The sequence below is a fragment of the Phoenix dactylifera genome, unplaced genomic scaffold (genome assembly GCF_009389715.1).
Source record: "Phoenix dactylifera cultivar Barhee BC4 unplaced genomic scaffold, palm_55x_up_171113_PBpolish2nd_filt_p 000516F, whole genome shotgun sequence".
Classification (NCBI taxonomy): domain Eukaryota; kingdom Viridiplantae; phylum Streptophyta; class Magnoliopsida; order Arecales; family Arecaceae; genus Phoenix; species Phoenix dactylifera.
Window position 1 is genome coordinate 273,604 of NW_024067929.1, and position 72,089 is coordinate 345,692.

Here is a 72,089-nt window from a genome sequence, read left to right on the forward strand (position 1 = left end):
CGTCAAACTACAGCAACCTCACTGTGAATAGCCGAGGCATTGCAGGTCAAAGGACCAGTCATACAACTGCAGCATCAAGTAAGTCACTGACGAGTGGATAGACATCCAAGTGACTACTTACTTTGGTCACGCTCAGTACCCTTGTTCTCTAACAAGCACTTACACAATCACTCCAGTGTCCCTACACTGTGGACTCAAGACTCATCCATCTGACTAAGTGATCTGTGCACTAATCTCAGCGGATCGATCACCGTCCCTCGTGATGGATCCATCGATCAGGAGCAATTCAGGAATTAATCACCAATGACACATGCCTCAAATTCTCAACTCTTGAGAATATGCGTCATCATCTTATTAATTCCTTGGACGATTCATGGACGCATAAGAACATGAATGAAAAGAATGCCCATCCTAATAAATTCATTATTAGGTCAAGTACAAATTTATGTCCCAAAACAAAATAATGCGTCAGCCAAATTGGCTTCTAGGGCATATTTCTAACAGAACCCCCGCCTTAAGTGGAGGAATTCCCCTTTTATAGGAAGGATCAGGCTACATGTGATGTGACAGAGCAAATTGGTTGTCGTACAATTGGTCATCAATGCTTGTTCATGTAAGTCAATGCTATCATGGTAGGAGATTAGGCCGGAGCCTGTCGCCGCGGAGTCGCCATCATTTGTAGGCATGCGGATTTGCCGTGAGAGACTCGATGTCCGTAGGCGACGGAAACCATACCCTTTAATTGTTGAGTAAGCCCAGGGGCCTGCAAGGGCCATGCGCTTTGACTGTTGAGTGAACCGGATGTCTGCACGACCCTTACACATTAATTGTCTGCACGGCCGTGCTGTGGGTAGACGTAACCTTAGTGTGCAACTTAGGCGTCCTCAGGTTGGTAAGACTGTGTCCCCAAGCCGGAGGAAGTCTGCTCAGTGAGCCCCTGCTCGGGGGGTCTGCCCGGTCGGCCCCTGCTCGGAGGGATCCGCTCGGCTGGCCCCTGCTCAGAGGGGTCCGCTCGGCTGGCCCCTGCTCGAAGGGGTCTGTTCGGCTGGCCCCTGCTCGGAGGGGTCTGCTCGGTCGGCCCCTGCTTGGAGGGGTCTGTTCACCAATGCGTGGTGACACTTTTTCCCCCCAACAGGGTGTCTGACATATATACTGCTCCAAACCTGGCAACCTGATAGGAAAATTATTTTCTAGTTCATTCTCAAGACCCTAATGAATTAAAAAAAATCCAACCAATTAGAAGGTTGGTGGAGTGCTGGACTAACATTGCTTCTCATGCTCCTATTTCTGTCACAAAATAGATATTGTATGCCACTTTATTGAAGCTGATGCGTGTTGGAACTGATGCAGTTTTTCAGTAAACTCTATTAATAGCCTACTTTGTTATATTTAGACTATGCTGTTAAATAGCAAATCTTGGAATTTTTTTTTGTTTAATGCTATGTCATTTTCAAGGTGTCTATGTAAACCTGTACTCTTGAAGTGTAAAAGGCAGAACATTAAGAATCAATCAAACAGGTTGTTGATTGAAGTTTCTCCTGGCAATTCTCAGTGAAGGACGTTATGGCCTACTTTGTTATGACTTTATGATTATTGGAGTATCAAGATGAAGACTCTCTTCCTGTCACTTGATCTTTGGGATGTTATTGAAAGTGGGGTTTCTGCTCCAGCAGAAGGCACTTCAGAATCAACCCAAAACAAGATTGACAAGCAAAGAGATGCTAAAGCCTTGTTTCCTCTGCAGCAGGCTGTGAGTGAAGCAATCTTTCCGAGATTGATGAGAGCAACAACTTCAAAGCAGGCCTGGGAGATTCTGCAGCCGGAGTTTCAAGGAAATACTAGAGTTAAGACAATCAAGCTTCAAGGTCTGAAAAGAGAACTTGAAAATTTCAAAATGAAGGAATGTGAGAATGCAAAAAGATTATTGCACCAAACTCATTGAGGTTGTAAATCAGATGCGTGCCTACGAAGAAGCCGTATCTGATGTGAGAATTGTTCAGAAGATCTTGATTAGCTTGATAGAAAAATATGATCATGTTGTTGCTGCAATCGAAGAATCTAGGGATCTTTCAACCTTAACTGTCACTGAGTTGATGGGATCATTACAAGCTCATGAACAAAGAATTGATAGAAGAAGTGTTGGGAACCCGCCCATGCCGCTGATATTTCAAAAATTTTTCAGATGGCAGCGGAATCGGCATGCACGGATTCGACGTTCATCGCATGAACGTTGTTTCGAGACCTTTCGTAATTAGGTAAGAATTAAAACTTTTAAAACTATTAGGAAGATCAAATCTTCACCTTGCGCGGGTAGATGATCACCGCAAATCTGAATTCGTGGTTTTGGAAGAGGGTTCGCTTGAAGCCGTTCAAACGTCCGGCCTCTATGGGTATCCACACGAAGCAGGATCCGATCCAAGCTCTCTATCTCACCGGGGTGCTAGCTCCCTTGCAGAGATAGCTTTGATGGCTGTTGTCCTCTCTTTCAATCAACTCTTGATTGCACTAGAGAGGAGGAAGAAGAAGGATCTTTGAAGAAGAACCAAAGCCTGACTGCAGCCCTTTTATTTTCCTTGCGCTGGAGGAAGAAAGCAAGGATGGAGGAGGGCCGCCAATCACCTTCTTTTGATTCCTTGCTTGCGGCTGAAGATGGAGAAGGAGGAGAAGGAGGCCACGGCTGCAAGGAGAGGGAGAACTCTTCTACCTAGGGCGCCGGCCTCATGCCTCCTTATAAAGCCATCTAGGGCTCCTACAATCTAGGAGCCCTAGACATATTGCCTAAGAGGGAAGGGGGGCGCCGGCCCCTCTCTTCATGCCGCACACAAGGAGAGGAGGAGGGGCGTGATCCCTCCTTCTTGTGATGCCCTAATCCTCTTCCAAAGAGGATTGGGTGCCTCTCTTATGGTTAAGTCCTAATCTAATTAGGATTGACCATATTGGGTTCAATCTACGCTAGTCCTAATCCAATTAGGACTTGAATGAACCATGACTCAATTGAACTCTTCAATCCTAATCCAATTAGGAGTCATGTTGATTCATTAGATTATTAATTAATTTAGACTTAAGGAATCTTAATCCAATTAGGATTTGTTTAATTTTAGTCCTAATCCAATTAGGACTCTATTTGAATCCGTAGTCCTAATCCAATTAGGATTTCTAGGAGTCCTACTCCAAGTAGGAATCCAATTTTGATTCAAAATTCCTAATCTCATTAGGATTGTAGGAATCCTATTCTAAGTAGGAATTCCAGTCCTACTCCAACTAGGATTCCCAGCCCTAATCCAATTAGGACTCTAGGAATCCTATCCGAAGTAGGATTTGTGTTTAAGTCTAATTAATTAATTTCCTTTGTTCCTTTTTCAACTTCTTATCAATCAAATTGATTACTTGTGATTCCTAATCACAATTTCAACCATCGGATCGGTCAATACTTCTAGTGTGTGTGACCCCATAGGTTCTATTCTGACTGGTAGTGAGATATATTGTGATCTCTATCACTATATCATTGAAAACTCCTTTCAATGGGTTTGAACGATTCCAACTCAACTCATTAGGGTTTATCGATCATCAAGATAATCCCTATGAGTCCCACCATCCACCAGTGACACCTAGCAGCATGTAGTGGCTACCCAACAGAATGGAATGATGAACCTCTAGGTGCAGTTAACATGTGATACAGTCCTACTATCGTGGATCCCTACAGGACGGAGGTCATGGACAACTCGTCAAACTCCATCGTCTGTCATATGTCAAGATTTATTCGACTTGAGTTCGATAGTGGAAAACTCTTTTTCCACTTTATATTACTGCCCTGGCCAAGGTCTTAGAACTCAGTCTAACAAATCACATAGGATCACTCCTCTTCTATCAAGGTCGATAGATTCCTTATAGGTGCATACCCTACTCCTACAGTGAACCTACTGCAGCCAATCTACACTGCATGGACCCATATGGCTAGAGACCATGTATGTGTGCAGTCAAACTACAATAACCTCACTGTGAGTAGCCGAAGCACCGCAGGTCAAAGGACCAGTCACACTACTGCAACATCAAGCAAGTCACTGACGAGTGGATAGACATCCAAGTGACTTCTTGTCTTGGTCACGCTCAGTACCCTTGTTCTCTAACAAGCACCTGCACTATCACTTCAGTGTCCCTACACTGTGGACTCAAGTCTCGTCCATCCAGAAGGAAAGTGATCTGTGCACTGATCGGATCGATCACCGTCCTCGTGATGATTCATTGATCAGGAGCATTTAGAAATTAATCACCAATGATACATGGCTCAAATTCTCAACTCTTGAGAATATGTATCATCATCTTATTAATTTCTTGGACGATTCATAGACACATAAACAATATGAATAAAAAGATGCCTTTTATTTATTCAATAATAAATAGTCAAGTACAAAATTATGTCCCTAGAATCAATAATGTGTCAGCCAAATTGGCTTCTAGGGCATACATCTAACAATCTCCCACTTGCACTAAAGCCAATTGGTCATATATCTTAGGCCCATCTTCTCAAGGTGGGCTTCAGTCTTTTGCTGACTCAGCTGCTTAGTGAACGGGTCTGCCACGTTATCCGCGGAGTCTACTTTCTGCACCTCTACATCATAGTCGCGTATGAAATGGAAGCGCCGCTCTATGTGCTTGGACTTCTGATGAGACCATGGCTCCATAGCTAGTGCTATGGTGCCAATGTTATCGCAGTAAAGTGTTATGGCATCTGATGACATTACACCTAACTCTGCAATTAACTTTTAATCAGAAGGTTTCTACTGCACCCTTAGATACGGCTTAACATTCAGCTTCTAAGGTAGAATCTATAATGATCGGTTGTTTGGAACTCTTCCAATTTACTGAATCACAATTGCACATATTCTGATGTAGACTTTCTATCATCAATATGTGTGCATCCTTCTACCTTCAACTCTGATCTTCTCCCAAAGACCAAGAACATGTCCTTAGTTCTTCTCAAGTACTTAAGACTGTTCTTCACAGCTATCCAGTGCTTCTTGCCTGGATCCGACTGATATCTGCTTGTGACACTCACAGCAAGAGCTATATCAGGTCGTGTACACAGCATGGCATACATGAGGCTTCCTATTGCCGATGCATAGGGAATCTTGCTCATGCGTTGAATCTCTTCAGATGTGTTGGGGCACATCTTCTTGGAGAGATGAATTCCATGCCTTAGGGGTAAGAGACCCCTCTTAGAGTTTTCCATGCTGAACCTTTTCAGCACCTCCTCTATGCACATCTTCTGTGAAAGGCCAAGCATCCTTTTAGATCTATCTCTATAGATCTTTATTCCCAAAATTTAGGATGCTTCCCCAAGGTATTTCATGGAGAATTCTTTTGACAACCAGACCTTGACCGAGGTTAGCATGGGAATATCATTCCCTATCAGGAGAATGTCATCTACGTACAGTACGAGAAAAACGACAGCACTCCCACTAACCTTTTTTGTAAACACACGGTTCCTCTTCGTTTTTGATGAAATCAAACGTTTTGATTGCGCCATCGAAACGAGTGTTCCAACTTCCGAGATGCTTGCTTTAGTCCATAGATGGACCTTTGCAGCTTGCAGACCTTGTGATCTCCATCACTGGAAGTGAAACCCAAAGGCTGTTCTATATAGATATCTTCATCAAGATATCCATTCAGGAAAGCAGTTTTCACATCCATCTGCCAGATTTCATAATCATGAAATGCTGCAATAGCAAGCAATGTTCGGATGGATTTTAGCATGGCTACAGGTGAAAAGGTCTCCTGATAGTCAATGCCTTCGCGCTGACTATACCCTTTCGCCACAAGCCTTGCCTTATAGGTCTCTACCTTTCCATCCGAACCTATCTTCCTTTTGTAGATCCATTTGCATCCAATAGGTACAATACCTTCTGGTGGGTCTACTAAGGTCCAGACTTGGTTGGAATGCATGGAGTCTAACTCTGACTTCATAGCTTCCAGCCATTTCTCGGAATCGATATCAGATATCGCCTCGTTGTAGGTTTTGGGATCCTGTATGTGATCCCTATCTCCCACTAGGAACATTTTCTCGGTATCCTCTGCTAGTATACCTAAGTATCTATCGGGAGGATGGGAGACCCTACTAGATCTACGAGGTGGTTGAGGGACATCGTGTACTGGCTCTTTATGAATGGGTTCTATAGGATCCATGACTCGTTGCTTTTCAGAGACTTTCTCTTCAAGCTCAATTTTCCTCCCACTGCCTCTATCAAGGATAAACTGATTTTCCAAGAAGATGGCATGACGGCTCACAAACACATTGTGATCCTCTGAGATGTAGAAATTGTATCCTAATGACTCTTTAGGATATCCTATAAAACGAGCACTTATGGTCCTAGCCTCTAACTTGTCCGCCTGTAGTCGCTTGACGTGGGCCGGACATCCCCAAATCTTGAGATGACCCAGACTTGGTTTCTTACCATGCCATATCTCATACGGTGTGGTAGGAACGGATTTAGAGGGAACTCTATTCAATAAATAAATCGCTGTGAGTAAGGCATCTCCCCAAAGGAACATAGGTAAATCAGTGAAGCTCATCATGGACCTGACCATGTCCAACAGGGTCCGATTACTCCTCTCTGACACCCCGTTGAGTTGAGGTGTACCCAGAGGTGTCCATTGTGAGACTATGCCGTTTTCTTTGAGATAGTCCCGGAATTCCCCACTAAGGTATTCTCCTCCTCGATCTGATCGAAGAGCCTTAAGAGGTTTTCCAGTTTGTTTTTCTACTTCATTCTTGAACTCTTTGAACTTTTCAAAAGATTCAGACTTGTGTCTCATAAGATACACATACCCATACCGTGAATAATCATCGGTAAAGGTAATGAAGTAAGAATAACGTCCCCTGGCAAGCACATCGAATGGGCCACATACATCTGTATGTACTAGGGTAAGTATTTCAGTGGTCCTCTCCCCATGTCCTACAAAGGGCAGTCTAGCCATTTTTCCTTGAAGACAGGACTCGCAAACTGGATATGACTCGGAAGTCAATGAGCCGAGAAGCCCATCTTTATCCATTTTGTTCATCCTATCCTCTCCAATATGGCCAAGTCTGAGGTGCCACAAATATCTTTGGTTTATCTCATCTCTGGATCTTTTGGATCCTTTGGCACTCACTTCTTGCTCGGTAACATTCACAGATACATCCATATGTAAATGATAGAGACTGTCGATCATGAAACCACGTGCGACTATTTTATTTCTTAAATAAATAGAACAGCAGTCTTTGTCAAATGTAAAAACATGACCTTCCTGTGCTAGACATGAAACAGAAATCAAATTTCTGCTAGCAACAGGTACATAATAGCAGTCTCTAAGTATTAAACTAAATCCAGACGGTAGTCGCAGATGGTAGGTGCCCACAGCCACAGCAGCAACTTTTGCCCCGTTGCCAACCCTAAGGGTTACCGCACCTTCCGCCAGCCTTCTACTTTCCTTTAGACCCTGCATGGTAGTGCACAGATGAGCACTAGAACCAGAATCTATAACCCAACTAGAAGTAGAAGAAACCGTTAGATTAGTTTCAATTATGAGCAAGTCTATACCTTCTGAAGGTATGTCACCTTTCTTGTTCTTCAGGCTCTCGAGGTATGAAGGACAGTTTCTCTTCCAGTGGCCTTCGACATTGCAGTGGAAACATTTTCCTTTGTCGTTAGCCTTTTTCTTTTGAACTTCCTTCTTTGGCTTCTTGTCTTTCTTCTGCTTCTTTGCAGGCTTCTTTTGCTTCCAAGTAGACTTTCTCTTGGAACCAGAAGTCAACTCAGCAGCAAGGACATTGCCCCTTGAACCTTTCAAGGCTCCCTCAGCAGTTACCAACATGTTGATTAGTTCAGTCTTAGTGCATTCAATCTTATTCATGTGGTAGTTTACTATAAACTGACCAAATGAATCAGAAAGTGACTGTAGGATCAAATCCACTTGTAATTCCTTGTGCATGTCCATACCGAGCTTCTCAAGCTCCTCTAGGTCCTTGATCATGGTCAGACCGTGATCATGGACAGACTGCCCCTCGCGCATCTTCGCTTTGAAGAGCCTCTTGGACACTTCAAAACGAGCTGTGCGACTCTGCTCACCATACAACTCTTGCAGGTGTGCCAGTATGTCCCTAGCAGTCTTTATATTTTCATGCTGGCATTGGAGTTCATTAGACATGGATGCCATCATATAGCATTTTACTCTAATGTCATCATCCAACCACTTTTTATGCATTTCACGCTGAACATCAGTAGGACGTGCTGGTAGTGTGGGGATATCTGAATCGAGTATGTAGCCTATCTTCTCACAGTCCAAAACTATTTTGAGATTTCTAAGCCAGTCTTTGTAATTGGTTCCGGTCAGTCGGTTGGTCTCAAGAATACGGGTCAAAGGGTTTGAAGCCGACATTGTATCTGCAGAGAGTAAAGATTCTAGTTAGACTTTTGTACTTGATCCTAATCTGTTCTAAGGTCTTTTAGAACAAATGTAACTCCCACTATTTTCTCGAATCCCTCACACTCCCCTGGTAGGGAAACGGAAATCCCACACGACTAGGGTTTCTAGTGGGTACTGCGGTCCCACCGATTTACATGCCACCTCACCTAACAGTTATTGGTGACACATAGATGGATGAGTGTACAACTCTTGTACAATGCTTCTCAAGCATATTGCAGTGTAACTTGGTCTCTAAGCCATGAAAACCTCACCTAACAGTTATTGGTCCCATTTCTTAGTTAAGTCAGACCCACCATATAACCGTAGGAATAAAGTCGTCATTGGGTCCTCACCTAACAGTTATTGGTGCCCAACCCCATCTTTATCCTACAACATCTCATGTCTATAGAGAGGTCCAGCCCTCCGATGCAACTTGACCACTGTGTCCAGCCGAGATAAATCAACATCAGAAAGGCCTTAGCAGCTCTACTACAGTGGAAGACCTATTGACTTAATATTGGTTAATCAGGTCTTAGTGTTTGCAACTTGAGCCCTTCATAAGAGGTAATCGAACAATTGGCCAGGTAAGCAGGTGGGAGGCTCCCCTTACTCAGAGAGTAAGGTCCTAATTAAGTAACCACCTTTCATGCTTTCCTAGACACCAATTAGATCAATTAATCTAATATGACTTGCTCATGTCGGTTCACTCTCGACTTGATTGAGGAGGTTTTGATTTAGGTCTCAATTGGGTTTGCTACATCACATGTAAACCTATCTACCCGACTCGCATTCACATCTCATGCAAACGGTACATCACAGGCAGTTATAATCGCAGCATCAAATAAAGTTAAACTTTAAATAGGTGATGATCATGGATTCTAATTAGGTCGTATTACAAGCACATGCACATCAATCGATCAAGTGGTCTTCAACTCTTGAATTGGTTCTAAGCCTCCTTGATTCGATCCTTGATCAACTCTTGATCCCATCGCCATCAACCGCTTAGATCACCTTTCATCTCATGCCTTTGCTTCAACTCGATCGTTGATGTACATCACATCACAGAAATACAACCAGATGTAAAATAAAAATAAAAATAAATTACATCTCCTTTTAGGAGGCACGCAGGCCTCTCAAAACATCAAATAAGATGCATGCAAGCATCTGAAAAATTACATGACATCGCAGATCACATCGCAGGTCATTACATTTGATACCAAAAGGGTTTGAATCCTATGATCATCACCGTATGGAACAATTATAATTTTCAGATCTGAAAACTAACTGATTATGTCATGACATAGGTCGCTGATCATGCTAATCATGATTCTAAACTTTGTAATCCCATTAACAATGCAATTAGAATCATCTTTTTATCACATAAAAATCAGCATGCAAAAATCAGCACCCCTGAAAAATCTGCATGCAGAATTTTTCAGCATGCATGATCATTCAATTTTCAAATCTAATAAGCCTTTAGATATTTAATTCTTACCTTAATCTACGAAGCCTAGGCTCTGATACCACTGTTGGAAACCCGCCCATGCCGCTGATATTTCAAAAATTTTTCAGATGGCAGCGGAATCGGCATGCACGGGTTCGACGTTCATCGCATGAACGTTGTTTCGAGACCTTTCGTAATTAGGTAAGAAATTAAAACTTTTAAAACTATTAGGAAGATCAAATCTTCACCTTGCGCGGGTAGATGATCACCGCAAATCTGAATTCGTGGTTTTGGAAGAGGGTTCGCTTGAAGCCGTTCAAACGTCCGGCCTCTACGGGTATCCACACGAAGCAGGATCCGATCCAAGCTCTCTATCTCACCGGGGTGCTAGCTCCCTTGCAGAGATAGCTTTGATGGCCGATGTCCTCTCTTTCAATCAACTCTTGATTGCACTAGAGAGGAGGAAGAAGAAGGATCTTTGAAGAAGAACCAAAGCCTGACTGCAGCCCTTTTATTTTCCTTGCGCTGGAGGAAGAAAGCAAGGATGGAGGAGGGCCGCCAATCACCTTCTTTTGATTCCTTGCTTGCGGCTGAAGATGGAGAAGGAGGAGAAGGAGGCCACGGCTGCAAGGAGAGGGAGAACTCTTCTACCTAGGGCGCCGGCCTCATGCCTCCTTATAAAGCCATCTAGGGCTCCTACAATCTAGGAGCCCTAGACATATTGCCTAAGAGGGAAGGGGGGCGCCGGCCCCTCTCTTCATGCCGCACACAAGGAGAGGAGGAGGGGCGTGATCCCTCCTTCTTGTGATGCCCTAATCCTCTTCCAAAGAGGATTGGGTGCCTCTCTTATGGTTAAGTCCTATCTAATTAGGATTGACCATATTGGATTCAATCTACGCTAGTCCTAATCCAATTAGGACTTGAATGAACCATGACTCAATTGAACTCTTCAATCCTAATCCAATTAGGAGTCATGTTGATTCATTAGATTATTAATTAATTTAGACTTAAGGAATCTTAATCCAATTAGGATTTGTTTAATTTTAGTCCTAATCCAATTAGGACTCTATTTGAATCCGTAGTCCTAATCCAATTAGGATTTCTAGGAGTCCTACTCCAAGTAGGAATCCAATTTTGATTCAAAATTCCTAATCTCATTAGGATTGTAGGAATCCTATTCTAAGTAGGAATTCCAGTCCTACTCCAACTAGGATTCCCAGCCCTAATCCAATTAGGACTCTAGGAATCCTACCCGAAGTAGGATTTGTGTTTAAGTCTAATTAATTAATTTCCTTTGTTCCTTTTTCAACTTCTTATCAATCAAATTGATTACTTGTGATTCCTAATCACAATTTCAACCATCGGATCGGTCAATACTTCTAGTGTGTGTGACCCCATAGGTTCTATTCTGACTGGTAGTGAGATATATTGTGATCTCTATCACTATATCATTGAAAACTCCTTTCAATGGGTTTGAACGATTCCAACTCAACTCATTAGGGTTTATCGATCATCAAGATAATCCCTATGAGTCCCACCATCCACCAGTGACACCTAGCAGCATGTAGTGGCTACCCAGCAGAATGGAATGATGAACCTCTAGGTGCAGTTAACATGTGATACAGTCCTACTATCGTGGATCCCTACAGGACGGAGGTCATGGACAACTCGTCAAACCCCATCGTCTGTCATATGTCAAGATTTATTCGACTTGAGTTCGATAGTGGAAAACTCTTTTTCTACTTTATATTACTGCCCTGGCCAAGGTCTTAGAACTCAGTCTAACAAATCACATAGGATCACTCCTCTTCTATCAAGGTCGATAGATTCCTTATAGGTGCATACCCTACTCCTACAGTGAACCTACTGCAGCCAATCTACACTGCATGGACCCATATGGCTAGAGACCATGTATGTGTGCAGTCAAACTACAATAACCTCACTGTGAGTAGCCGAAGCACCGCAGGTCAAAGGACCAGTCACACTACTGCAACATCAAGCAAGTCACTGACGAGTGGATAGACATCCAAGTGACTTCTTGTCTTGGTCACGCTCAGTACCCTTGTTCTCTAACAAGCACCTGCACTATCACTTCAGTGTCCCTACACTGTGGACTCAAGTCTCGTCCATCCAGAAGGAAAGTGATCTGTGCACTGATCGGATCGATCACCTTCCTCGTGATGATTCATTGATCAGGAGCATTTAGAAATTAATCACCAATGATACATGGCTCAAATTCTCAACTCTTGAGAATATGTATCATCATCTTATTAATTTCTTGGACGATTCATAGACACATAAACAATATGAATAAAAAGATGCCTTTTATTTATTCAATAATAAATAGTCAAGTACAAAATTATGTCCCTAGAATCAACAATGTGTCAGCCAAATTGGCTTCTAGGGCATACATCTAACAAGAAGTGTCTCTAGAAAATGCATTCCAGCTGAAAGTTAATCTAAAAAATCAGAAACAAAAAGATTTCAAGAAGAAGTCCGAAGGCACACCAAAAGGAGGAGAATGTTCTCAGAAAAAGGAAACTTCAAAAGGAGAATTTTCACCTTGTGGTGTCTGCAAGAAGACCAATCATTTGGAAAAGGACTGTTTTCATCGTGGAAAGCCTCAGTGTACATACTGCAAGAAGTTTGGCCATGTAGAGGACTGTCGGTTCAAAAACAAGAACCAACAGGCCAATTATACAGAAGACAAGGAGGAGCACTTGTTCGTTGCATATCAAGCCGCTGTTGAACAGAAGAGTAAAGAATGGTTTCTAGACAGTCGGTGTAGCACCCATATGACTCCAGATGAAGGTATGTTCTTAGAAATTGATAAGTCTATCAATGTTAAGGTCAAATTGGGGAATGGTGAATTGGTGGAAGCAAAAGAAAAAGGCACAATCACTATGGAAACCAAGAAAGGAACCAGATTCATCAAGGATGTTCTATTTGTTCCAAGTCTCGATCAAAGTCTTCTAAGTGTTGGTCAAATGATGCAGAATGGGTACTGTCTATACTTTAAAGGGGAGTCATGCACTATTTATGATCTGAAGAACAATAATCAAGAAGTGGCTGAAGTGAAAATGGGAAATTGCAGAAATTTTCCCATTCATTGGCACTGCCCAAAAGCTATGATGGCTAAATTTGATGATACAACTCTTTGGCATCAAAGGTTTGGACATTCCAACTTTAATGCACTGAGATTGTTGAAGCAAAAGGACATGATAAGACTTACCTCTCTTAGACTAGAATATGTTAGTATGTGAAGGGTGTATGCTAGGAAAACAACATAGACAGTCTTTTCCTACAGGAAAAGCTTGGAGGGCGAAAAAAACTTTGGAGCTTGTTCATATTGATGCATGTGGCCTAATGAGAACACCTTCTCAAAGCCAAAACAGGTATTTCATCTTGTTTATAGATGATTACTCAAGGATGACATGGGTTTATTTTTTCAAAGAAAAATTTGAAGTTTTTGGGATTTTCAAGAAGTACAAGCTGCCGGTTGAAAATCAACATGGTTGCAAGATCAAGACTTTGAGAAGTGATAGAGGTACTGAGTTTAACTCAAGAAAGTTTAATAAATTTTGTGAAGAAGAGGGGATGGAACATCAATTGACAGTAGCTTACACTCCACGGCAAATTGGAGTTTCTGAGCGAAAAAATAGGACAATAATGGAGATGGCCAGATCAATGTTGTTGGAGAAAAGCCTTCCAAAAATGTTTTGGGTAGAGGCTGTTAATACAACAGTCTATTTGCTCAAGAGATGTCCAACAAAAGTTATTCCTAATCAAACTCCTATTGAGGCTTGGAGTGGCCAAAAGCCTACTGCAAGTCATCTCAAGGTTTTTGGCTGCATTTGCTATATTCACGTTCCTTCATAGAAAAGACACAAGCTTGAAGGAAAATCTGAGAAAGGAGTGTTTCTTGGATATAGCACTCAATCCAAGGGGTATAGACTCTATAACTTAGAGTCAAAACAGCTCGTTACAAGTAGAGATGTCGAGTTTGATGAACAAGCTACTTGGAATTGGGATGAAGAAAAAAAGTCCAATCAAACTGTCCTTATACCAGAAAGAAGAGGATCTCAGCTTCCTATTTCTGAGATTCAAAATGAAGGAAATGAAGGGCATGAAAATCTGTTAATGACTCCAACTTCATCACATAGATCAGAAGGCAGTTTGGATGAAACTTCTTCACCAGAATTTCCACCTAGAAGGCTAAGGTCTTTAAGTGAGATTTATGAATCTTGCAATTACTCCTCTGTAGAACTTAAGAATTTTGCAGCAGCTATAAAAGAAAAAATCTAGGCAGATGCAATGGAGGAGGAGATCAAAATGATAGAAAAAATGATACATGGGAGCTGGTCTCATGTCCTGACAGCAAAGAAGTTATTGGAGTTAAATGGATTTTCATAAAACTTAACTCTGATGGTTCCTTAAAAAAATGCAAAGCAAGGCTTGTTGCTAAAGGCTATTCACAACAGCCAGGGATTGATTACAACAAGACTTTTGCACCAGTTGCTCGGTTAGACATAATCCGAACACTTGTTGCACTTGCAGCTCAGAAAAGTTGAAAAATTTTTCAACTTGATGTCAAGTCAGTATTTCACAATGGTGTTCTAGAAGAAGAAGTCTATGTTGATCAACCAGAGGGCTTTATAAGAGAAGAAGGGAAAGTTCTTCGATTGAAAAAGGCTCTATATGGTCTCAAACAAGTACCTCGAGCCTCGTATCAAAAAATAGATGGCTATTTCAATGATCAAGGCTTCAGTAGGAGCATGAGTGAACCTACACTCTATGTAAAATTCAAGGGTAAAGCTCTGCTTATAGTTTCATTGTATGTTGATGATATGATCTTCACTAGAAATAATCCAGAAATGATTGAAGAGTTCAAGCAAGATATGATGAAAACCTTCGAAATGAGTGACTTGGGGTTAATGCATTACTTTCTTGGAATGAAGATTTGTCAAGAAGGAGGCATCTTCATATCATAGAGAAAGTATACAGAAGACTTGTTGAAAAATTCAAAATGCTAGGATGCAAAACAGTGGCAACACCTTTAGTTGCAAATCAAAAGCTGAAAAAGGAAGATGGGGTTAAGAAAGCAGATGCTGTAGCTTACGGGAGTTTGGTTGGCAGTTTGCTATACTTAACTGCCACTCGACCTAACATTATGTATGCTTCTAGTTTGTTGTCCATGTTTATGCAAAGTCCAAGCCAAGTTCATTTTGGTGCTGCTAAAAGAGCTCTTAGATATGTGCAGGGTACTATGGATTTTGGCATATGGTTTAAGTTATGCTCCCACTCAAAATTAACTAGCTTTACTGACAGTGATTGGGCTGGTTCAGTTGATGACATGAGAAGCACTTCACTGGATTGTTTTAACTTGGGATCATGAATGTTTTCTTGGGGATCAAAGAAGCAGGCTACTGTTGCTCAGTCAACTGCAGAAGCTGAGTACGTTGCAGCTGCTGGAGCTGTAAATCAAGCTATTTGGCTGAACAGAATTCTTGAAGACATGGGAGAAAAACAGCAAGGTCCAGTGGAGATTTATTGTGATAATAAATCTGCCATTGCTATGGCTAAGAATCCAGTTCATCATAGTCGAACTAAACACATTGCAATCAAGTACCATTTCTTAAGAGAAGTTGAAGCAAAAGGAGAAATTAAACTCAAATTCTGCAGCTCTGAAGAACAAGTTGCTGACATTTTCGTAAAAGCTCTTCCTAGAGACAAGTTTCAGTTCTTAAGAAAGATGCTTGGAGTTTCAGAAAAATGCATCAAGGAGGAGTATTGAAGCTGATGCGTATTGGAACTGATGCAGTTTTTCAGTAAACTCTATTAATAGCCTACTTTGTTATATTTAGACTATGCTGTTAAATAGCTAATCTTAGAAGTTGTTTTTGTTTAATGCTATGTCATTTTCAAGGTGTCTATATAAACTTGTACTCTTGGAAGTGTAAAGGGTAGAACATTAAGAATCAATCAAACAGGTTGTTGATTGAAGTTTCTCCTGGCAGTTCTCTGTTTTTCCATTGTTTTCTAACACACTTCTAATCCAAATTCAGATAAGGCAAGAATATATGAAAGTTGAGAAGATCAATCACTAATTTGTTGGTCAATGACGAAGGGAGCAAGGCATTTAGGCTAAACAAAAGAGGTGTAGAACCAACATTTCAAAACACCAGGCTGAGTAGAGGTTCCAATGCATCAGGAGAGAACTTTCTCATTAGAGGAAACAAACAGCAAATAGACAAATTCCTTTTTCTGGAATCTATTCATGATGGAACACCTATATGGAAATCAGTTTTAACATTCACTATACATTCTTTTCTCTCTTTTTTTGAAGAAAATAGTTGGTGTGAGATCGTGCGGGCGTGTTTTTAGTCCAACATCGATTATTCGATCGCTATGAAGATCTTGGATACTTATACACAACTAAAAAATCCAAAAAATACCTTTTGGGTAACTATTTTGGGTGAGGTTCTAGATTGTTACAATGGGTTTATATGTACATTCCATTGAAGAGAAGAAAACATAATCACGAATCAGGGTTTGAGAACAAAGGAAGAGTTGTAAACAACCCTTAAATCAAACAATGAAAAACTACATGATGGCAACCTAAAGAAGTTACTGGTGGATCTACTCAACAAGCAAAACCTAAGCAAGTTCCTTCCTGGATACACAGAAAAGGGACACAACCCAAATAATTGAGCCTCATAATTGCAGACAGCCCTCAACAAACATCCAAAATGGAACAGCTACAGAAAAAAAAAAAACAAAGCCGCTGGCAAGATTGAAAAAACTTTTTCCTTGAGTAAAGGATAAAAAAAAGAAACTTATAACCATTTACCTGATGATAATCAGTGACCAAAGGGGCAGCTGATGGAGGATCACATCAATAAAAAATTAAGAGCTACTTTTTAAATTATATTCAATTATTATTTAAGTAAGAAAATTATCTTTTAGAAGGAAGGATAAATTATATTTCTACTATCTTTATATAATCAACATTATCTATCGACGAGTCTATTGGGCCAAACAATTTGATGTTGAAAATACTGGGGGGCTAAGCGAAAAAAAGGAGAGAGAGATTATGACAGAGAGAAAGCAAGTAGAAGAAGGCCAAGTAGAAATCCATGATGTGACTCGAATGCATAAGAAGCAATAGAGACTTTTATTGATTGGGATCATACAACCTTGGACGTACTAGTAATCGTCCCATGACAGGACCCTAGTCATGAGAGTGAACTGATTGTGAACTCACCGTTTAAACCAAGCAGCTGATGGCAAACCTATCACCATTAGAAGAATCCAACGGTGATAATACCATCTTTAAAAGGGTTTCTTAAAAGACTATAGAGGAGTTTGACCCGGACTGTGGTACTGACCAATTCAATAGCTTGTAGAAAATCTGCAACTGTTTGACAGTATGTCGAATGGCATGATCATCTGTGGAGGAAGATTGGCTAGCTCAGGATCATCACAAACAATACCAAAAATAATATAGGAGATAATTGCAGAAAGAAAAATATACAAAGAGATAAATTTTTATTAATATAAATTTTGACAAGACTAATGGTGATAAGAACAGCATACTCTTTCTAAGAAATTGCAGGAACACTATCAGACCAGCACTCGGTAATACTCAACAATTGGTGCCCAATACAAAGCGTCAGGATCCATTACAAGAGGATGCCACAGAGCCAAAAACCTCTCACACTTTCTTTTATTTTTCTTTTCTGCAAACTCATTTTGCAACTGTGTTTACTACTTCATGCCTGTTTTAAACCGGCCTCTCCTATGTTGGACACCAACTCCAGGCTATTTCGTCCCATTCTAGACTGTACCAATAAAAACCCTTCTGTCCTTGATGCCACACCAAAACTCAGCTTAAGTCAACTGTATCTAGTTAAGTCAGTTAGTCAGTTATTTAGTTAACTCTTCTGTTATTCAGTTAAGCAGCTACAGTTTTATTTATAAATATGAGTTGAGTTTATCAATGGAAATATACAAGAGAGCTGCTTGCTCATTCTTTCATTCATTTCATTTTTCCTTGTTCCGAATCTTCTTCTTTTCTTTTTCATTGTCTGAAACTCTTCACAAGCAAGGCTACTTGGTCAATCAACTAAATCAAGTCATAAAGATTTCAAAAATAAATTCAATTAATTTATTTAAATAATTCTTTCAAAAGTAAAAGTTTAATTTTGTCCCAAGCAATAGCAATAACAAGATAGTTAAGAATTCGGGCAGAAAAGAAGACCACTGTGCAAGCACTCAAAAAATTAAATAAATTCTATCCTCTGTGGTAACTACTTCCTATTCTAACAGATTTAGACAGGAATATTGGATTTTGTATTTCGACCAAATTTATTCTTCATCAAACTCCATGCCACTTGTGTTTCTATAAATCTAATTTACTGTTTTTAAAAAAGAAGTTAATAAGCTTCACTATGGTGGGTAGCATCCACGGTAATCATCTTCATCAAAACTTATGGCACGTAAGTTTCTGTAATTCTTATTTACTGTTTTAATTTAAAGACAACTTCATTGAGATCCCGAAGCTCATAGTAATAATTTTCACAAAACAGATGGCACTTAGGTTCCTACAATATTAACTTTGTTCTTGTTCAATGAAATTATTCTGTTATTCCATTTCTAGTTACCTTGTTATTTACTTAGAAATCAACATCCTTGACGTATACATGGTCCCTAAATAGAACCCTCAGCTATTAACCAATCAAGGAGTTGTCAAATGAATCCAAGGCTGCCGGAGGGAATTGTGGATGCAGATTATTGCCCCAATCATTAACGAGAAATAAAAAACGTACGTGCCTATGAACCATCCAACTCACCGTCGCTATTCAAAACTCAGAGGGTACAAACAAAACAAAGTCCTCTTATCTCTTTTCCTAGTACCCTTCCCTCCGTTCATATCCCATACTACTTACTGTTCCGCTCGGATTCGTCTAGGGATTAGAGAGGAGAGTGGTGATGAACACAAAACGGATCCGGCGGCAGAAGCAGCCAGCCATAGCAACTAGCTCTCACAACCCGGAGAGCGCGGAGGGGACTTCTCAAGCCGGGTTGGAGGAAAAGCCTGTTTGGGGCTTGCTGAGGCCTACCGTGGTCCTCCCTGCTTTCTTCTTGATGCTTGCGCTGCCGCTCCTCGTCTTTGTCTCCGGTCGAAGCCCGTTCAAAGAGCAACTTTGTAACTGTGGAACTAGAGGAGTCCTACGAAGGGAAGCTGGCTTGGCAGCAAGGGCAAAACAAGGTATGTACTTGTCTTTCTATCCTTTTCGGAATAAAAGGTTTCAGTGCATCAGACTCAACATTGCAATATCTTGAGAGGACCAGGTACAACCTTACCCTACTACGTGAAGAAGCTGTTTCGGATTCTTATTTTCTTGAGGTGGTGGCTTTGACGGGTTTCATTAACAAGGCTTCTTGATCTTGTTAGTCTTTGGTTTTTCTTTGCACGTTTCATTTTCTCGTGGAATATATTTTTGATATTATTTTAAATCTAATTTTCATTTTCTGTTGTATTCCATCTTTAAACGTAAAATGTTTCAGTTGTGATTTTTGATAAGAATGTTAGGATTTCCTAAGTTTGTTTGGGTTGCGATCTCCGTCAAGAAAGTTGGGTTTTTCTTTTGGGTTTTTAAGCCTCATTTTGGGATGCTTACAAATACAGAACCGACACAGTTTCTTTCATTCATGACGCCAGCGAACAAACGCGCGGACCCCAGAACTGGGCCTCGGTGACAAGAGATCATGGTCCTAGCAAGTACCGGGGGACAAGAAACATCTGTCTTTCTATTAAAAATTTGGCTTGGTTTTGTTTCTTTTGGTAACCAATTTGCCATGGTTCTTTTGAGGGGAAAAAAATTGAGTACCTTGGTCGCTACTAGGAAACAACCGATCGGGATGACCTGATTAATAAATGAGTCAAAATTTTTGATCCAGACTTGATTTCTAAATGATGATTTCCAGGCCTGAGATCAACCTGTTTAAACCTTTTTTTTTTTATGAAAAGGGAAGTTTACCCACCCACTTTTATTGATAGAGAAATGGAAGAGAGAATATTTACAACGGATTGGTTCACAAGCGGATCTGGTTGAGCTGCTATTGAGCTTGCATGGCCATTACCGGACCCAAAGGAGCAAGGAGTGTTTGACCCAAATGAAAGACCAAGGCTCAAGAATCGATAACCTCTATTTCAATGCAAACGTTTCTCCTGGAACCCTCCGGTCTACGTCCGCCGAGGTACGAGACCTGTTTTGTATGACAAAAGAAAAAAAGAGAACAGCGAGTTGTGAAAAAAAGAATCCTCCGAGCTATTCCTTTTGCAGAAAAGCTCTGCTCAACATAAGTCATCGGTTGAGGTTGTGGAGCCAAGCTAGGAAAAGATCAGCCTCGAGGTTCGAATACTTCTGGTTTGTTCAGCCTATCCTCTATGTCTGCCTGATGAGATCAGGCCGAAAAGTCTTAGAGGACCCTTAGACATGCGGAAACCATAACACAGGTTATAGCTGGACAAATCCTTATATGTTATATCACACCAGTTATTAATTGCCATAATGCTGGTCCTCCCACTTTCGATCTCAAGATATTCCTCGCCATCCAGGCGAAGAAAGTAATGTTTTATCTATATCTGTGCTACTTTAAAGAGAACAATAACTCTTGAGTAGTGCTGCATCTCATGATAAGTCCAAGCACTCTGTTCTTTGAGGCACCACTGACTATTTGGTGCAATGAGGGTGCAACAATTATTTGTCGATCCGGAAGGAGCGATGACCGATTAAATCAAATCTTGTCTATTCAAAGCTTTATAGAAAGGGGTGGGCATCCCTGCAGGTTTTTCCCTATATGACAGATTCTCCTAGGGAGCAGTGCCTCCGAAACCAAGTGAAGATGCTTTGACTGGCCTTGCGGGAGGCTAGCAAGAAAGCTGTTGAGGCGGAAATAAAGTTGGATCCCTCAAAAGTAGGCTTGTCAATAAGAACGATCGAACCCAAGCAATGATACTCTAGATAGCTGTTGCAGAGGAGGAGCTGAATGTCACCTAGTTCTAGGTCGCTCAGACAGATAAGAAAGCTCTCCATGTGATAAAGCCATTTAAGGCATCAACAACCATATGCAGCTTGCTCTAACTATGGTGGAGGCCTTTGTAGAAGTCTTCGATGAATGCCAGAGACAAGTATTGAGGCTCTTTTTCTGGGCAGATTTCAACGGCCTCGACCCATTCACCGAAAGCAACAACAAACCCTAGATACGAAGAAATGACGAGGAGGAAGAGAAGGCATGGTGCAGTGATGGGGACAATGGGAAGCCATAGAGCCCCAAGCAATAGACTTCTGTACGCCTCGCTCTTTCACTTTTTCGCACCCCTACAGAGGTGTGGGATGAGGGGAAGGGTGGTCACCTGAGTCTGGTGACTTTTCTAGAGTCGACGACTAGGTCTCGACTGACCTGAGCACTTTTCTGTTGTTTTTTTATGATTGCACGCACGAGATGGAGTCCATCAGTCAAGGCAGGCAAAGAATCAAGCCGGGTGAGGGCTGCAATAGCCAATAATTTCAATAGTCTTTTCTTTCGAAAAGAGACCTGTTGCTGTTTGATTTGATTTTCATCCTGTTGTAATCAAATGTTATTTTAAATGAAACGTAAAAATTTTCTTTTGTGTGCGCCCCTTTTGTTTTTTTGCCTATTACCAGAAGTGTAGCTCGAGGTCATCTTTAGGATGCCAAGATAGATTAGGTTAGGCTAGAGACGCAAGTTTCCAAGATCACATAAACGAGACCAGAAGGCCCAGATAAGCTATAAATAGATAAATTTGTGAATATTCAAAATTGGATTAGTGCTGAGAGATGAGGTCACCATATCATATTGTCCTTGAAAAGGTGAGATAAATAGGAGATCATGATGGAGAGAGACTGATTCCACAATAAATTATGAGCAGAAGGTATAAAAATTTTATGAAATGATTAAGCCAACGAAGAGTCCATTAGTATACTCGATAGATAATTACAAATTACTTTATTAGAGAAGAGTATTGCTTCAAAGAGAGAAAAGAGCTTCTTCCTAAGGTCAAGTATAAGGGCCAGCAGGTCTGCTTAGATTTTGGGGGCCAACGGTCTTGAAAATACACAAGAATGAGTATAAGGGCTAGTGGGCTTGCTTAACCTCAAGGTCAAGTATTAAGAATACAAGAGTCAAGAATTCACGAGGGCAAGTATAACAGCCAGTGGGCCTACTTGCACCTTGGGGGCCAATGGGTCTTAAGAATACAAGAGTCAAGAGGGTAAGTATAAGGGCTAGGAGGCCTGCTTGCACTTTGTGGTCGAATAGGCCTTGAAAATACACAATGATGAGTATAGGGGCTAATGGACCTTTTCTAACCTCGAGAGCCAACAGGCCTTAGGAATACATCAGAACGAGCATAGGGGTCAGCAAGCCTCCTTGAACCTTGAGGGCTAATGGGCCTTGAGAATACACAAGGACGAGTATAGGAGCTAGTAGATCTATTTGAAACTCGGGGGACTATAGACCTTAAAAATATACGGCTATGAGTATAGAAACTAGTAAACCTACTCGAACCTCAGGGGCTAATGGGCCTTGAAAATACATGAGAGCAAGTACAAGGGTTAGCGGGGCTTCTCGAAACTTAGGGGCCAACATGCCTTAAGAATACACGAGGAAAGGTATAAGGGCTAGTGGCTTGCTTGTACCTCAGGGCCACCAAGCCTTGAGAATACACAAGGACGAGTATAGGGGCCATCGGACTTGCTTGAGCTTTGGGAGCCAACGGGCCTTGAGAATACACAAGGGCACGTCTAGGGCCAGTATGCCTGCTGTTGGGAACCCGATCATGCCACTGAAATTTAAAAAAAATTCAGATGCAGTGGAAGAGGCATGCGCGGGATCGACCGTTCATCGCATGAACGTTGTTCAAAAACCGTTCGTAGATAGATAAGGATTAAAAACTTTTTAAAACATTAGAAGATCAGATCTTCACCTTGTGCGGGTAGATGATCACCGCAAACTGAAGTTCGTGGTTTAGGATGAAGGTTCGCTTGAAGCCGTTCAAGTGCCCGGCCTCTACAGATATCCACACGAAGCAGAAAACCGATCCAAGCTTTCTATCTCCCCGGGGTGCTAGCTCCCTTGCAGAGATAACTTTGATGGCTGATATCCTCCCTTTCAATCAATCCTTGATTGTGCTTGGGAGGAGGAAGAAGAAGGATGAAGAGAAGAAGAGGAACGAAGCCCTGCAGCCTTCTTTTTCTTCATTGCGTTGGAACCAAACGGTGGAGGAAGAAGGAGGCCACCAAGATCCTTTTCTTCCCTTTGTTGTTGGTGGCTGAAAAGAGAGGAGAAGAGGGTGGCCACGTGATGGAGAGGAGGAGGGCTTCACTTATCATTAGGGCACCTCCTTTCAAAGCCTTATAAAGGCATCTAGGGCTCCTATTTGGTTTAGTCCAAATCATGAATCAATTGGGTTCAATCTATGCTAGTCCTAATCCAATTAGAACTTGAATGAACCATGACTCAATTGAACTCTTCAATCCTAATCCAATTAGGAGTCATGTTGATTCATTAGATTAATAATTAATTAGGACTTAAGAAATCCTAATCCAATTAGGACTTGTTTAATTCTAGTCCTAATCCAATTAGGACTCTAATTTGAATTCGAAGTCCTAATCCGATTAGGACTCTAGGAATCCTACTCCAAGTAGGAATCCAAATTTAATTCAAAACTCCTAATCTAATTAGGATTGTAGGAATCCTACTCCAAGTAGGAATCCTAGTCCTACTCCAAATAGGATTCCCAGTCCAAGTAGGAATCCCAGTCCAAGTAGGAATCTCAGTCCAAGTAGGATTCCTAGTCTTAATCCAATTAGGACTCTAGGAATCCTACTCCAAGTAGGACTCTTGTTTTAAGTCCAATTAATTAATTCTCTTTGTTTCTTCTTCAGCTTATTATCAATCGAATTGATTACTTGTGATTCCTAATCACGATTCAACCATCGGATCGGTCAATGCCTCTAGTGTGTGTGACCCCATAGGTTCTACTCTGACTGGTAGTGAGATATATTGTGATCTCTATCACAATATCATTGAAAACTCCTTTCAATGAGTCGGAACGATTCCAACTCTACTCATTAGGGCTTATCGATCATCGAGATAATCCCTATGAGTCCCACCATCCACCAGTGACACCTAGCAGCATGTAGTGGCTACCCAGCAGAATAGAATGATGAACCTCTAGGTGCAGTTATCGTGTGATACAATCCTACTATCGTGGATCCCTACAGGACGGAGGTCATGGATAACTCGCCAAACTCCTTCGTCTGTCATATGTCAAGATTTATTCGACTCGAGTTCGTTAGTGGAAAACTCTTTCTCCACTTTATATTACTGCCCTGGCCAAGGTCTTAGAACTCAGTCTAACAAATCACATAGGATCACTCCTCTTCTATCAAGGTCGATAGATTCCATGTAAGTGCATACCCTACTCCTACAGTGAACTTAGTGCAGCCAATCTACACTACAAGGACCCATATGACTAGAGACCATGTATACGTATAGTCAAACTACAATAACCTCACTGTGAGTAGCTGAAGCACCGCAGGTCAAAGGACCAGTCATACTACTGCAACATCAAGCAAGTCACTGACGAGTGGATAGACATCCAAGTGACTTCTTGTCTTGGTCACGCTCAGTACCCTTGTTCTCTAACAAGCACCTGCACTATCACTTCAGTGTCCCTACACTATGGACTCAAGTCTCGTCCATCCAGAAGGAAAGTGATCTGTGCACTGATCGGATCGATCACCGTCCTCGTGATGATCCATTGATCAGGAGCATTTAGAAATTAATCACTAATGATACATGACTCAAATTCTCAACTCTTGAGAATATGCATCATCATCTTATTAATTTCTTGGACGATTCATAGACACATAAATAATATGAATGATAAGATGCCTTTTATTTATTCAATAATAAATAGTCAAGTACAAAATTATGTCCCTAGAATTAACAATGTGTCAGCCAGATTGGCTTCTAGGGCATACATCTAACAATCTTCCACTTGCACTAAAGCCAATCAGCCATAAACCTAAGCCCCATCTTCTCAAGATGCGTTTTAGTTTTCTGCCGACTTAGCTGCTTAGTGAATGGGTCCGCCACATTTTCTGTGGAGTCTACTCTCTGATCCTCTACTTATTTTCTTTCGAGGTAGTCGTTTATTAGGTTAAACTGCCGCTCTATGTGCTTCGATTTCTGGTGAGACCTTTGGCTCCTTAGCTAGTGCTATGGTGCCTTTGTTATCGCAGTAGAGTGTTATGACATCTGATGACATTACACCTAACTATGCAATGAACCTTTTAAACCAAAAGATTTCCACTGCACCCTTAGAGACGGCTTAACATTCAGCTTCTAAGGTAGAATCTATAATGATCGGTTGTTTGGAACTATTCCAATTTACTGAACCACCATTGCACATATTCTGATGTAGACTTTCTATCATCAATATGTGTGCATCCTTCTACCTTCAACTCTGATCTTCTTCCAAAGACCAAGAACATGTCCTTAGTTCTTCTCAAGTACTTAAGACTGTTCTTCACAGCTATCCAGTGCTTCTTGCCTGGATCTGATTGACATATGCTCGTGACATTCACAGCATGTACTATATCAAGTCATGTACATAGCATGGCATACATGAGGCTCCCTATTGCTGATGCATAGGGGATCTTGCTCATGCGTTGAATCTCTTCAGATGTGTTGGGGCATATTTTCTTGGAGAGATTAATTCCATGCCTTAGGGGTAAGAGACCCCTTTTTTTTTTAGAGTTTTCCATGCTGAACCTTTTCAGCACTTCCTCTATGTACATCTTCTGTGATAGGCCAAGCATCCTTTTAGATCTATCTCTATAGACCTTTATTCCCAAAATATAGGATGCTTTCCCAAGGTCTTTCATGGAGAATTATTTTGACAACCAGACCTTGACCGAGGTTAGCATGGGAATATCATTCCCTATCAGGAGGATGTCGTCCACGTACAGTACGAGAAATACAACAGCGCTCCCACTAACCCTTTTGTAAACACATGGTTCCTCTTCGTTTTTGATGAAATCAAACGTTTTGATTGCGTCATTGAAACGAGTGTTCCAACTCCGAGAATCTTGCTTTAGTCCATAGATGGACCTTTGCAGCTTGCAGACCTTGTGATCTCCATCACTGGAAGTGAAACCCAAAGGCTGTTCCATATAGATGTCTTCATCAAGATATCCATTCAGGAAAGCTATTTTCACATCCATCTGCCAGATTTCATAATCATGAAATGCTGCAATGGCAAGCAATGTTCGGATGGATTTCAGCATGGCTACAGGTGAAAAGGTCTCCTGATAGTCAATGCCCTCGCGCTGACTATACCCTTTCACCACAAGCTTTGCCTTATAGGTCTCTACCTCTCCATCCGAACCTATCTTCCTTTTGTAGATCCATTTGCATCCAATAGGTACAATACCTTCTGGTGGATCTACTAAGGTCCAGACTTCGTTGGAATGCATGGAGTCTAATTCTGACTTCATGGCTTCCAGCCATTTCTCGGAATCAATATCAGATATCGCCTCGTCGTAGGTTTTGGGATCTTGTGTATGATCCCTATCTCCCACTAGGAACATTTCCTCGGTATCCTCTTCTAGTATACCTAAGTATCTATCGGAAGGATGGGAGACCCTACTAGATCTGCGAGGTGGTTGAGGGACATCGTGTACTGGCTCTGTATGAATGGGTTCGATAGGATCCATGACTCGTTGCTTCTCAGAGACTTTCTCTTCAAGCTCAATTTTCCTCCTACTGCCTCTATCAAGGATAAACTGTTTTTCCAAGAAGATGGCGTGACGGCTCACAAACACATTGTGATCCTCTGAGATGAAAAATTGTATCCTAATGACTCTTTAGGATATCCTATAAAACGAGCACTTATGGACCTAGCCTCTAGTTTGTCCACTTGTAGTCTCTTGACGTGGGCCGGACATCCCCAAATCTTGAGATGACCAAGACTTGGTTTCTTACCATGCTATATCTCATACGGTGTGGTAGGAACGGATTTAGAGGGAGCTCTATTCAACAAGTAAATAGCTGAAAATAGGGCATCTATCTAAAGAAACAAGGGTAAATCAGTGAAGCTCATCATGGACTGGACCATATCAATAGAGTCCGATTCCTCCTCTCTGACACTCCATTGAGCTGAGGTGTACCAGGAGGAGTCCATTATGAAACTATACCATTCTCCTTGAGATAATCATGGAACTCTCCATTAAGGTATTCACTTCCTCGATCTGATCAAAGAACCTTAATGAGTTTTTGTACTTATTTTTCTACTTCATATCTAAGCTTTTTGAACCTTTCAAAAGTTTCATATTTGTGTCTCATACACATATCCATACCGTGAGTAATCATCGGTAAATGAAGTAAAAATTATAACCCCTAGCCTGCACATCGAATGGGCCACACACATCAGTGTGTACTAGGATAAGTATTTCAGTGGACCTCCCTATGTCCTACAAAGGATAACTTGGCCATCTTTCCTTGAAGGCAGAATTCACAAATCAAATATGACTCGGAAGTCAATGAGCCCAAAAGCTCATGTTTCTCCAATTTATTTATTCTGTCTTCTCCTATATGGCCAAGCCTGAAGTGCCACAAATACTTTAGATTCATCTCATTTTTGGATCTATTAGATCCTATGGTATTCATTGTTTGCTCAGATATATTCACAGATACATCCATATGTATGTGATAGAGACTGTCAATCATAAAACCATGTTGAATCAATTTATTTTCAAATAAAAATTTTTCTGTGCTGAATAAAATACAAAAATTAAATTTCTGCTAGCAATAGGTAACAGTCCCTAAGTATCCTGAGCATATCTGACAAACCTTCTGAAGGTCTGTCACCCTTCATGTTCTTTATGCTTTCCATGTATGTAGGATAGTTTCTCTTCCAATGTCCGTCTATGATGCAATGGAAACACTTTTCCTTGCAATTGGCCTTTTTCTGGGAACTTCCTTACTTGGTGTTTTCTTAGTACTCTGCTTCTTCGCAGGCTTCTTCCTTTTCCAAATAGACTCTCTCTTGAAAGTAGAAACCAACTTGACAGCGAAAACGATGCCCCTTGAACTTCTTTAAGGTCCCTAAGGTAGTTACCAATTTATTTAACAATTCTATTTTAGTGCATACAACCTTGTTCATATGGTAGTTTACTATAAACTATTCATATGAAGCTGGAAGGGATTGCGGGATCAAATTCGTTTGCAATTCCTTGTGCATGGTCATGCCAAGCTTCTCAAGCTTCTCTAAGTCCTTTATCATGGTCAAACCATGATCATGGACACTCTGCCCATCGTGCATCTTGGCTTTGAAGAGCCTCTTGGACACTTCAAACCGAGCTGCGTGACTCTGATCACCATACAACTCTTGCAGGTGATTTAATATGTCCCTGGCAGTCTTCATGTTCTCATGCTGGCATTGTAATGCATTGAACATGGATGCCATTGTGTAGCACCTAACATTATTGTCATTGTTCGTCCACTTAACAAGCGTCTTATGCTGATCAGTGATCGGACGGATTGGTAACATGGGGATTCCATGGTCTAGCATATACCCGAATTTCTCACAATTCAAAACTATTTTTGAAATTTGCTGAGCCAATCTTTATAATTGGGTTTGGTCAAACGGTTGTTCTATAAGATATGAGTTAAGAGTCTAGAAGCTGACTTTATAATCCTTAGAGAGTAAAGATTCTAGTTAGACTTTTGTACTTGATCCTAATCTGTTCTAAGGTCTTTTAGAACAAATGTAACTCCCACTATTTTCTCGAATTCCTCACACTCCCCTGGTAGGAAAACGGAAATCCCACACGACTAGGGTTTCTAGTGGGTACTGCGGTCCCATCGATTTACATGCCACCTCACCTAACAGTTATTGGTGATACATAGATTGATGAATGTACAACTCTTGTACAATGCTTCTCAAGCATGTTGCAGTGTAACTTGGTCTCTAAGCCATGAAAACCTCACCTAACAGTTATTGGTCCCATTTCTTAGTTAAGTTAGACCCACCGTATAACCGTAGGAATAAAGTCGTCATTGGGTCCTCACCTAACAGTTATTGGTGCCCAACCCCACCTTTACCCTACAACATCTTATGTCTATAGAGAGGTCCAGCCCCCCGATGCAACTTGACCACTGTATCCAGCCGAGACAAATCAACATCAGAAAGACCTTAGCAGCTCTACTACGGTGGAAGACCTATAGACTTAATATTGGTTAATCAGGTCTTAGTGTTTGCAACTTGAGCTCTTCATAAGAGGTAATCGAACAATTGGCCAGGTAAGCAGGTGGGAGGCTCCCCTTACTCAGAGAGTAAGGTCCTAATTAAGTAACCACCTTTCATGCTTTTCTAGACACCAATTAGATCAATTAATCTAATATGACTTGCTCATGTCGGTTCACTCTCGACTTGATTGAGGAGGTTTTGATTTAGGTCTCAATTGGGTTTGCTACATCACATGTAAACCTATCTACCCGACTCACATTCACATCACATGCAAACGGCACATTGCAGGCAGTTATAATCGCAGCAATAATTAAAGCTAAACTTTAAATAGGTGATGATCATGGATTCTAGTTAGGTCGTATTACAAGCACATGCACGTCAATCGATCAATTGGTCTTCAACTCTTGAATTTGTTCCAAGCCTCCTTGATTTGATCCTTGACCAACTCTTGATCCAATCGCCATCAACCGCTTAGACCCCTGTTCATCTCATGCCTTGTCTTCAACTTGATCGTTGACGTACATCACATCACAGAAATACAACTAGATGTAAAATAAAAATAATAATAAATTACATCTTCTTTTAGGAGGCACGCAGGCCTCTCAAAACATCAAATAAGATGCATGCAAGCATCTGAAAAATTACATGACATTGCAGATCACATCGCAGGTCTTTACATTTAATACCAAAAGGGTTTGAATCCTATGATTATCACCACATGCAGCAATTATAATTTTCAGATCTGAAAACTAACTGATTATCTCATGACATAGGTTGCTGATCATGCTAATCATGATTCTAAACTTTGTAATCTCATAAACAATGCAATTAGAATCATCATCTTATCATATAAAAATCAGCATGCAAAAATCAGCGCCCTAGAAAAAATCTGCATGCAGAAAATTTTCAGCATGCATAATCTTTCAATTTTCAGATCTAATAAGCCTACTAATAATTAATCCTTACCTTAATCTACGAAGCCTAGGCTCTGATACCACTGTTGGAAACCCGATCATGCCGCTGAAATTTAAAAAAAATTCAGATGCAGCGAGGCATGCGCGGGATCGACCGTTCATCGCATGAACGTTGTTCAAAAACCGTTCGTAGATAGATAAGGATTAAAAACTTTTTAAAACATTAGAATATCAGATCTTCACCTTGTGCGGGTAGATGATCACCGCAAACTGAAGTTCGTGGTTTAGGATGAAGGTTCGCTTGAAGCCGTTCAAGTGCCCGGCCTCTACAGGTATCCACACGAAGCAGAAAACCGATCCAAGCTTTCTATCTCCCCGGGGTGCTAGCTCCCTTGCAGAGATAATTTTGATGGATGATATCCTCCCTTTCAATCAATCCTTGATTGTGCTTGGGAGGAGGAAGAAGAAGGATGAAGAGAAGAAGAGGAACGAAGCCCTGCAGCCTTCTTTTTCTTCCTTGCGTTGGAACCAAACGGTGGAGGAAGAAGGAGGCCACCAAGATCCTTTTCTTCCCTTTGTTGTTGGTGGCTGAAAAGAGAGGAGAAGAGGGTGGCCACGTGATGGAGAGGAGGAGGGCTTCACTTATCATTAGGGCACCTCCTTTCAAAGCCTTATAAAGGCATCTAGGGCTCCTATTTGGTTTAGTCCAAATCATGAATCAATTGGGTTCAATCTATGCTAGTCCTAATCCAATTAGAACTTGAATGAACCATGACTCAATTGAACTCTTCAATCCTAATCCAATTAGGAGTCATGTTGATTCATTAGATTAATAATTAATTAGGACTTAAGAAATCCTAATTCAATTAGGACTTGTTTAATTCTAGTCCTAATCCAATTAGGACTCTAATTTGAATTCGAAGTCCTAATCCGATTAGGACTCTAGGAATCCTACTCCAAGTAGGAATCCAAATTTAATTCAAAACTCCTAATCTAATTAGGATTGTAGGAATCCTACTCCAAGTAGGAATCCTAGTCCTACTCCAAATAGGATTCCCAGTCCAAGTAGGAATCCTAGTCCAAGTAGGAATCTCAGTCCAAGTAGGATTCCTAGTCTTAATCCAATTAGGACTCTAGAAATCCTACTCCAAGTAGGACTCTTGTTTTAAGTCCAATTAATTAATTCTCTTTGTTTCTTCTTCAGCTTATTATCAATCGAATTGATTACTTGTGATTCCTAATCACGATTCAACCATCGGATCGGTCAATGCCTCTAGTGTGTGTGACCCCATAGGTTCTACTCTGACTGGTAGTGAGATATATTGTGATCTCTATCATAATATCATTGAAAACTCCTTTCAATAGGTCGGAACGATTCCAACTCTACTCATTAGGGCTTATCGATCATCAAGATAATCCCTATGAGTCCCACCATCCACCAGTGACACCTAGCAGCATGTAGTGGCTACCCAGCAGAATAGAATGATGAACCTCTAGGTGCAGTTATCGTATGATACAGTCCTACTATCGTGGATCCCTACAGGACGGAGGTCATGAATAACTCGCCAAACCCCTTCGTCTGTCATATGTCAAGATTTATTCGACTCGAGTTCGTTAGTGGAAAACTCTTTCTCCACTTTATATTACTGCCCTGGCCAAGGTCTTAGAACTCAGTCTAACAAATCACATAGGTTCACTCCTCTTCTATCAAGGTCGATAGATTCCATGTAAGTGCATACCCTACTCCTACAGTGAACTTAGTACAGCCAATCTACACTACAAGGACCCATATGACTAGAGACCATGTATACGTATAGTCAAAACTACAATAACCTCACTGTGAGTAGCTGAAGCACCGCAGGTCAAAGGACCAGTCATACTACTGCAACATCAAGCAAGTCACTGACGAGTGGATAGACATCCAAGTGACTTCTTGTCTTGGTCACGCTCAGTACCCTTGTTCTCTAACAAGCACCTGCACTATCACTTCAGTGTCCCTACACTATGAACTCAAGTCTCGTCCATCCAGAAGGAAAGTGATCTGTGCACTGATCGGATCGATCACCGTCCTCGTGATGATCCATTGATCAGGAGCATTTAGAAATTAATCACTAATGATACATGACTCAAATTCTTAACTCTTGAGAATATGCATCATCATCTTATTAATTTCTTGGACGATTCATAGACACATAAATAATATGAGTGATAAGATGCCTTTTATTTATTCAATAATAAATAGTCAAGTACAAAATTATGTCCCTAGAATTAACAATGTGTCAGCCAGATTGGCTTCTAGGGCATACATCTAACACCTGCTTGAACCTTGGGGGTCAACGGATCTTGAGAATAAATGAGGATGAGTATAGGTGCAAGGGGCCTGCTCGAACCTTGGAGGCCAACGGGTCTTGAGAATATACGAGGGCAAGTATAAGGGCCAATGGGTCTGCTTGCACCTCAAGCACCAACAGATCTTAAGAATACATGAGGATGAGTATAGGGGCTAGCAAGCTGGCTCAAACCATAGGGGCCAATTGAGTTGGCATACACTTTAAGTGATCTGGCCATGTATGCCTCCTAGTCTACGCTAGAATTTTGAGATATGAAATTTTCAAGGTTGTCAGTTCCCTTAGACTAGTACAACCTGTAACATCTTTTTTTCTGTGGAGAGGAATTTTAAAACATTGTTCCATGGAAGGTTAGTGGTAAAAAATATAAAGTTTTAAGCATTTAAATTTTATTGATGCCACATCCTGCTATTGTTGAAACTCAAACTTCTTAAGCTTGGTCATTAGCTATGGATGCGTTCTTCCTACGCCTCGATCTCGGTCATTAGCTTGTTGAGGCCGAGGGGCCTAAGCCCCCTGCTGCAAATCCTTAGAAGATGGCGGTTATTACCCCAGTGAGAGGCTTGTTAATGCCTCTCAAGGGTTCACTTGTCCCAACTAGGGTTTTTATGTTCATTAATGTACCGACCAAGGTATTCTCTTGAACGAGTGCTTCAATTTTGTCTTCCAGCTAGAGGCACGCCTTTATGTTGTGCCTTTGATTTTTATGGAATTAGCCTTACTTGCCCATATCTCTTTTCTTCGTGGAGGTTCACAGTTTCTTAGGCCAATATAGGTAGCCTCGATCTTGAATATATATTAGTATCTGGATCCTTGATGCATTGAGAGAGGTACACCTTTTGGGCCTTTACAGTTGGCTCCAAGGTCACGCTAGCTCCACTCTTCAAGATTGTGCTTTCTTCTCAGTTCCTCCTTCTCACTATCTTTGAGCTTACCGCTTATCTTTTGTACCACCTCTTTCCAAGTAGCAATGGCTTCTTCAGCATTAATATACAATTGTCTGCCCAAGTCAGGAGCTTTGCCAGATCTTTCAAAGGTTTTAGTAGAAGTGTGAGGTTCTAAGCCCATTCATTACTATGACTGCTGCTATGGCATGCTCTAGCTCTCGCACCTCCAGCAACTCGGTGTTGGATCGAATAATTTATCTTTGGAGAAACTCATCTTCCCTCTACTTGATGGAGTGTAAGCTAGTCAAAACTTTTCTTCATCATCTGATGCTAACAAAGTGACCAACGAATTAGCATCCCAGCTGAACGAAAGAGCAGATGAACCTGGTCAATGGCTCGAGTACTAGAGCTATGCCACCATCCTAAGCGTGGAAGGGAAGGCATGACACATCACAACCTCTAAATCCCCTTACAACAGCATAAGAGCCTTGCAGCTCTCGAGATGATCTGTCAAATCGGCGGAACCATCATAGAGTTCAAATTGAGGTACCTTGAACTTCCTAGGAAAGGGTTCTTCCATGATCTCTTTGGTGAAGGAAGGCTTTCTCATCACCTCAAGGTTGTCTCCAACTTCGACCTTCTGGTCCTGCAAGGCTCTGATTTGATTTCACATCTCCTTGATTCTGTAGTCCAGATCTACCTCCTTCTTAGAGACCTCTTTTGCTGACCTAGAGAGAGATCGCTAGAATCCAATCTAGTCTCAGAAAGATAGTGAGGATGGCTTTGTCTCCGAGTCTTCTCATGATCTTCAAGGTGGAGATGGCTGTTGTGCTGGACAGGCTCATCATGGTGGTCTAGTGGTCCTGCAACAAGGGAAAGAACATGCAACTGCATCTCCTTCACCATTATAGTGAGAACATGCACCTGCTGAGTCAGCAAGCCAAGTCGTCCTGCATCGGTGGCCTCTGGAAGAAACACTCCGGGAGCCGTTAGACTTTTGTTGGACAACCCCTAAGCCATTGTTTCTCTTATGCCTCATGGCTTTTCTACCCTTGTTTCCCACAGACAACACCAATCTGTCGTTGCCAATCTCAGGATATCGACGTAGATTGCCTCTGTGAACCTGGCAACTGATAAATGATGAATGCTCACTATATTGGCTCTAGCCGGGCCCTCCAATGCTTAAATCAGTAAAGATTTTGGGGATGGAAAATGAAGAAGAAAGAAAAAATAGATAACCGAGTGACAGTCTCCCCTGGCCAAGTTGATTTTTCATTAACTTTTTCGAAAAATCATTCAGATCTATTTACAGCTAGAGTCTGAATCTTCCAAGATCGCATCTTAACAAATTTAAAATTGTCTGCAATAAACTATTGATATGGTGTAACACTCCTGTAGATACACCGCAACAACTTAGAACATAGTAGGACCGGAATGACTTTCAGATGATGGAAGCCGAGCTTCTCTTATGGGAAATCTCTGCCCAGTACGGGTCAATGGTCAAATTTTAGGAGCCAAACTAGGAGATGATCAGCCGTGGGGGTTGAATATCCTGTGTTTGACCAAGGAGATTGGGGTGAATAGTCCTGAAGAACCCTTAGATGCGTAGGAACTGCAGCACAAGCGGTGCGCTGGATGAATCCTCATGCACCATATTACATCCGTTATTAATTGCCACAATTGACCTTAGGAATGCTTCTAGGAAGTTGATCTGTCCTTATTGTCAAGAGATCCTGCACCAAGTGAGGCAATTGATATTCCTTGAGAAATGAAGTGCCAAACTATTTGCAAATAGCAATAAATTAGGAAAGATGATTGATGTGTTCGTCCTCCTTGCCGCATAGCATGTGAAAAGGTGATGCAGGAAATTTTCTTTTCTTCAAGTTTTCTAATGTGAGGACTTTCTAATTGAATACCAACTAGTTGAAGATCTTGATCTTCTCTAGGAGTGTCAACTTCCAGTTGAGTTTAGCAAAATGAATAACTCCCCTATGGCTAAAGAATAGACAATTATTCTTCACTGTGAAAATTTTTTGTTCACTCCATTTCCATTGCATTATGTCATGGCTCTCTGAGGTGCTAACAGAGATTAATTAGGATTCTATTGAGGCTCTGATACTCTTCTGATCTTTGGTACTCAAGAGGGCCATGAAAATGACTTCTAAAATTTTCTCTATCCAAGAATTCTTTGACAGAAATGCGTGGGCTTAAAACAGTCTAGTTAATGAGGCATTTAAAAGTTATATTAATGATGATTCCCAGTATTCAAAAATTTGGGAACCAGCGACCTCCTGCAATATGGTTGTGTTTACCCTCTCGCCTCCTGCATATGTCTTCACACGTTCCAACTTTTCTGTGGCAAATCCTTGATAATTCCCTACAACGAGCTCCTTGTAACTTAATTGATATTCCTTCTTTAAGAATTTTATTGGAGGATCCCTATGGCCCCCCTCCATTTCTCTCATGAAAGAGGAAAATTCCTTTAACCTATTCAGGTACTCATACGGGTCATTACAATTTTTTTCAATATTTTTATACTATATCCATCTTATGGATCTCTCTCTCCAAGTTTGCTTTGCTTATGCCCTTATAATTGTGCAATTGTCAGGTTTGCAGAATGAGTCCTTCGCATATTCCTCCAAAAAAGAAAATTGTTCCTTTGCATACTCCAATGTCACAAAGGATAATCTTCTCAAAGCAAATGTCACAAAGGATAATTTTCTCAAAGCAAATGTCACGAAGGATAATCATCTCAAGGCAAATGTCCCAAAGGATAATTTTTTCAAAGAAAATGTCCCAAAGGACAATATTCTCAAAGGAAACGTCACAAAGGACAAACTTCTTGGGGGTCTGCTGGCTGCTGGGTTTGATGACGGATCTTGCCTGAGCAGGTATCGATCTGTTCTATATCGCAAAGAATCACCCCATATTCCTTCTCGTTATCTTGCAGAAAGGCTAAGAAACCATGAAGCTCTCCAAAAAAAATGTGGTCCAAACACTGAATTATACGACAAAGCCATTAAATGGTTGAAGCCTGATGCGCACGGAAAAAGAAAGAAACAGTTGAAGCCTGGCCATAGCACCGAGACCACAGAGTGCAACTACGTGGTATATATATCATATAGCGGCTTGGGGAACAGAATTGTGTCTCTAACTTCAGCATTTCTATACGCTCTCCTTACAAACAGGGTCTTACTTATTGACAGAGGTACTCACATGGCTGACCTTTTTTGCGAACCATTTCCTGATAGCTCATGGCTTCTGCCTTTGGATTTCCCTCTTCTTAACCAGTTTGGCAGACTGCACAAAACATCTCCTCAGCGTTTTGGAAATATGTTGAAGAGCAAGGCTATCAGTGACGAAGTAAATGGTGCTTCAAACAAGTCCCTACCACCTTATGTGTATATCCACCTAAGCCATGATTATGATGACTACGAGAAGCTTTTCTTCTGCGAAGATGATCAACGGGTCCTTCAAAAGATCCCTTGGCTGCTGCTAAGATCGAATCAATACTTCGTGCCATCCCTATTTCTAATCCCAGCATATGAGGAAGAACTTGGTCGGTTATTCCCCGAGAGAGATACCGTTTTCCATCATTTGGGACGTTATCTTTTGCACCCTACAAACCCAGTGTGGGGTTTAATTACCAGGTCTTACCAGTCCTATCTAGCCAAGGCTGATGAACGAGTGGGCATGCAGATCCGAGTCTTCGGTGCAAAAAACAGTCCATTTGAGCATTTAGATCGGATCCTCAAATGTGCTCTAGAGGAAAAGCTGCTGCCTGATATCAGTCTCAATGGACCTGTGGTTTCAACTACTGGTGCCAAGTCAGCTGTGCTCATAACTTCTTTGGATTCTACGTACTTTGAGAAGGTGAGGAGCATGTATTGGGAGCATCCAACTGCCTTCGGTGAGATCATTAGCGTCTATCAGCCAAGCCATGAAGGAGTGGAGCAGACAGGGAAGGAGATGCATCAGATGAAAGCATGGGCGGAAATCTATCTCTTGAGCTTGACTGATGTGTTGATCACATCATCCTGGTCTACATTTGGGCATGTAGCTCAAGGTCTTGGTGGTTTAAGGCCATGGATCGCATTGATACCAGGTAATCCTTCTTGTCGACGAGCCATATCAATGGAACCTTGTTTCCATTTCGCCCCCTCTTATAATTGCAAGACAAAGACGAGCGCTGATCTAGGGGCTGTAGTCCCACACGTGAGGCATTGTGAAGACATGGTTGGAGGCCTTAAGCTGGTTGATCCGGTCCACCACTAGCAATATTGGAATATTGAAAGACCTGTCAGAATGTGATATGTTGGAAAATTATTGAAAGTAATTTTATTTGAGCTAGGAAAGAAGGGGTTTTACTTTATCTTGTAAACTTTCTTGTGCTATTTTCTTTATTTCTTGAAATTAAGAAAATAAAAAAATAAAAATTTAGTGATCCAGTGTAGTTTCACGGGGCAGATTTCTCTTACCATTCATGAATCTTTAATATTGCAGAAAAATGATTAATTTCTTGGCGTGTGGCAGTTAGAGATATCCTGTTAAAGGGTCTGTAAGTCCTTTTGCTCCTCCCTTTCTCACACTCTTCATGAAGTTTTTCTAGTTTATGCTATACCTAGTGATATTCTCTAGCAACAAAATGACTTATACAAATTACATTGAGCGAACATCGTGAAAAACATTCGAGTAAACCAATGCATAAAATCCCCTGTTTTTAGCTCACACTATAACCAGGTCTGTTTTTGAGAGGTTTTCAATATTAATATTGGCTAATAAAATAAAGCAACATTATAACCATAAGAGTTAAAATTTGCATTGCAACTAGACATTTCTCATAGGATTCAACTAATCAGGTGTGAGTAATGAAAAAGGAATCATCAAAGCATGATACTTCAGCATAATTAGAGACACGGTCGGTTGAAATAGAAATCTTGCAGAATCTACGACTTGTGAACACCACTGATTCAGACAAAAATGATCATAATACTGGTAGCTTGATGTTCTGCCATTATATGATTATGTAGATTAGGTCAACAGTAGAATACCAGAGTTAATTGACCAAACCAAATAAAATCCCAAGTTCATAATAGTCATTTTGCTCACAGCATATGTTCCAACATATCAATGTAACTAACCGGGCAAGCACAGAAGCCAGAAAGTAGAACCATTCCACCCAAACTTTTGAGCCCTGCAAAATAGAAAGAAAGTAAAGCCATCAATACCTTTGTTTTAATTAAAATGGTATGTTCCGGAACTACTCTTACTAGCAAGGGTAAAATATGCCTCCAAACTAGAACTATTGGTGATAAACATGGGCCACAATAGTCGGAATATCTTAACAATGAGTGGTTATTTACATGATTTATTGCTGACAATCAATATGTTCATCTTTAACAATACCTAATTTGCCACTATAAACTAAAGAATGAAAAACTAACCGCTAGAAACATAGCCTACACCTAGGGACAAAGAGGATGAAGTTAGAGCTGTTAAAGTATGAGAAAAATGAGGAATTGAAGTGTAGTGAGTTCAAACAAGTGTCCAACTTTACATTGACCCAAAAATCTGCCTTGTTTGTGGATCCTGTACAATACAACAGTTATGAGAAAAATGTAAGTAAAGACCCGTATAACTCAATTTCCATGCCAACTCTTAAAATATACCCATGAAAATCAAGAGAATCAACTATGATTTCATCAACTTGATTCTTTGTCATAAGAAACCTCCTGTGTATTAACATAAATTAATTAAATATTAGTAACAACAAGCAACAAAAAGGAATATATCTCAAACACACCTGATGATCTTTGCACAATAAAATAATTTATATGACAACGATTATTCTTCTACATAGGATGCATAGCCATCATAAATACTATTTTGTTACCTTTTATAAGTTATTTCTTGAAAACAAAAACAAAAAATAAATAAAATACCAAAAGATATTATAATCTAATCTATGAAAGCGAGGAGGGTAGGGTAGAATAAGGCACTCACTTCATTGTTTCTCCATGGAGGAATTTGGGGGAAATATGCTATGCTACCGAGCACTGCCGTGAACTGCCATGGAAGTCAAATCTCTAAAGTCCTCAAATAGCCTCAAAAGGCCGCCATTTTTACACCACCAAGCTCCTTAAAATGCCTCCATAAATTTAGCTTACATCTTCTTTTGTTGTTGTTGGTTTTATTTTGGGTCGTCGAACCCAGTGCATCCCTTCGAAATGGGTCAACGTCCAAAAGTGGCTGGTTGGACTAGTGGAGGGGATCACTATCAAAACAAGATGTGAGATACAGGGCTGAAGTTGGCAGGCCCGATCCTAATATGGGAGGAACCGGACAGAGGATTGCAATGGCGATCCTCTCCGACTCCTCCGGGAGCAATTGGGGCAAGGCGCCGTGGGCATCCCGGGGCGCCCCCCCTTGGTGAAACCGCGGTCAATCATGGTCGTGGATCACGCTCGACCGCCGCGATTCACGCGGCGGAGAGCCGTTACCAAAGGGCTATAAAGCCCTTTCTTTTTCTCCTCCTCCCAGACCACCCGAGCCCTCCTCTTCCCTCCTACCCTCCTCCTCCTCTCCTTGGTGACCAGCGTGCTCTCCCGGCTGAGCGCCATCCGAAGCCCCTTCGCAAGCCTCTCCCCTATTTTGAAATCTTCTTCCTCTCCGGAAAGCACCGCCGCCGCTACCCGACCACCGGATCGAGCAGCCGCGGTCGAGACCTCCCTCCAGCCGCCTCCGTCGAGCTCCGGTAAGCTCCTTTGGCCCTGTATCTCATGTTTTTTTTTTCTGTTTGGGCCCCAAACTGAGGTCATCCTCGGACCCTCCCTTCACAGCCGAGCCACCGCGGCACTCTGCCGCCGGCCACGACCAACCCATTGACGGCCACGACCAACCCACGACCAATTCGAAGTGCTTTTCTTGCGTATTCTTGATGAACCAGCGTTTATATATAGATGTAGGAGGATTTGTTTGGTAAGTAATAAGCCCTTTTGACATCTCTTCATCTGCAAAGAATTCTCGACGTGAAAACACAGAGACAAAGGGCTGATCTTTGAATAGGAAAAAGAATGGATCCGCAGGGTCCCAAATGAATTGGCTTATTCGAAAAAAGCCTTGTTCTTTGGAAGATCTATCTCGTGTCTGGTATTGCATGGTTCCACTCTGCAAGAACTCCAAATCATTCTCTTGAAGCTCATCCTCTTTATGATAAATGATCCCCTGCAAGCCACCGGCCGGCCACCCTATCGGCCCCCCTTCCTCCCCCGTTCTTCCCATCTCCCCTGTCCATGGGGAGATCGGGAAGGAAGAAGGCCCATTGTGGGCCGTGAGCGGTATGATGGGCCCATTGGGCCCTGATCACCGTGGGCCCACTTGGGCCTGGTTCAGCTTAGTTGGGCCCTATTTGGGTCGTACCCTTGTGGGCCCAACTTGGGCCCAGTCCAAATCCGAAACCCAAAAATCCGAAACCCGAAATCCGAATCCGAAATCCGAAACTCAATTCAGACCCGCAATCTGAAACCCAGTTCAGACCCAAACCCGAACCCGAACCCGAACCCGAACCCGGAACCCGAAATCTGAAATCCGAAACCCGAACCCATTTGGCCAATAAATGGAATTTTGCAGTTCAGCGCTTGGCAGTATATTATTTCACAAAGGGGTATTCTGTAATTTGTATTTGATCCCTATAGGGAAGATTTATTATATAAAGGCCCTCAACTATAATTGTTTAGTCCCTTTACGCAAGTTTATTACAGAACAATAGTATGCAATTAGATATTAGTCCCTGCAGTGGATTTTATTGCATAAATGAACCAATAAGAGGCCAACCTTGGGGGTCCTATTGGGCCGGGTCTATGCGGGCCATTGGGCCGTGTTCCATGTGGGCCCTATCGGATCATGCCCATTATGTGCCAATTCTGGGCCCTGTTGGACCGTGTTCAATAATATTATTTTTAGTTTTGCTTAGCTCTGAAATTAACAAAGGAATTAATTAAATTTAAACAGGTGAACCTGATCCGCCTATCTGAAGTAGGAATTAAGCGATAAGAGGTAAGTAACTTAATGCTTCAAAGTGCATTTTCGAAATTATTTGGTAAAATAATTATTAGTGAATTAAGTTTTGAAATATGTTTTGTATTTAGTAAAATGGGTCTGGCATGTTAAATTTCATTTGAAAATTTTGTTATATGCTCTGAAATATGTAAACTATGACTGGATAGTTTATGAAATTTGTTTTATATATATATTCATTCTCAGCATGGCTATGATCTGTTATGTTATGTTCTGGCCCCGCCAATGGGGATCATATGTTGGACCTATCAACTTGTAATCTGTGAGGAACCGATTTCGACACCGCACCACCGGTGATTAGAATAGTGGTTTCTGGACACCGGCTGCCATCGGTGGGTAAATATAGTGGATTTAGCACTTTTGTGCAACACCGACTGCCATCGGTGGATAAATATAGTGGATTTGGCACATTGTACAACCCATGCCACTGGGTTACATGGCCGTAGCCTATTATGTTGAGATTCTGGTATCAGAGTTTTTTTTGAAAAAATGATAATAAGTTTTGAAAACAGTAAAACGATATTATTTATAATTTATCCCAATCATTATTCTGTATTTTGATCTGATATACTCTGACCCCACTTTGAGGTATTTTGTTTCTTACTGGGCTAGTATAGCTCATTATTTTATTTTCTCTGTTTTTCAGATCCAGAGGCTTAATCGCACGGGATTGGGAAGTGCGTTAGACTTTTCGATGATTTCTTCAGTTATTGGCATTTAAGTTAGATTAGTTTGGACATTTGAATTATGTTGGCATATGCTATTTTGAAATTTTGTAAGACTGTTTTTAAACAACTTAAATATTTATGTCATCTTTAAGCATCTGTATTTGCTTTGATAGAATCAACTGCCTTGCATGCCTGTGCGGCCCGCCGTGCGGGCGTGCGGCGTCTGCCGCGCCTCGGGCTCGGGGCGTGATAGATTTGGTGGTATCAGAGCTCAGGTTTAAGATCACTAGGGATCATAAGAGAAACAGTCATATTTGAGCCTAAGTTTTAGGATTCCTAGGATTCGTCGGAAAGGTTGAGAGACGGGTAGGAACTAAACAAGGGATAATGTTCATTTGTTTTGTTAACTATGTTGTATTACTCTGTTTGGATAAATTTATAAAATTTATATATTTTCACTGAATCAGAATGCCGCCTCGCCGTGTCCGTAGCTTGAATCGGATGGTTGGGGATTCTCGAGGAAGAATCCCTGCTAACCAAGCAGACGAGGCTTCGCAAAGCTCAGGGGCCCAGGGTCAATCAACAATGACTCTGGAAGTTGTCGCCGGAAATCAAACCCAGGTGCTTGAACTGATTGAGGAGGTCGTTGGGTTAGTATGCCAATAGAGGCAACAACCTCAGCAACCAATCCAGCAAGTCGTTGATCCTCCTGAGTAAAGAAGAAGTATAGCAGAATTCAAGAGAATGGCACCTTCGGCTTTTAAAGGCACCACTAGTCCTTAAGAGGCCGAAGCTTGGATAGATGAAATGGAGAAGGCCTTCAGGGCAATGGAGTGCACCGATAAAGAGAAAGTCAGATTTGCCACCTATATGCTTTAGGACCGAGCTCAACATTGGTGGATGTTTGTGGAGCGCACATTGGCACCCGAGCAGGAGGCACTTACCTGGCAGAGATTCCGCACAACATTCTACTCCAAGTATTTTTCCCCCAGTCGCCTGAGGGAGCTAGAGAGGGAGTTTCTTAATCTGAATCTAGGAACTATGACCGTGGATGAGTATGAGGCAGAGTTTGACAAGTTAGCTCGGTTTGCTTCCACCCTCGTCATAGATGCAGAGTCCCGGATGAGGAGATTTGAAGAAGGATTGAAGCCTCACTTACGTCGGGGTTTGGCCGCAGTGCACTCAACAAACTATGATGACCTGGTAGACAGGGCCAAGAATATGGAATTTGTCTGGAAGGAAACACAAGATTCAAAAGATAGAATATAAAAGAAGAGGAGCAGAGATGATGATACTCATAGTGGACAGAATTCTAGTGGACAACAAAATCTCGTAATAGGTCTGGGCAATCAGAAAAGCAGGGATCTTATAGAGAGACTATTCAACAAGACCAGTCTAAATGTGAAGCATGTGGAGGTGCCCATAAGACAGAACTCTGTAGACGATTATCTAGCGCATGTTTCAGATATGGCCAACAGGGTCATAAGATAGCAGAGTGTCCTCGTAATCGGCAAGTATCACAATCAATTCAGAGGCCCCAAGCTACAAGGACCCAACAAGTACAAGCTTCTCCTGCCCTAGTTCAGTCAGCTCAGCCTTCTTCTCCTCAGCAGCAGCAAGGGGAGAGGCCGCGCACATAGGGTCGTATTTATGCACTGACTCAGCAGGATGCTCAGGCATCCAACACTGTGGTATCAGGTACACTATTGGTTGCTTCTGTTTATGCTTACATACTGTTTGATTCTGGTGCTACACATTCCTTGTGTCATCGATATTTGTGCGAAAATGTGACCTGCCTTGTGTGCCATTAGAGTATGATTTGCATGTTAGCGCCCCCGCCGGGAATGGGATGATCGGTAATCAGGTCTGCAAGACTTGTCCAGCTCAGACGGTAGGTAGAGACTTGCCTGCTGATTTGATAGTTATAGATATGCATGACTTTGGCATAATTCTCGGTATGGACTGGTTAGCATCACACTTTGCTACCATTAACTGTCATGAAAAGCGGGTAAAATTTCAGATCCCTGGAGACACTAAATTTAGCTTTGTAGGTAATGGTGTTTATACTTCTCTTTGAGTTGTCTCTGTTATGTAATTTAAGCGGCTACTCAAAAAGGGGAGTATGGCGTATATCGCCACAGTAGTTGACACTAGACAGATCAAAGATTGAAAGATATTCCAGTAGTAAATAAATATCTGTATCCATTGTTTTCGATAGGAAAACTCAGTCTGCGCTATGTGGGCCCTTTCAAGATTCTAAAAAGAGTAGGAGCTGTCGCATACAAATTGGCACTCCCACCTATACTGTTTGGAGTTCACAATGTTTCTCATGTTTCCATGTTAAGAAAGTATATTCCAGATATGAGCCATGTGGTAGAAGTAAATCCCCTGCAAATTAGAGAAGATTTGAAATATTCTGAGCAGCATGTACGTGTGGTTGATAGAAAGGAACAAGTATTGAGGAGGCGATTCCTTATGTTAGGATATAGTGGAGCAATCACTCAGAACGTGAGGCTACATGGGAACTGGACGACGAGATGAAGGAAAATATCCAAACCTTTCTGCAAACTGAGATATGTTAAAATTCGAGGATGAAATTTTTTAAGGGGGAGAGAATGTGAGATACGGGGCTGAAGTCGGCAGCCCCAGCCGACTTCAGCCCCTATCCTAATATGGGAGGAACCGGACAGAGGATCGCGATGGCGATCCTCTCCGGCTCCTCCGGGAGCAATTGGGGCAAGGCGCCGCGGGCATCCCGCAGCACCCCCCTCCAGTGAAACCGCGGCCAATCATGGTCGCGGATCACGCTCGACCGCCGCGATTCACGCGGCGGAGAGCCGTTACCAAAGGGCTATAAAGCCCTTTCTTTTCCTCCTCCTCCCAGACCACCCGAGCCCTCCTCCTCTTCCCTCCTTCCCTCCTCCTCCTCTCCTTGGTGACCGGCATGCTCTCCCGGCCGAGCGCCATCCGAAGCCCCTTCGCAAGCCTCTCCCCTGTTTTGAAATCTTCTTCCTCTCCGAAAAGCACCGCCGCCGCCGCCCGACCATCGGATCGAGCAGCCGCGGCCGAGACCTCCCTCCAACCGCCTCTGTCGAGCACCGGTAAGCTCCTTTGGCTTTGTATCTCATGATTTTTTTTTCTGTTTAGGCCCCAAACTGAGGTCATCCTCGAACCCTCCCTTCACAGTCGAGCTGCCACGACACTCTGCCACCGGCCACGACCGCCCTACCGACGGCCGCATCCCCCGCGAGCCGCCGGCCGGCCACCCTGCCGGCCCCCCTTCCTCCCCCGTTCTTCCCATCCTCCCTATCCATGGGGAGATCGGGAAGGAAGAAGGCCCATTGTGGGCCGTGAGCGGTATGATGGGCCCATTGGGCCTTGCTCACCGTGGGCCCCACTTGGGCCTGGTTCAGCTTAGTTGGGCCCTATTTGGGTCGTACCCTTGTGGGCCCAACTTGGGCCCAGTCCAAATTCGAAACCCAAAAATCCGAAACCCGAAATCCGAATCCGAAATCCGAAACCCGAAACTCAGTTCAGACCCACAATCTGAAACCCAGTTCAGACTCGAAACCCAGTTCAGACCCGAAACCCGAAATCCGAACCCGAACCCGAACCCGAAACCCGAACCCAAAATGCGGAACCCGAAATCCGAACCCATTTGGCCAATAAATGAAATTCTACAGTTCAACGCTTGGCAGTATATTATTTCACAAAAGGGTATTCTGTAATTTGTATTTGATCCCTATAGGGAAGAGTTATTATATAAAGGCCCTCAACTATATTTGTTTAGTCCCTTTATGCAAGTTTATTACGAAACAATAATATGAATTAGATATTGGTCCCTGCAATGAATTTTATTGCATAAATGAACCAATAAGAGGCCAACCTTGGGGGCCCTATTGGGCCGGGTCTATGCGGGCCATTGGGACGTGTTCGATGTGGGCCCTATCAGGTCATGCCCATTATGTGCTAATTCTGGGCCCTGTTGGGCCATGTTCAATAATATTATTTTTAGTTTTGCTTAGCTCTGAAATTAACAAAGAAATTAATTAAATTTAAACAAGTGAACCTGATCCGCCTATCTGAAGTAGGAATTAAGCGAGAAGAGGTAAGTAACTTAATGCTTCAAAGTGCATTTTTGAAATTATTTGGTAAAATAATTATTAGTGAATTAAGTTTTGAAATATGTTTTATAAATATAGTGGATTTGGGACTTTTGTGCACCACCGACTGCCATCGGTGGATAAATATAGTGGATTTGGCACCTTGTGCAACCCATGCCACTGGGTTACGTGGCCGTAGCCTATTATGTTGAGATTCTGGTATCAGAGTTTTTTTTGAAAAAATGATAATAAGTTTTGAAAACAGTAAAATGATGTTATTTATGATTTATCCCAGTCATTATTCTGTATTTTGATCTGATATGCTCTGACCCCACTTTGGGATATGTTGTTTCTTACTGGGCTAGTATAGCTTATTATTTTATTTTCTCTGTTTTTCAGATCCAGAGGCTTGATCACACGGGATTGGGAAGTGCGTTAGATTTTTCGATGATTTCTTCAGTTATTGGCATTTAAGTTAGATTAGTTTAGATATTTGAATTATGTTGGTATATGCTATTTTGAAATTTTGTAAGACTGTTTTTGAACAACTTAAATATATATGTCATCTTTAAGCATCTGTATTTGCTTTGATAGAATCAGCTGCCTTGCACGCCTGTGCGGCCCACCGTGCGGGCGTGCGGCGTCTGCCGCGCCTCGGGCTCTGGTCGTGACACAAGAGCAAGCTATAGAATTCAAATCCGAATGCTAATGATATAACACTGCTTGGTTCGATGACTCGGAAAGGATTCTTGCAGCAATGGATGGGGCATTTGAAGTTGATGTGCCATTGGCACTTATTACTTAGATGGAGAATGGAAGAAAACAAATTATTGCGAGACAACTAAATATACAATAATATTATAAAACTACTATTTTATGTTATACATAAATTTATTGCCTAGCTATGCAGCCCATGAGGGAGGTGAATTGAGCTTTTTAAAAGCTTTAATCTAAAATACAACAGAATAAAGATTAATGAGTGGGATATTCAATTAATGATGAACCGTAAGAAAATATGGACGAGTTCAAAGCACACTGATCAAAAACGACAAATATAGTAGATTTATAGTGGTTCGGTGCCAACTCTGCACCAATATCCCCACTCCAAGATACTCTTCTTTAGAATTTTCATTATAATCCCTCCAAGATTACGGTCCGGTTGTTTTGACCAATTAACCCAGTTCATTTTCACTGCAAATCAACCAAAACCACCACCGAGCCTATCTCCAGGCTCAATACAATCCAATTTAATGTTTGGATGGATCTTTTTCCTAAGTGTTAATCTTTAAAACTTGTCACAATAGAGTAAGAGAGAAATACAAAGCAACGGAATTACAACTCCTCAAAGTTAAGTACACAAAATAAATGGATCCCTAAATCAGTGGGTTAGCCTTGATTGAACTTGAATGCTCTTCACCAACTCTCTCAATAATGAAAGATGTAAACTTTCAACTCTTAATGGATGCATTTAAATGTTCCTTTTTTCTTTATAACCTCCTTTTCTTCTTTTACTAAAGGCTTTTCTTTTCTTTGACCCTCAATCACTTCTCTTATCTTTCTTTTGGCATTCCCATGCATTAATATTACCAAGGAATGGTTGGAAGATGTAATATCCGGGCCCAATACAGACTGGGCCCAATACTTGTAGGGCCCAATTGAAGAGTATTGGGCCAGGGGGGTTAGCAGGCCATGCTGGCCCATGAAGAGCAGCCAGGGAGGACTGCCATCTCCCGCCTGAGGGCTGAAAGGACAGGACCACCAGCTGGCCAATGGAGAGACCCCCACAGACATGCAAAACGGGAGACCGCCACCTCCTCCCCCTCGGTAGCTGGGCTTTGAGCTGGCCTGAAGAGAGGGGGCAGCTAGTGGCTCCCGGAGCAGTGAGGAATGAGAGGACGCCACCTCTCTTTGGGGTCAAATCCTAAGCCAAATATTTATAACCCCTAAGATTTGCTAACCCACGGTTTTGATATACCCTCTTAAACCTCTAACCCTCTAGATATACTGCACCAGAGAGCTGAGCCTTGGAGCTGGAGGTAGAAGGGACCTTGCAGCCCTAGAAGAGGAAGGAGGGAGCTTGCTGAGGTGGTACCGCCCAACTTCGACAAGCCACAGCAAGATAAGGGCCACTATAAGTAGGTCTTAGGCAAGAAAAAGGGTGGAGAAACCCCTCTGTGGGGTGTTCTCCTCTCTGTTTTATCAATGAAATAGAGGGAAGGAGACTGACACAGAGAGGAAGATTGGCACAGAAGAAGAAGACCAGCACTGGGGGGAGACAGGAGGAGAGCCACGGGCCGGACCCACAGGCCGTGGGCCGGCCTGAGGACGGCCCAAGCCTAGGCTTGATGTCCACCCGGGCCGAGCCCAAACCGGACTCGGCCTGCAGGTGACAGGGCACCATAGCCCTCTACCGGCCACGGTTGCCCTAAGGCTGAGGGGCAACCGAGGGCCGTCGGGTCTGGCCGAGCCGGCGACAGACGCGGCCACAGGGCCGCCAGCCTCCGCCGAGCCCCACCTCTTTGCTGTCGAAGAGGTGGTGGCACTGTTTTTTAAAAAAAAAGGAGAAGAGAGGGGAAACGGAAGCAAGAGAAGAAAAAAAATAATAAAATAACATACTTACCTCGGACCACGGCCTTACCTCGCCGTGGTCAGAGCGGGTGAGGACCACCCGGAGGGGATCGGGCCTCGATTCCACCTTCCGGCTCTCCTCCTCTCTTCTTCGGCATCACTTCGGAGAAGAGGAAGGGTCGGCCTTCCGCCACCGCTACCCCGAGGAAAAGCTCCACCTCGGCCGGTGGATCGGAGGAGCCTCGTCTCCCCGGTTGCCTGCGAGAGAAGGAGAGGAACCGGAAGGCGGCGAGGAAAGAGGAAGGGCACCGGAAGAGGAGGAGGCCGGGGAGGGGTTTTGGCCGGGGAAGGTTTTGGCTACCTGTTATCCTTGTATGAGGCTGCGTGTTATTGTGGGCGGTAGTCGGCAATAGCACGGCTGTGTCACGGATCCGGGTCCAGGGTGTGACATCTTTTTGGTATCAGAGCCTTAGGTTAAACAAGAAAATAACCATAAAATATCTAGGGGCAATAGGTAGTTAAGAGTATTGCAGCTCATACAGATTATCATAATATACTAGTTTATTGTAATCTTATTTTAAATTTTGACTGCTAGGCGACCATTAAGAAGACATGGACGGCGATAGGAGACCACACTCCCCAGAGCCTAGCGAGCAGTCAGTCCCCCAAGATTCTCCACAGTCCGTGGCAGGTCAGGCAGACCTTGCCGGGGTATATCAGCTGATGGCGCAGCTGCTACAACAACAGCAGCAAATGCAAATGGCTGCTATACAACCAGCAGACTCCTACTACGAGAGATTCCGCCGACTGAACCCACCAACCTTTGAGGGTGGATCCGATCCCATGGCAGTAGAAGCATGGATCCGAGAGATGGAGAAGATGTTTCGAGCTCTCCATTTCCCCGATGAGGTGATGGTCCGACTGGCGATCTCTATGCTGAAAGGGAACGCCGAGTACTGGTGCACGGCCATGGAGACGGCTTATGTCGTCGATGGAATCACCTGAAGGGACTTCAAGAGATTGTTCCACACTCAGTATTTTCTAGACTCGGTCAACCAGATGAAGCAGAACGAATTTTTGACACTAACCCAGTCCGACCAAATGTCCGTTCTGGAGTATGCAAACAGATTCAACGAGTTGGGATGATTTTGCCCCCGGTTCATGGAGGAGGAGAGAAGTAAGGTAAACCGGTTTGAGCAGGAATTGAGGTACGGGATTCGGTCCCGAATATCCTCCCACCTATTCTCTAGCTACCAAGATGTTTTGGACCGAGCCTTGAAGGTTGAGGCTGACCTGATACAGTTCGGGAGAGAGAGGGATGATCTGAAGAGGACTCGGTCATCGGGAGGGCAGAGTAGTGGCCCCGGAGGCAGCAAAGGGCCTGTGCCTAAGAAGAGGCAAAGCAGAAGTTGCCCCACCTATGGCAAAAATTACGGCGGGACCTGCTTGAAGAAGACCGGGGCTTGTTTTGCTTGTGGGCAGGCAGGACATATCGCACGCGACTGCCCAAGCCGGAAGAGGGATGAGCCCAGACGTTCTGCACCGAAGGACTAGAGACCGAGGAGTAACCCTCGGGTCTTTGCACTGACTCGTCAGGATGCTGGTGCTAGCGATCAAGTGGTGACAGGTACTCTTCCAGTTGACTCGGCTCCCACCTTCATTCTATTTGATTCTGGTTCTACGCATTCTTTCGTATCAGTTAGCTTTTCCAGACAACTACATTGCACATCTGAGAAATTAGTAGAACCATGGCATGTTGCTACACCCCTTTAGAAAACTATAATTGTTGAGACTAAATATAAAGACTGCATAGTTTAGATAGGGGAAAAAGAATTAGAGACAAATCTTCTGCAGCTTGACATGCAAGACTTCGACATCATTTTAGGCATGGACTGGATGTCTCAGTACCACGCCCATATTGATTGTTACCATAAAAGAGTGGTATTTCGGATACCTGGCGAGCAAGAATTCTTCTTTCAGGGTGACACAACCCTTCGAGGTAATCCTACACTGCATTACATTTCCGCTATGAAAGCTGGAAAGGCTCTGAGAAAAGGGTGTACGGCCAATCTGGCTTGTGTAACAGATATCCAAGAAGAGATCAAACTGGAAGACATTCCAGTAGTCAGGGAATATCCGAATATTTTTCCGGATGAATTACCGGGATTACCCCCAGACCGAGAGATCGAATTCACTATCGATCTCGCACCAGGAGAGAGGCCAGTCTCCAAGGCTCCTTATCGGATGGCTCCTGCTAAGCTAAGGGAATTAAAGATACAATTACAGGAACTCCTGGACAAATGGTTCATCCAGCCCAGTGCGTCGCCATGGGGAGCTCCTGTCTTGTTTGTGAAAAAGAAAGACGGGAGTATGCGGCTATGCATCGATTACCGGGAATTGAACAAGATAACAATAAAGAACAAATATCCTCTGCCCCAGATTGATGACCTATTTGATCAACTGCAAGGTGCCCAAGTTTTCTCCAAGATAGATTTGCGGTCCGGTTACCATCAGTTGAAGATCAAAGCTGATGATGTGCCAAAGACTGCATTTCGAACCAGGTACGGGCATTACGAATTTCTGGTTATGCCTTTCGGACTGACCAATGCTCTGGCTGCGTTTATGGACTTAATGAATAGAGTCTTCAGGCAACATTTGACCAGTTCGTGATAGGCTTTATCGATGACATTCTAATCTACTCAAGGGAGCAGAAAAGAGCATGAAGACCATTTGAGAGTGGTACTACAGACCCTTCGAGAGAAAAGACTATACGCCAAGCTGAACAAATGTGAGTTCTGGTTGGACAGTGTGGCATTTCTCGGTTATGTGATCTCCAAGGATGGAGTGTCAGTGGACCCCAAGAAGATAGAAGCGGTGATGGACTGGCCTCGTCCCACCAACGTCAAAGAAATTAGAAGCTTCTTGGGATTAGCTGGGTATTACCGACGATTTGTAGAAGGATTCTCCAAGATAGCCACTCCCTTGACCTGTTTGACTAAGAAGCGGGCCCAGTTTATCTGGGACAACAAGTGTGAGAAAAGCTTTCAGGAGCTTAAACAAAGGTTAGTATCTGCCCCAATTTTGACATTGCCGTCCTTAACTGGAAATTTACCATCTATAGTGACGCTTCCAAGAACGGGCTAGGCTGTGTATTGATGCAAGATGGCAAGGTAGTAGCGTATACCTCAAGACAGCTGAAACCCTATGAACAGAACTATCCGACCCATGACCTAGAGCTAGCTGCAGTGGTTTTTGCCTTGAAACTTTGGAGACATTATTTATATGGCGAACACTGCGAAGTGTACACTGACCACAAGAGCCTAAAATATATATTCACCTAGAAGGAATTGAATATGAGGCAAAGAAGGTGGTTAGAGCTCTTGAAGGATTATGATTTGAGTATTACATTACCACCCAGAAAAGGCCAACGTGGTGGCAGATGCTCTGAGTAGAAAGTCGGCAGGGGGCTCCGCCGCACTACTCACCACTCGACCATAGATTCAGAAGGATCTTGACAAGTTGCAGGTTGAGGTGGTCACAGAAACTGCAAGAAGCCTACTGGCCACTTTGAGAGTGCAATCAACGCTGATCGACAGGATAAAAGCCGCTCAGCAGTCTAATGTGCACATCTGCAACTCAAGGATGAAGTGGAGAAAGGGTTGCGACCCGAACTCCAGATCCACCCAGATGGCCACCTTGAGGATTCGGCCATCGGTTATATGTTCCAGTTGACGCTGACCTGAAGAAGGAAATTCTGGAAGAGGCCCATCAGTCTCGTTTCTCTATCCACCCTGGCAGTACCAAGATGTACAGGGACCTTCGGAAACATTACTGGTGGAAGGGAATGAAGAGAGAAGTAGCTGAGTTTGTGGCCCGATGCTTGACATGTCAGCTGGTAAAAGCAAGAGTACCAGAGGTTGGCAGGATTACTGGAACCAATAGAAATTCTAGAATGGAAATGGGAGCATATTACTATGGATTTTGTCATAGGGCTCCCCAAAACAGTAAGAATGATGCAGTATGGGTGATTGTTGATCGCCTCACAAAAATCGGCTCACTTTCTACCTTCAGGATAGGTAACCCCCATTGGACAAAACTGGCTCAATTATATATTAATGAGATTGTGCGCCTGCACGGATTGCAGTGAGCATAATTTCTGATCGTGACCCCCGATTCGTATCCAGATTCTGGGGAAGCTTTTAGAGGCTATGGGTACCGATTGAGACTCAGTACAGCATATCACCCCTAGACTGACGGCAGTTAGAGCGGACAATCCAAACTCTGGAGACATGTTAAGAAACATGTACTGTGGATCTAGGTGGAAACTGGGATAATCATATACCTCTGGGTAGAGTTTGCCATACAACAATAGTTACCATTCCAGCATTGCAGATGGCCCCATATGAAGCTCTCTATGGAAGGAAATGCGATCTCCTCTACATTGGAACAATGTTGGGGGAGAGGAAGTTACTGGGGCCCGAACTGGTCCGCACACTAGAGACAAAGTACTTCTGATTAAGCAAAGACTTCAGGCTGCCCAGGACAAACAGAAAGATGGGCTGACAGAGGAAGAAGGGCCTTGAAATTTTTGGAGGGAAACTTTGTCTTCCTAAAAATTTCTCCATTGAAGGGTGTTACCGATTGGGAGACACGGCAAGTTAAGCCCTCGCTACATCGGTCATTCGAGGTTCTTGCCAGATAAGCAAGGTTGCCTACAGTTGGCCCTTGCCCCAGAGCTATCAGGCGTACACAATGCTTTTCATGTCTCTCTGCTATGGAGGTACATCCCGGACCCAGCCATGTGGTGCCACATGAACCTCTGCAATTAAATGAAGATTTAACTTATGAGGAGGCTCCCCTGAGCATTGTTAATAGAAAAGAGCAGATCCTCCGAAGACGCACCATTCCCTACGTTAAAGTTCAGTGGACCACACTGAAAGGGAAGTACCTGAACTATCTGAAAACTAGAAGAAGAGATGCGTCAGCATTACCCTCAGCTCTTCGAGAACCGAGGTATGTTTAATTTCGAGGACGAAATTTATTTAAGGAGGGAACGATGTAATATCCGGCCCAATACAGACCGGCCCAATACTTGTAGGCCCAGCTGAAGAGTATTGGGCTAGGGGGTTAGCGGGCCATGCTGGCCCATGAAGAGTAGCCAAGGAGGACTACCATCTCCCGCCTGAGGGCTGAAAGGACAGGACCACCAGCTGGCCAACGGAGAGACCCCCACAGACATGCAAAACGGAAGCCCGCCACCTCCTCCCCCTTGGTAGCTGGGCTCTGAGCTGGCCTGAAGAGGGGGCAGCTGGTGGCTCCCGGAGAAGTGAGGAAGGAGAGGACGCCACCTCTCCTTGGGGTCAAATCCTAAGCCAAATATTTATAACCCCTAATATTTGCTAACCTCCGATTTGATATACCCTCTTAAACCTCTAACCCTCTGGATATACTGCACCAGAGAGCTGAGCCTTGGAGCTGGAGGCAGAAGGATCTTGCAGCCCTAGAGAGGAAGAAGGAGCTTGCTGAGGTGTACCGCTCAACTTCGACCAACCACAGCAAGGTAAGGTCCACTGTAAGTAGGTCTTAGCAAAAAAAAGGATGGAGAAATCCCTATGTGTGGTTCTCCTCTCTGTTATCAATGAAACAGAGGGGAGAAGACTGGCACAGAGAGGAAGACCGGCACAGAAGAAGAAGACTAGCACTGGGGGGAAGACAGGAGAAGAGCCGCGGGCTGACCCACAGGCCGCGGGCCGGACTCACAGGCCGCCGGTCGGCCTGAGGACGGCCCAAGCCCAGGCCTAATGTCCACCCGGGCCGAGCCCAAACCGGACTCAGCCTGCGGGTGACAGGCACCACAGCCCTCCCTAGGCCGCGGCTGCCCTAAGGCTGAGGGGCAACCGAGGGCCACCGAGTCTGGCCGAGCCAGGACAGACACGGCCGCAGGCCACCAGCCTCAGCCGAGCCCCACCTCTTCGCCGGCGAAGAGGTGTGGCACTGTTTTTAAAAAAAAAGAGAAGAGAGGGAAACGGAAGCAAGAGAAGAAAAATAATAATAATAATAATAAAATAATATACTTACCTCGGACCATGGCCTTACCTCGTCATGGTCGGAGCGGGTGAGGACCTCCCGGAGGGGATCCGACCTCGATTCCACCTCCTGACTCTCCTCCTCTCTACTCCGGCATCACTTCGGAGAAGAGGAAGGGGTCGGCCTTCCACCGCCGCTTACCTCGAGGGAAAGCTCCACCTTGGTCGGTGGATCGGAGGAGCCTCGTCTCCCCGATCGCCTGCGAGAGGAAAGAGAGGAACCGGAAGACGGCGAGGAAAGAGGAAGGGCACCGAAAGAGGAGGAGGCCGGGAGGGGTTTCGGCCGGAGCCGGGAGGGTTTCGGTGGAGAAAAGGGAGAAGAAGAGACCGGAGGAGAGAGAAAGCCACGAACGAAAAGAGGCCGAAGCCTCTGGAACCCCCGAGAAGACCCTTAAACGGGTCTGCCTAACGGGTCGGATCCGAGTTCGGGTCAGAAACCCGTTAGGCCCAAATAGCTTGAATTGGTCTGGGTAAATCCAACAAAGGGTTGAACCAAGCCAATTGAATGAAATGGGTTAAATAAGCCCAAATAGTGTTGGGTCCGAACCTGACTGAGCCTGAACAAACCCAATTAAGCAAATTGGGCTTAAACCTGAACCCAATTAAGCTCAATTGAGCTAGGGTCCGAACCCTGTTCATGTCATGTTGATCTCAGCAGCCCAATTAATTATTAAATCAGGCCCAAACCCTCTTATTAAAAGCCAAATTAAACCATGTGGACCCAAATCGACTTTAATTGAACCCTAAAGGCTTCAAATTGGATGAATTGAATTAGGCTAAGATCCCTGGTTGGGATCCAAATAAGTTCATGATAAGATGAACTAAATTCTATAATAAATAGAGATAATGTGATTCTTATAATGTGGTTTTAGGAATCAAAGATCCGTCATCTGGACCTAAGGAATTGGATAACAATTATTGTAAGTAAACCTGTTTTTAATCCTATTATGGATCATGTCATTTTTATTAATATTTTCTAAGTGTTATTTAAGTACATACTTCATGGATATATGTTATGATAAGTAAGTAACTTGCCTGATTTTATAAATTATGGCCATATATGCACCATGATTATGCTGATATTTTAAATCATGCATGCAAGTTAGTATAGCAAAATCCTATTTAGCCAAGAGGCACTATAAATGGGCTCAAAGATGCTACTGATCGAATGCAACTGAGCTGGCCTTGCTAGTGGCCGAAAATGACTGAGCCGGCCCCGCCAGTGGCTGACTAATAACTGAGTTGGCCCCGCCAGTGGCCGAGACTGACTTCGCAGTAGCATCCGAGAGTATGGACCACGACATGCCGGGGTACGGTTTCTTATGTATATTTTTATGAAAATTAATGTTGACTTGAAATAATGCTTGCTTACTCAGCATATATATTTTGCCATGATAAATTGCTAGATAACATGCATGTCAGCTTCTCAACATCCTGTTAAACTTGTTTAGCATTTTAGTCGATTCGATAAGATTATGCAGGATTACTTACTGAGCTGGTAGCTCATACCTGTTTTATTTATATTTTCTTACAGACCCTCACCAGTGATCGTTGTCGGGGCATTTTCTTTTGCAATAGAGCTTCTTTATTTTGGAGTGGAACATACATACTTTGTATACATAGACAATATAGGAGTTCTTATTTTGTATCAGCCTTAAAGGTTGTACTGCACTTCTTTAATATATGAAAGCTTAATTACTTTGGCTACCTGTTACCCTGTTATGAGGCTGCATGTTATTGTGGGCAGTAGTCGCAATAGCATGGCCGTGTCACGGATCCGGATCCGAGGCGTGACAGAAGATACTTCTAGCCATTAGATAAGTCGAAAGAGCCATTTTGAAACAAAACGACCATTCTGATTTATAGAAATACTAGCTGTTACTGTTGTCTGGCACAGACGGATCGACCTCATCAACTTTAGGGGTCGACTCATGATTCTTAGGATCAAGTCGACTTGAAATAGCTGTTGTTTTTTTTGTGCTCTGTCTTTTCTCTATGGTCATTCAGGGGTCGACTCGTTTGCTTCTGGGGTTGACTTTTATCTGACTAAATTAGCTTGTGATCTTCATAGGTCGACTCTCCAATATGCTGAATTTTATGGCTCTCTATCTTTTATCTGTTGCTATTCAAGGGTCAACTCGTTTGCTTCTGGGGTTAAATATTGTCTGACTGGAGTTAGCTTGTGATCTTCATAGGTCGATTTACAGATATACTAAATTTTATAGCTCTCTATCTTTTGTCCGTGGCCATTCAGGGTTGACTCTTGTCTGATTGAGTCGGCTCATGATCTTCATGTTGGGAACCCGCCCATGCCGCTGATATTTCAAAAAATTTTCAGATGGCAGCGGAATCGGCATGCACGGGTTCGACGTTCATCGCATGAACGTTGTTTCGAGACCTTTCGTAATTAGGTAAGAATTAAAACTTTTAAAACTATTAGGAAGATCAAATCTTCACCTTGCGCGGGTAGATGATCACCGCAAATCTGAATTCGTGGTTTTGGAAGAGGGTTCGCTTGAAGCCGTTCAAACGTCTGGCCTCTACGGGTATCCACACGAAGCAGGATCCGATCCAAGCTCTCTATCTCACCGGGGTGCTAGCTCCCTTGCAAAGATAGCTTTGATGGCTGATTCCTCCTTCTCAATCAACTCTTGATTGTGCTTAGAAGGAGGAAGAAGAAGGATGAAGAAGAGGAAGAAGATGATCCCCTACGCAGCCTTCTTTTGTTCCTTGCGTTGGATGAAGGATTGGAGGAAGAGGATGACGCCAACGCTTGGACTTTGCTCTCCCTTTGCTTGCGGCTGAACCCAAGAGAGGAGAGGGGCTGGTGGCGGCAGCAAGAGGAGGAAGAGAGCTCACTCCTAGGGCGCCGGCCCTAGGTCCCTTTTTATAAGCATCAAGGGCTCCTACAAGTTAGGAGCCTTGACAGCTCTCTTTCTTGGAGCCGGCCCACTTCTCTCTTCTTGCTCGCCCTAAAGCAATTGGAGAGGGGCTGGATGCCCTCTTAGTTGGTTAACCTAATCCTCTTTCCAAAGAGGATTAGGTGCCTCTCTCATGGTTTCATCCTAATCTAATTAGGATTAGCCAATTTTGGGTTCAACTATGCTAGTCCTAATCCAATTAGGACTTGGATTGAATCATGGACTCAATTGAACTCTTCAATCCTAATCCAATTAGGAGTCATGTTGATTCATTAGATTATTAATTAATTAGGACTTAAGGAATCCTAATCCAATTAGGATTTGTTTATTTTAGTCCTAATCCAATTAGGACTCTATTGAATCCGAAGTCCTAATCTGATTAGGATCTAGGAATCCTACTCCAAGTAGGAATCGAATTTTAATTCAAAACTCCTAATCTCATTAGATTTTAGGAATCCTATCCCAAGTAGGAATCCCAGTCCTACTCCAACTAGATCCCAGTCCTAATCCAATTAGGACTCTAGTATCCTACCCGAAGTAGGATTCTTGTTTCAAGTCCAATTAATTAATTCCCTTTGTTCCTTCTTCAACTTCTTTATCAATCAAATTGATTACTTGTGATTCTTAATCACGATTTCAACCATCGGATCGGTCAATACTTCTAGTGTGTGTGACCCCATAGGTTCTATTCTGACTGGTAGTGAGATATATGTGATCTCTATCACTATATCATTGAAAACTCCTTTCAATGGGTTGGAACGGTTCCAACTCAACTCATTAGGGTTTATCGATCATCGAGATAATCCCTATGAGTCCCACCAATCCACTAGTGACACCTAGCAGAGCATGTAGTGGCTACCCAGCAGAATGGAATGATGAACCTCTAGGTGCAGTTAACATGTGATACAGTCCTACTATCGTGGATCCCTACAGGACGGAGGTCATGGACAACTCGTCAAACCCCATCGTCTGTCATATGTCAAGATTTATTCGACTTGAGTTCGATAGTGGAAAACTCTTTTCCACTTTATATTACTGCCCTGGCCAAGGTCTTAGAACTCAGTCTAACAAATCACATAGGATCACTCCTCTTCTATCAAGGTCGATAGATTCCTTATAGGTGCATACCCTACTCCTACAGTGAACCTACTGCAGCCAATCTACACTGCATGGACCCATATGGCTAGAGACCATGTATGTGTGCAGTCAAACTACAATAACCTCACTGTGAGTAGCCGAAGCACCGCAGGTCAAAGGACCAGTCACACTACTGCAACATCAAGCAAGTCACTGACGAGTGGATAGACATCCAAGTGACTTCTTGTCTTGGTCACGCTCAGTACCCTTGTTCTCTAACAAGCACCTGCACTATCACTTCAGTGTCCCTACACTGTGGACTCAAGTCTCGTCCATCCAGAAGGAAAGTGATCTGTGCACTGATCGGATCGATCACCGTCCTCGTGATGATCCATTGATCAGGAGCATTTAGAAATTAATCACCAATGATACATGGCTCAAATTCTCAACTCTTGAGAATATGTATCATCATCTTATTAATTTCTTGGACGATTCATAGACACATAAACAATATGAATGAAAAGATGCCTTTTATTTATTCAATAATAAATAGTCAAGTACAAAATTATGTCCCCTAGAATCAAACAATGTGTCAGCCAAATTGGCTTCTAGGGCATACATCTAACAATCTCCCACTTGCACTAAAGCCAATTGGTCATATATCTTAGGCCCATCTTCTCAAGGTGGGCTTCAGTCTTTTGCTGACTCAGCTGCTTAGTGAACGGGTCTGCCACGTTATCCGCGGAGTCTACTCTCTGCACCTCTACATATCATAGTCGCGTATGATGGAAGCGCCGCTCTATGTGCTTGGACTTCTGATGAGACCTGGCTCCTAGCAGGCTATGGTGCCAATGTTATCGCAGTAAAGTGTTATGGCATCTGATGACATTACACCTAACTCTGCAATTAACTTTTAATCAGAAGGTTCCTTACTGCACCCTTAGATACGGCTTAACATTCAGCTTCTAAGTAGAATCATAATGATCGGTTGTTTGAACTCTTCCAATTTACTGACCACATTGCACATATCCAGATGTAGACTTTCTATCATCAATATGTGTGCATCCTTCTACCTTCAACTCTGATCTCTCCAAACCAAGAACATGTCCTTAGTTCTTCTCAAGTACTTAAGATTCTTCACAGCTGTCCAGTGTTCTTCACCTGGATTCGACTGATATCTGCTTGTGACACTCACAGCAAGAGCTATATCAGGTCGTGTACATAGCATGGCATACATGAGGCTTCCTATTGCCGATGCATAAGGAATCTTGCTCATGCGTTGAATCTCTTCAGATGTGTTGGGGCACATCTTCTTGGAGAGATGAATTCCATGCCTTAGGGGTAAGAGACCCCTCTTGGAGTTTTCCATGCTGAACCTCTTCAGCACCTCCTCTATGTACATTTCTGTGAAAGGCCAAGCATCCTTTTAGATCTATCTCTATAGACCTTTATTCCCAAAATATAGGATGCTTCCCCAAGGTCTTTCATGGAGAATTCTTTTGACAACCAGACCTTGACCGAGGTTAGCATGGGAATATCATTCCCAATCAGGAGAATGTCATCTACGTACAGTACGAGAAAAACGACAGCACTCCCACTAACCTTTTTGTAAACACACGGTTCCTCTTCGTTTTTGATGAAATCAAACGTTTTGATTGCGTCATCGAAACGAGTGTTCCAACTCCGAGATGCTTGCTTTAGTCCATAGATGGACCTTTGCAGCTTGCAGACCTTGTGATCTCCATCACTGGAAGTGAAACCCAAAGGCTGTTCCATATAGATATCTTCATCAAGATATCCATTCAGGAAAGCAGTTTTCACATCCATCTGCCAGATTTCATAATCATGAAATGCTGCAATGGCAAGCAATGTTCGGATGGATTTTAGCATGGCTACAGGTGAAAAGGTCTCCTGATAGTCAATGCCTTCGCGCTGACTATACCCTTTCGCCACAAGCCTTGCCTTATAGGTCTCTACCTCTCCATCCGAACCTATCTTCCTTTTGTAGATCCATTTGCATCCAATAGGTACAATACCTTCTGGTGGATCTACTAAGGTCCAGACTTGGTTGGAATGCATGGAGTCTAACTCTGACTTCATAGCTTCCAGCCATTTCTCGGAATCGATATCAGATATCGCCTCGTTGTAGGTTTTGGGATCCTGTATGTGATCCCTATCTCCCACTAGGAACATTTCCTCGGTATCCTCTTCTAGTATACCTAAGTATCTATCGGGAGGATGGGAGACCCTACTAGATCTACGAGGTGGTCGAGGGACATCGTGTACTGGCTCTATGAATGGGTTCAATAGGATCCATGACTCGTTGCTTTTCAGAGACTTTCTCTTCAAGCTCAATTTTCCTCCCACTGCCTCTATCAAGGATAAACTGATTTTCCAAGAAGATGGCATGACGGCTCACAAACACATTGTGATCCTCTGAGACGTAAAAATTGTATCCTAATGACTCTTTAGGATATCCTATAAAACGAGCACTTATGGTCCTAGCCTCTAACTTGTCCGCCTGTAGTCGCTTGACGTGGGCCGGACATCCCCAAATCTTGAGATGACCCAGACTTGGTTTCTTACCATGCCATATCTCATACGGTGTGGTAGGAACGGATTTAGAGGGAACTCTATTCAATAAATAAATCGCTGTGAGTAAGGCATCTCCCCAAAGGAACATAGGTAAATCAGTGAAGCTCATCATGGACCTGACCATATCCAATAGGGTCCGATTCCTCCTCTCTGACACCCCGTTGAGTTGAGGTGTACCCGGAGGTGTCCATTGTGAGACTATGCCGTTTTCTTTGAGATAGTCCCGGAATTCCCCACTAAGGTATTCTCCTCCTCGATCTGATCGAAGAGCCTTAAGAGGTTTTCCAGTTTGTTTTTCTACTTCATTCTTGAACTCTTTGAACTTTTCAAAAGATCAGACTTGTGTCTCATAAGATACACATACCCATACCGTGAATAATCATCGGTAAAGGTAATGAAGTAAGAATAACGTCCCCTGGCTAGCACATCGAATGGGCCACATACATCTGTATGTACTAGGGTAAGTATTTCAGTGGTCCTCTCCCCATGTCCTACAAAGGGCAGTCTAGCCATTTTTCCTTGAAGACAGGACTCGCAAACTGGATATGACTCGGAAGTCAATGAGCCGAGAAGCCCATCTTTATCCATTTTGTTCATCTATCCTCTCCAATATGGCCAAGTCATGAGGTGCCACAAATATCTTTGGTTTATCTCATCTCTGGATCTTTTGGATCCTTTGGCACTCATATCTTGCTCGGTAACATTCACAGATACATCCATATGTAAATGATAGAGACTGTCAATCATGAAACCACGTGCGACTATTTTATTTCTTAAATAAATTGAACAGCAGTCTTTGTCAAATGTAAAAACATGACCTTCCTGTGCTAGACATGAAACAGAAATCAAATTTCTGCTAGCAACAGGTACATAATAGCAGTCTCTAAGTATTAAACTAAATCCAGACGGTAGTCGCAGATGGTAGGTGCCCACAGCCACAGCAGCAACTTTTGCCCCGTTGCCAACCCTAAGGGTTACCGCACCTTCCGCCAGCCTTCTACTTTCCTTTAGACCCTGCATGGTAGTGCACAAATGAGCACTAGAACCAGAATCTATAACCCAACTAGAAGTAGAAGAAACCGTTAGATTAGTTTCAATTATGAGCAAGTCTATACCTTCTGAAGGTGTGTCACCTTTCTTGTTCTTCAGGCTCTCGAGGTATGAAGGACAGTTTCTCTTCCAATGGCCTTCGACATTGCAGTGGAAACATTTTCCTTTGTCGTTAGCCTTTTTCTTTTGAACTTCCTTCTTTGGCTTCTTGTCTTTCTTCTGCTTCTTTGCAGGCTTCTTTTTCTTCCAAGTAGACTTTCTCTTGGAACCAGAAGTCAACTCAGCAGCAAGGACATTGCCCCTTGAGCCTTTCAAGGCTCCCTCAGCAGTTACCAACATGTTGATTAGTTCAGTCTTAGTGCATTCAATCTTATTCATGTGGTAGTTTACTATAAACTGACCAAATGAATCAGGAAGTGACTGTAGGATCAAATCCACTTGCAATTCCTTGTGCATGTCCATACCGAGCTTCTCAAGCTCCTCTAGGTCCTTGTGAAGGGAAAATATCCCGCAAAATCCGATAAAATCGGATGCCAGGTCAGAAAATCAGTTTTAAAATTTTATCTATTTATTTATAACAGGTATAAATAAATAACATAACTATATTATGTTTACCATACCTCGATCCCGCAGCGGAAGATGGTCAAGGTACTCAGGAACAGAATCTGGTACAGGGCCAAGTGCTGGATCAGATACTGGATCAGATGCTAGATCTGGTACTGGATCGGAAACTGGATCTGGAACTGGATCTGGTGCCGGATCTGGTACTGATGGATCTGGTGCTATGCAAGGCCCGGATGTACGGACCCTCTACTTCACACGCACGCCAAGAAATGCAGGAAGGTAGGATGATGTCTGTATAGTGCAAAAACCCTTTTGCAAATAAACCCCTGGAAGAAAAGAATTTCAAAAATTCTTTCTTCCCTTTTTCTTTTTTTTCTTTCTTTTCCTTTTCCTCTTTCTTCCCGTTTCCTTTTCCTCTCTTTTCAAGCTACTCAAAAGATCACGAATCTCCCCTCTCCCCAGAAAATCTCTAGCAAGAATGAAGAGAACCCCAGCCTATTTATAGGCAAAGAAAAGGCTGAACCAGGGAAGAGAAAACGCAAAAGGGAAGAGTGAACGCCAAACGTTTCATGATTTTATTGAATTTTTTGAACCGTTTGATTTCAATTAAATCAGTCCTATGTTAAAGAGGTTTCAAAACCGAAGAGACACGTCTCTTCGGATCTTCAAATGGTAGCCGAAAGAGGGAAGATCAAGCGCCTTGATGTGTTCGGAAGAAGAAGAAAAAGCGGTCCACGGGAGATGATTGCAGAGAAATGGTCCATGGACCGAGGAAGAAACCAGAACAACCGTGTCATTAAATTTGAGGGGCAAAAACGTAAATTTTCAGACTTGACTTAAATGGGTTAATTCAAATGGGCTGAATCAAATGGGTTGGGTTCCATCATTGGTTCTAAACCAAATTGAAGACCAATTTGAAAGATTTTGGATCCGGAAAAATTCCACATGAATCTGATTCATGTGAAACTCCAATTAGTTCAATTTTCGGATCAATCCAAGTCACACTTGGACTAGAATAAATATGGAATAAATTCTAATAAAATCATCATGAAACCCAATTACATTCATTTGAATCCAATTCAAAAACAAACTCAACAAATGAGTCCAAATCAATTTCAATTACATTAATTGAAACTTGATTAAGCCAGAATACAGACATAATTTAAATACACATCATGAAATTCAGTATGTACCTCATGTTCAGTGCTAGCTGAACATAGACAAAATCAAATCTCAAATGATCCACAATTTAATTCTCAATTAAATTGGATCAAGTCCTTCCTACTTAACTTGACTTATGTGCGTACTCCGATAGGTTTCGAACACTAAGCCGGTAGTACATGGACTACTCCATACACTAATCGAGGTGACCATCTAGCAATGATACCCGACGTCCGGATAGGGTCGAATATGCAAAGCAACATTCAAGAACCTAGACGTATGGTTGTTGCATAATTCATCCCTATGACCTCGATGCTCAAGATGACCTCAGAGAGGACTGTCGACCTCTGGTCCGTCATCCATAGTGTATTTCAAATAATCAAATCAAGTGACCTATCACTTGGTTTACCCTGGCCAAGGTTTTACTGGAATTGAAATACAGTAGACATCAACTCCTAAAATCTTGGAGCGGTCAATCCCATCTTGACTCATACACAGACTTCGCGAGTACTTGACTGCACCCAGCATCCTTCCATCCTGAATTAGAAATTCAGGGTCATCCAGTGCCTAAGTACAGTGAGGTTGCTTGCAAGTCACCGTGACAGTCTCAGGTCTAAGGGTACTTATGCCCATACGTTTTACGAGCTAACTCCCGACAGTGGAGTGCTACGCAGGTGGAGTCACTATTCAGTGACGATGTACTCCTACATCTCACCTGTATGCCATACGTGTCTCCACACTCCTTGGTTTAAGAGGACAACCAACTAAATGGCACACAACGACCTATACTTGACATAGCTATCGTCCAATTGACAGCTCGTCATTTGGTCGCGAACTGGCTTTAAGGACTAAAATGATAAAACCTCTTTTTATCCACTAAATTAGTCCTAAGACTTCATCACAATACACAGGAGTTCAATTTGAAGATGCAACACTTGTGATAAATAGAAAATTGCCAGAATAAACTTTTATTTCATTTTAATAAAACATATACATAATTCAATTTCTTACAATTAAAAAATTGGCTTTGGGACACAATTCCCAACAACTCCCACTTGAACTAAAGCCAATCTTGTACAGTATCTAATACCCATCTTCGATTTGTGATAATCGAACTCCTTTACAGAAAGGGCTTTAGTGAATGGTGTCAGCTAGGTTCTCCTTTCCATCGATCTTTTGAAGATTGACGGTCACCTCGTTCCACGATCTCTCGTACAAGGTGGTAGTGACGCAGAATGTGCTTGGTTCTATGGTGGGACTTTGGCTCCTTTGCTTGTGCAATGGCTCCAGTATTGTCACAATACAAAAGAAACTGGACCATTGATTGAGGGAGCAACACCAAGTTGATTTACAAACTTCTTGATCCAAACAGCTTCGTTTGCCGCATCTGATGCAGCAACATACTCTGCTTCGCATACGGAATCGGCTACTGAATGCTGCTTGGAACTTTTCCAGCAGACTGCTCCTCCATTCAGGGTAAACACAAATCCTGACATACTCTTACTGTCATCATGGTCTGACTGAAAATAGAGTCTGTAAATCCCACAAGTTTTAAGTCAGATTCTTCATAGATTAACCATTGGTCCTTTAGTATTTCTTAAATACTTAAGGATGGTTTTCACCACCTTCCAATGGTTCTCACCCGGATCAGACTGATACCTACTTGCTACTGCTAGTGAGTAAGCAACATCCGGTCTTGTACATGTCATGGCGTACATAATAGAACCTACTGCAGAAGCATATGGGATTCTACTCATACGCTCTCTCTCTTCGGAAGTTGTCGGACAATCTTTCTTAGAGAGAGAAATTCCTTGGCCTATCGGAAGATAGCCCTTCTTGGAATTCTCCATGTTGAACCGCTTCAACATAGTGTCGATGTACGTGGATTGGGATAATCCAAGCAACCTCTTAGATCTATCTCTATAGATTTTCATCCCTAGGATGTAGGATGCTTCTCCCAGATCCTTCATGGAGAACTGTGATGACAGCCAGAGTTTCACATTTTGTAATGCTGGAATGTCATTCCCAATTAAGAGAATGTCATCCACATATAAGACAAGGAATGTGATCACTGAACCATTAGCCCACTTGTAAACACAAGGTTCTTCTTCGTTCTTAACGAAGCCATACGTTTTGATAGTTTTATCGAAACGTATGTTCCAACTTCGAGAAGCTTGCTTAAGTCCATAAATGGACTTTTGTAGCTTGCATACTTTGGACTCGTCTGTGGATATGAAACCCTCAGGTTATATCATATACACCTCTTCTTCTAGCTCTCCATTTAGAAAAGCTGTTTTCACATCCATTTGCCAGATTTCATAATCCATATATGCTGCTATAGCTAGCATGATCCGAATAGATTTTAGCATTGCCACAGGGGAAAAAGTCTCGTCATAATCGATACCATAACGTTGACGATACCCCTTGGCAACCAGACGGACTTTATAGGTCTCCACCTTTCCGTCTGCGCCTCTCTTTCTTTTGAAGATCCATTTGCACCCTATGGGTTTTATCCCTTTGGGTGGATCAACTAGTGTCCATACACTATTGATTTCCATGGACTCCATTTCGGATTTCATGGCATTAAGCCACAACTCAGAGTCAGACCTCTGCATAGCGTCCATATAGGTGATCGGATCCTCATTGTTTCTCATCGAGCTCAATAGGATCCGCGTCATGGACCAAGAAACCGTAGTATCTATCCACTTGACGCGGCACTCTACCGGATCGCCTTAATGGTGCTTCTACATTGGGCTCCGGGTTTGATCTAATCAAAACCGATTTCTGTGGGTTCAGTAGATTGTGTTAAATCTTCCACCTGCTGAACTTCACTAAGTTCAACCTTAGAGGCAACAATTCCTTCACCAAGAAATTCCTTTTCCAAAAATGTTGCCTTAAGTCCTACGAACACCTTTTGTTCATTAGGAAGGTAAAAGTAATAACCCCTAGTTTGCTTGGGGTACCCTACAAAATAACACTTATCGGACCCTAGGACCAAGTTTGTCAGTTTGAGAACGTTTAACATAAGTCGGACATCCCCAAACCCTAAGGTATGAAAGTGGTCGGCTTACGCCCAGTCCATATCTCATATGGAGTCTTCTCAACAGACTTACTTGGAACCTTATTTAGTATTATACACGCAGACTCTAAAGCATAACCCCAAAAAGATAGAGGCAGACTAGTAAACCCCATCATGGATCGAACCATGTCTAACAGAGTTCGATTCCTCCTTTCGGATACACCATTATGCTGAGGTGTTCCTGGAGGGGTCCATTGTGAGATAATCCCATTCTCCTCTAGATAAGTCAAGAAATCACCGGAAAGGTATTCTCCTCCTCGGTCTGACCGAAGGATCTTAATACTCTTTCCAGTCTGTTTTTCTACTTCATTACGAAATCGTTTGAACATTTCAAATGATTCCGACTTATGCTTCATCAGATAGACATACCCATACCTGGATAGGTCATCTGTGAAGGTTATGAAGTAGGCATAATCGCCTTTGGCACTTACGTTCATAGGTCCACATACATCAGTATGTATGAGGCCAAGAACATCGCTAGCTCGTTCACCCTTTCCAGAAAAAGGTGACTTGGTCATTTTACCTAGAAGACAGGATTCACAAGTTGGCAATGATTCACAATCGTTGATTTCTAAAATGCCTTGTTGGGCTAACCTGTTTATCCTGTTTTTGTTTATATGACCAAGCCGGCAATGCCATAAATAGGTTTTCATTGACTTTATCTAATTTAGGGTGTTTATTAGATGTGTACATTACATTCACAGGCAATGATAGAGTATAAATGCCATATTTCATTTGTCCACTGAAAATTTTAGTATCATTCAAAATGATATCACAAAATCTTTCATTTATATAAAAGGTATAACCATTCTTGGCCAAAAAGCCTACAGAGATGACATTCATCAAGAATGCTGGACAAAAGTGACAATCATCTAACATAACTACTCCAGACTCAAAAAACAACTCAATGACTCCTAAAGCTAGGACTGGAACAGATCTTCCATCACCAACATTTAGGAATCGATTGCCGTTCTTGAATCTTCTACTTACTTGAAGTCCCTGCAAAGAATTGCAAATATTAATTGGACTTCCGGTATCCAATACCCAGGTAGTAGAATCATAAACAGAAAAATTACAAGGTGTTATCATATAATTACCTTGTGCAGCAACTGTTTGCTGCATTTTCTTCTTTGGCCTGTTTGGATCAAGGGACGCTAAATAAGCCGGACAGTTCCGCTTCCAGTGACCCTGCTTCTTGCAGAAGAAGCATTCTGCCTTACTCTGATCAGATTTCCGCTTCATAGTCTGTTTGGGCTTAGAGACCCCAGCACGAGCTTTCTGCACCTTCTTCTTCTTTCCTTTCTTAAAGGAAGAAAGTCCTGCAGAAGTCCCACCTACCACATTCACCGACTCCTTTTTGAGTTGGTGATCCTTCTCATAGGTCTGCAGTAAACCTAGCAAACCATGATAGGATACTTCAGGTTTAGTCATTCTATAATGACTAAGGAAAGTCAGGTAGGACTTGGGAAGTGAATTTAAAATGGCATCCTTGCCCAATTGCTCGTGCAAAGGAAAGCCAAGTTTACTTAGGCGATCGATTTGTTCGACCATGTACAATACATGATCGGTGACCGATGCTCCTTCCCTCATGCGGGCATTGAATATAGCGCAGGAGGTCTTATGTCGTTCAACATCATCAGGTGTACCGAAAGACTCCTTCAACATTTGAAGGATTTCCACTGGCTGCGCTTCCTCGAATTTACGACTAAACTCGTCATTCATCGAGGCCCTCATGATGCAACGCACTGTAGTGCGATCGTTGAGCCACTTTTGATAAGCGTCTCTGATTGCACGTGGTACATTGGCTGCAGGTTCCTCAGGTGCAGGATCCGATATCACATACAGGATCCGCTCATGCTCCAATACTATTTTCATCTTTCGATACTAGCTATCGAAGTTAGGTCCATTAAGCTTATCATTGTCTAATAGTGTTCGGAGGGACAATGAGTTAGCCATATCTGAAAAATAAAGGAAAAACCCAACTAATCAGTATATGATTTATTTAATCCTAAAGACTTGGACTTTAGTCTAAAGTTTTCTCCCACTATTTTAATCGAATTAATAGCCTCTACCTTTAATTCGAGGAATTACTTTAATTCCCTAGTGGGTACTAGAATCCGCATAGACCGCATACGGGCCCAAGGAAGGCTCGGCCAACCCATGTGCATCTAAGGGTAGGTACATTACCAATTATTTCTCTAAACAATTTCTAGTAATCAATTTTGCCCCAGGTGGTAATCAGTAGGCGGAGGCCTCCACTGAAAATCCTGGTCAGATCCAACCATTAATGAACTAACTCGATGACACTACCTAATGTATGATCAGGCCCGAGGAAAGCTCGGCCAACCTAATCACAATCAGATAGCTCAAAGAGCTATCATATAATGAAGGATAATTCCAATATTCAGATGAACACCAGACGGAAGCGTCCTGCATGTCCAACTGGAATACTGGACCAATTATCATCCATTTTAATGGGAGGCTATGACCTAGTTATCTATATAACTATATCATTTTAAGGACCTAATAATTTAGAGGATTTTAGAGAGACTGATAATTCTATATCCTCCCACTGACTGCACTGAGTCATATAGAGGACATAGAATTTCATTGGTCTATGGACATCTAAATCAGTCATACTGATTTCCTTATTGACATGGGTGAGTACCAAGTCTCAAGATATCTAAATCAAAGCTTGAACGACCACTTTGGCCAGGTAAGAGAGATCACGGGAGGGTTCCGCCATTAACCGTCTTTCCTAGACACCAACAGAGTTGGCCAGGAAAGAGGTAGCCCCAATTAATAACCGTAGATCCAACTTGCCTTAGACACCAAATGGTATGTCAAGTTGATTTAGATAGTCATTAAGAACTCAGGCTCGACCACTGAGCCACAATCAGATCCAATTGAAGTGTTTGGACATGATCAACAAAACTATTGAGTTTGATCAAATTAGAAAAATGAATTTAATCTAATACAACTATTGATTCCAATTCAATTCTAACATTAGGTCTAACCTAATCAACTAATCTGATTGTGCTAACCCATGCCCCAAAACCCATGTTCAAATTTAAATTTTAATTCGAATTTCAAATTTTGAATTTTAAATCTTTATTTGAAATTCAAATTTTAAATTTTAAATTCAACATTTAATTCTTTATTAAATGTATTATGATCATGAATTCAAGGTGTCAATTTATTCCAAATATAAACAATTTATATTTAAACTTTATGGTCATAATAAATTTAAAACTGAAATTTCATAAACATCAATTATGCATAATTTCACAAAAATAAACTATTTATTTTATGATACAAATTAATCTCAATTTTGTGCTAGGACAACCTTTTCACTATAAGGGGTTAACCTTATAGCAGCACAACCTTATAATTCAGCACAAGATTGATATTTTATCAATAAATCTAGATCTAATCTAAATTTAAAAATTAAATCATGCACAATTCTAGATATTATAGGCCAATTCCATCGGCCAACCTGGCTCTGATACCAGTTGAAGGGAAAATATCCCGCAAAATCCGATAAAATCGGATGCCAGGTCAGAAAATCAGTTTTAAAATTTTATCTATTTATTTATAACAGGTATAAATAAATAACATAACTATATTATGTTTACCATACCTCGATCCCGCAGCGGAAGATGGTCAAGGTACTCAGGAACAGAATCTGGTACAGGGCCAAGTGCTGGATCAGATACTGGATCAGATGCTAGATCTGGTACTGGATCGGAAACTGGATCTGGAACTGGATCTGGTGCCGGATCTGGTACTGATGGATCTGGTGCAATGCAAGGCCCGTATGTACGGACCCTCTACTTCACACGCACGCCAAGAAATGCAGGAAGGTAGGATGATGTCTGTCTAGTGCAAAAATCCTTTTGCAAATAAGCCCCTGGAAGAAAAGAATTTCAAAAATTCTTTCTTCCCCCTTTTTTTTTCTTTTTTTTCTCTTTCTTCCCGTTTCCTTTTCCTCTTTCTTCCCGTTACCTTTTCCTCTCTTTTCAAGCTACTCAAAAGATCACGAATCTCCCCTCTCCCCAGATCAAATCTCTAGCAAAGAATGAAGAGAACCCCAGCCTATTTATAGGCAAAGAAAAGGCTGAACCAGGGAAGAGAAAACGGCAAAAGGGAAGAGTGAACGCCAAACGTTTCACGATTTTATTGAATTTTTTGAACCGTTTGATTTCAATTAAATCAGTCCTATGTTAAAGAGGTTTCAAAACCGAAGAGACACGTCTCTTCGGATCTTCAAATGGTAGCCGAAAGAGGGAAGATCAAGCGCCCTATGATGTGTTCGGAAGAAGAAGGAAAAAGCGGTCCACGGGAGATGATATGCAGAGAAATCGGTCCATGGACCGAGGAAGAAACCAGAACAACCCGTGTCATTAAATTTGAGGGGCAAAAACGTAAATTTTCAGACTTGACTTAAATGGGTTAATTCAAATGGGCTGAATCAAATGGGTTTGGGTCCATCATTGGTTCTAAACCAAATTGAAGACCAATTTGAAAGATTTTGGATCCGGAAAAATTCCACATGAATCTGATTCATGTGAACTCCAATTAGTTCAATTTTCGGATCAATCCAAGTCACACTTGGACTAGAATAAATATGGAATAAATTCTAATAAAATCATCATGAAACCCAATTACATTCATTTGAATCCAATTCAAAAACAAACTCAACAAATGAGTCCAAATCAATTTCAATTACATTAATTGAAACTTGATTAAGCCAGAATA

The 72,089-nt window shown here is 42.4% G+C and overlaps 1 protein-coding gene across 1 annotated transcript; it reads left to right on the forward strand.

The window, feature by feature from the left end:
- Positions 1-18,826: 18,826 nt before the first annotated feature.
- On the forward strand, positions 18,827-37,769 carry LOC103697229 (galactoside 2-alpha-L-fucosyltransferase-like). Its single transcript, XM_039119262.1, has 2 exons — positions 18,827-19,157; positions 35,992-37,769. The coding sequence occupies exons 1-2, from the start codon at positions 18,878-18,880 to the stop codon at positions 37,656-37,658; spliced, it is 1,947 nt and encodes a 648-aa protein (XP_038975190.1). The 5' UTR covers positions 18,827-18,877; the 3' UTR covers positions 37,659-37,769.
- The last annotated feature ends 34,320 nt before the right edge of the window (positions 37,770-72,089 follow it).

What these genes read in the sequence shown, in the direction of transcription:
- LOC103697229 (XM_039119262.1), top strand. Translation starts at nt 18,878, where the DNA reads ATGAACACAAAACGGATCCGGCGGCAGAAGCAGCCAGCCATAGCAACT. An exon ending in GGCAGCAAGGGCAAAACAAG is followed by an intron (nt 19,158 to 35,991) that starts GTATGTACTTGT and finishes TGCAATTGTCAG; the next exon opens with GTTTGCAGAATGAGTCCTTC.